The 72,089-nt window shown below is 40.1% G+C and overlaps 2 protein-coding genes across 2 annotated transcripts; one reads left to right on the forward strand and one right to left on the reverse strand.

The window, feature by feature from the left end:
• Positions 1-2,082: 2,082 nt before the first annotated feature.
• On the reverse strand, positions 2,083-17,991 carry golga7bb (golgin A7 family, member Bb). The gene is made up of 5 exons (XM_059359029.1): positions 17,896-17,991; positions 12,063-12,188; positions 10,992-11,144; positions 4,888-4,989; positions 2,083-2,169 (listed from the first exon to the last, which is right to left on the reverse strand). The coding sequence occupies exons 1-5, from the start codon at positions 17,905-17,907 to the stop codon at positions 2,083-2,085; spliced, it is 480 nt and encodes a 159-aa protein (XP_059215012.1). The 5' UTR covers positions 17,908-17,991.
• A 28,236-nt stretch (positions 17,992-46,227) lies between these two features.
• On the forward strand, positions 46,228-61,022 carry sfrp5 (secreted frizzled-related protein 5). The gene is made up of 3 exons (XM_059359316.1): positions 46,228-47,185; positions 55,309-55,386; positions 59,430-61,022. Exons 1-3 carry the CDS (start codon positions 46,627-46,629, stop codon positions 59,756-59,758), a joined length of 966 nt encoding a protein of 321 aa, XP_059215299.1. The 5' UTR covers positions 46,228-46,626; the 3' UTR covers positions 59,759-61,022.
• The last annotated feature ends 11,067 nt before the right edge of the window (positions 61,023-72,089 follow it).

Raw genomic sequence — 72,089 nt, forward strand, 5'->3', positions numbered from 1 at the left:
TGAACTGAAAGATTTCTACAATATAGACATTTTAAATCTGTACTCATCTCTATTTCTTCATCTTGTTGTGTGCATGTCAAATACAAGTATAAATCACTGGTTCCCAACTGTTTTCCTTACATGACCCCCTTTTCTTATCATTAAGAAAAACTGACATATTTTATAATATATTCAATGCTTAACAAAATGTATAATTTTTGGTCATTTTTTACAATCATACATACTTAATAGGTTTATTTTTTGACAAATTAAATGTTTTATTCTCCCTGATGCTTGGCCATTGTTCTATTGGCCGTTGGTTGTTTTAACCTTGTATTTATCTAATTCACGATGTTTAGCAGAGAGGGAAACCTCTGTGATTAAAGCTTGTGTTCAGGTCTTCACCATGTCCTTATTCTGTGACTTTTAATTTAAAGTTTATATCTGAGATAATAATCCAAACTTTAAAAGCAACATTTTCATTATGTTTTATTCAAAGAAATGAAACAAATGGTGAGATATAAGCCAACTATAAATACAGAAAACCCCCCCAAAAAAACACCACTTAAGAGTGAAGGAGGCCTCGCAACTTGCTGTGAAGCCCCGAGTGGAGGTCAGGACCACCAGATTAGAAACCAGTGTTTTACGCATTTATTTTTTGATGATTGCAGTTTTAATTTAGCATTTTGAATGATTATAAATAATCTGCAGCTACAAGAGCAGGGTGGACGGACTAATAAAGGTTCAGGTATTGAACTGTGTGCTTGTCTTCTCTGACACGCTCCTGTCATTCCTGTCAATTAACACCCGTACTGCTTAAAATACACTGTGTTCTTTTTTAATGTGATCTTTTGCTCTTTGTTGTCTCCTTAAGAATCAGCAAGCTTTCATCTCACTAATGATCAGCAAGCTTTGATCTCACACTCGGTAGTGCAAGGACTGAAGACACAGACACACACACTCGTACAACACACCAGATGCATGTACACACTACCAGGGGAAAGAGCGCGGTCCTACAGGGCCTGGGTTTGCTTGCATTCCCAATGAGCTGAGACCACAGAGAATATAGTCTGGCTAGGTCGACTCCATCTCCATGTCTGCCAGAATCTGTGTGCAGGAACGCATGGCCACAAGCCACAGTTGTGTGTGTATTTATGCATGGGTGTGCATGTCCCCTGCTAGTGACTGTACGAGTGCTTGGGCATGGTAGTGTACATTTGAATGTGTGCGTAGGAGAGAGTGTGTGTGTGTGTGTGTGTGTGTGTGTGTGTATGTGTGTGTGTGTGTGTGTGCGTAGGAGTGTGACCTACAGCTGTGATGTGGATCACTAGAATCCACTGCTGTGAATAAGAAGGATAAATAATCCAAGGTGCTCTCTGTCAGCCGTTTGATACTGAAGCCAAATGCATGTGAACGGAGCATAGAACCGAGCGGTCCCGCAGCAAGCACAATTTGCCAGCATTCGAAGCAGCTTGACCCCAACCAGCTGAAATGAATGCAATCATTCAGCGAGACCGGGGAACATTGGGTCTCCCAGGAGGCTGGGAGTTTTCCTCCTTGAGAGCTGCTGCACAGACCTAAGACTACATTGGCAGCACGTCAGCAGATAGACATAGTGACAGTGACCCCCCTGCAAACAATCAAGCATTGACATCCAGTGTAATCAAGGATAAGCCCACTGAATCAGCTGTATAACCGAGATGCTGTGACTCATGGAAACAGACGTGATGGAATGAGAGAAAGAGCGAAAATAAAAATTGGAACAAAAAAAATCGTGATTATTTTGGTTTGGAAAGCTGTTGGAGAGTGAAAGATATTCCCTCATAGACACTCTGGCTTGTACATGTGTCTATTGCCTGTGTGGGTTCTGTTGCACTTGTGTTTATTCTGTAATCCAGTGTGTTTGTGTAAGACAGCTCCTGTTCTCGAGGTGGTACGTCCGAGGCCCCAGCAGGGAGTGTGTGAATGCTGTGGATCACCTCCATGCCTTTTTTCTCTTCACTGGTTTTAGAACCTGGTGCTCTCATGTTTCAGCATGCGGATGTTGGTGAGCGTCCCGCTGCCCCTGTGGTGGTACCCGTAAGCCTGGCGCTGCCCCTCCAGTCACCGAGCGCTGCTGCCTGCAGACGACATGCTGCTGCTGGGACTGGAGCTGCCCGAGCCCCGGTCTTCAAACACACTGATCTCTAGCTGAGGACACGGAAAGTGTCAAGGATCATCATGATGGAGAGAGTATTAAAATACAGGGTTGGGAAAGTGCTGGCAGATAAAATTTCACAATCCCTGACAACAAGCCCTGGATCCTGTCATATCCAAACCCTTTGCTCACTCACAGAGTCCACAAGATTCTTTACTGCTCACTACATATTTTATCCCAGAGTGTTGTCATGTTAATGTGGGGGTGCACAACATGGTAAAATGGTAAATGGTAAATGGGGTGCACTTATATAGCGATTTTATCCAAAGGGCTTTACACTACACACTACGCTCATTCACCCATTCACACACACATTCATACTGGTGGCTGAGGCTACCAGGGCACACTGGTGCCACCTGCCACCATTGGGAATTCATTCACACACCGATGAATGCAGCATCGGGAGCTATTTGGGGTTCAGTATCTTGCTCAAGGATACTTCGACATGTAGCTGCCATGGTCACATAAACAACTGATGTCAGATGAGGCGCACTCATGGGATTTCCATTTGGAGAGATCAATTACTTTATGATTGCAAAATCCAACAAAAACACACAAGGAATCACTGTGTGTGTCTGTTGCTTTCTTCACTCTGTGTCTCAGATTTTCTGATGCTTTCTAATTGAATACTGCTCATCTCCTGTCTCAGAGTCATCTCCAAGGTACTCCAAATACAATTGCATCTTGTTTTTGTTCAAAAGGGAGAATCTCAGAATCAGAATCTTGAACAGCTAATGACAAGATGAAGATGAGTGTAATGTGCTGATTTACCCACTCAAGGGTGGTACAGGCAATCTGCAGTTTGAACTATGGACCCTTGTCTCATAGGTCCCAATATCATGAGCATAAAACCAGCTTCAACACAAGAATTAATTTAAATTGGTCCTTAAAGGTTCAGGAGATAACCTTTATGAAAAAAAAAAAATCAAATTGGCTGAAATTATCACTATATCCTGACAGTTATCAGCAGTCGGACTGGCCATTGGGACTACTGAGAGTTTTCCCAGTGGGCCGCTTGACAAATGGGTCAATGCAATTCAAAATATGCATATAAAAATATATAAAAGTGCTGTTGCCCACTGTGGTTTGGTCGTGCATCTATCAGTCACTCTCAGTTGATTACTTTTGGTCCAGTCCTTTAGGACCACCCCTTAACAACCTAATATAGTTAATCTCATTTCAAATTAAGCAGACGCTTTCATTCTTATTTAAGTGACGTATATCTGAGGGTTCATAAGACTCAAGCAAAGATCTAGTCAGAAGATAAGAACATGAGTAAGTTCCATGAGGCTAAGGTTGAGTCCGATAAGACGTAGGTGCCAACAAGCAATGCACAGAGGCAATGCAATGAGTGCAGGGAGTGCAGAGAGTGCATAGAAGAGGCTGAGTGATACGAGGTCGCAGTCCCTTGAGGCTGAAGCTGCCAAATGTTTTAAAATAACTAATTATATTTGGGGCCATTTCCAGTAACTCCCCACAGCCTGGTGAGTCTGGAGGCACTGACAGCAGAGAGGAGAGAGAGCAGGCGCCTGGCTCAGTAAGCCCACTGATACCAGTTCAACTGTTCAGCTGAAGTGGTGAGACAGAAGATAATAGTATACGTTAATTAAGGGTTTAGTGTACAACAGTGGTCATCACGTGTCAACAACGTCTTGGAGTCACATCAGCAATGTTTTGAATAGAGCTGTCATCACGTGTCATATTTCGCCGGACATCATACAAATCGTGCTGCAAGAGATTTCTTAGGAAATCATAGGAACTTCTTCATGAGAATATGTTACAGTAATTTAGGTAATTTGTGAAAAAATCTGGTTCCCCTGGTTCCTCCTAGTGCTCCTAACAGCACCTGAATGAAATCAACCAATCAGAGCCAATCTGTCAATCACTGCTTGTGAGATGGACGGCTGGCTACTTAGCTAGCTAGCTTGCCAATTTCAACTTTGCTTTAATACTAAACTGCTATGCTGTTCTACGGGAGAATGAGGTTTCTAACTACACTTCACAAACAGAGACCATATTGTATAGGAGTGTATTGACTAATAAGTGTTGGTAATGGCTTGGCCCTGTGACTTGGAGCCTGTTCTTTGAGCCAGGCCTGGGCCAGTTCTCTGTGATGGTCTACTGGACACATTCTCTCTTTCTCTTTCTGCTTTTTAACTACATGAGGAATCAACTACATGAACTACATGCAGGGATCACTCCGACTGACAAAGACAGGCACACATCTGGCCACTTGAAAACCATAAAAGAACATATGATGTGATAGTTGATCCTTATTTTTGAATGATGAAACAGAACAAGCTTGAGCAAAAAAAACATCACTAGTGCATAAACACCTTAGGCTGCTGATTCATCACATCACCCTGGTTCTTTTCACCTTTTCTTATCAAAGGACATTTGACGGAGCATGCATGCTTTTTTCAGCCCTGTCCTGCTTCAGATTTACTCCTGGGAATGACAGTTGGCCAATGAACAGCTACTCTGCAGCAGCTGGAGTTTAAGTGCCTTGTTCAAGGGTACATTGATGGTAATTTATGAGAAAGAGGAGGTATTTCTTATTCGTTTACCCAACCCAGATGTCTAACTGGTGACCTTCCACTTTTGACTGCAATTTCTAAACTACAGTCGCCTCCTCTCACTCTTCTTTATGTGTCTGACTGTCCCATTTGGGACATTTATCTATTTGTTATACACAGATGAGCAAAAGATACAACCCTCATTCCTCTCTCTATGGGGTCTGTGAGCAGCAGACCTCTGGGAGCGTAGATCTTCTCGTTCTGCTCCTGGATGTAGCCTGATATTTTCTTCAGGACCTGCAGTAAAACAGGGGGTTGGAAGGGGTTGAAAAAGATACATTTGGAGATAATCCAGATTTGATTAGAACCATTGGAGGCATAATGGCAATCTAAAAAACATGAGCAAAACATTAATATAGCAGAAAATCATCCGAACAGGACTTCTAACTGTGGATCCATTACCTGCACATTACTTTTAAAAGTGAACTCTGTAGACATTGTACATAAAAAAAGAGGCTAAACAAGGGCAGGGCTGCAGCAACTTTAACCTCCTCCTGAGCTGTCTTGGCTGGAAAAACTGAAAAATGGAAGAAATGAGTTTGCAGACCTTCTGCACATAGTTAGCATACGCATAGGATACTGACTCTCTCGAGTCATTGCCCGTCTTTATTTTTCCTGAACATTATAATCTAAACTCAAAGTAATTCCATTATGCTCTAAGTACAGCAGTTATTTTTAGACATAGTTCCAGGCCACTCATGTCAAGCAAGGCTGTATGAATTGAATTACTAAAATTGACTAGCTTGAGCTTTTCTCTTTTTGAAGTTTTCCATTTGGAAGCTTTAGTTCCTAATTCCAAAGATGGCTCTCTCAGGCTAAATGTCATGCCTTGGTTAACTGTCAGGGTAGTTTGGAAGCACTCTAAAATGTGAGGTGGACAGTTTATTTGGATTGCATTGGCACTGTACTTATTTCTCAGTTTTGCAAGTGAGTATTGCATCAAATGTGCTAAAAACCACAGAAAAGCAGTGGAGTGAAGCTGAGCACTGAGTTCAGACCGTGCCTTGGCACACAAATTCAAACAAGCATGTCTGTATACATTCTCCTACGCATTACAACTACACACACAGTTTGCCCTGGAGACGATGAGTGTTTAAGAAAACCTAAGCACTGTGATGTGTCCCTTGTTGCTGCTGATAGCAACCGGATGACTGATGCCTGCTGCTGCTAAATGGACAGATATTAGCTAAAGTGGCATCATTAGAGCAGCTTATTCACCCTCAGCTATGCCTCTGTGGACACCAACAACACTGATGTGCCATGCCTCTCGTAAACTGAGCCTAACCATGTCAATCAGCTACCCCACGCTCCACTGGGCCTCATGTACACTGAGAGAGCTGTCACCACTCCTAATCTTTACCACATCTGCGTGTCTGTACTGAAACAACACACATTTGTATCACTTAAAGGGGACACATTATGCTCATTTTTCAGGTTCAAAAAGAGAGTACTGTCTGTCTGAATATACCTCTATTCATTTGTTTCTACAATGCCACTGCAGGGGGGATGACTGTGACAACACTGCAGCACTTTCTACATATTTATAGTATAGTTGTGACATCACAACCTTACAGAAATTCTGACGGCTCATTTAAAGGCACAGTATCTGAGTATGTGCTGTGTGCATTGAGTGCTTTGATACTTTCACAGTACTTACGTATCACCTAGACCTGTTTTATATTAAAAGAAGACATGGAAATCTCACTTTTTACAATTTAGGACCTTTAAAGAAAAAAACCCATACCATTACATAGCAGTGTGGACTCGAGCAAGATGATTTGGACTCAAGTTAACCCGGAGTCACAAATTCGATGACTTTAGACTTGACTCGGACTTTAACACCAATGACTCATGACTTCATTTGAGCATTCATTCATTTCTCCAAGCTATGCTATAGGCTATTAGAAGGCAATGTCAGCATTATTTGTTTTTATGATTAAATTCAGTCGCTCATTATTTAACAAACTTGTTTTAGAAATAAATACTAATGTTAAAAGCATTCAAAATTTATTCTATATTCAATATATTATTACCCTGTGGTTAAAATTCCATTACATTTGCTGAAGAACACATAATGACTTGATTAGTATTTGAAACTCAAAGTTTAGGACTTGGGACTTTAGACTTACTTGTGACTTGCGAAACAATGACTTGGTTCCACCTCTGGTACATACGGTTTATTCTACTGTATATTTAAAGAAAAATGCTGTTGCTTTCTAGCATTGGCATTAGTTTCCAGACGCCAAGTTAATTGTTTAGAGCTGAGAACATGCAACATTGCAAAAACAAAGTCCAAATGGAAGATAAACAAAAGCAATCAGACAAGTTTTAATGAGCAAACAGTGAGCCATATTATTTACATAATTATTACAAGGTAAAACAAATTGATGGCTGACAACCTGACAAACCAAGGGGATTGTTTAAAACCTGTATGACTGTCTGATCACTTGTGTTTCTTTACCAGTCCAACTTCCTTTTATCAATGAATTGTTTAAAACAACAAAAATTGGATCCATGTTACATGCTACAATAATCCTTTGAAGTATGCTGTATTGGGATGTAACACTGTTACGTCTGATTTATTGAACATGACACTTTCACTTCCTCTTTTGTAAGTTAACTAAAGGTCACTGCAGCACTCAGCCTTGAGAGATTAAAACAATAGAGACTGAGCAACACACTGAGCAGCGCTCCTCTGGGATGTCAAAAGCCTGTTACAGCTGCAGGCACAGCTGCTAATATAGTGACCCCTGCTAGTGGAGACTAAACCACAGAAGAATCCTTGTTTCTGTCTCCCACAGGAAGAAGAAGAAAAAGAAAAAGAAGAAGAAGAAGAAGGAGAAGAAGAGACTTTTCCAACGAAATGTCTGGAAATTGTTACAATCTGGGAGCAAACAAGACATGAAATTCTTCAGTGAGAAACCATTTAAAAAGCCATCAAAAGGCAGTGGTTTGCGCCATTGTGCTGCTTTAAATCAGTCAGATCTATGTCAAGTACACCTAATCAGAAAGCAATCAATATTCAGCTTGGAACAATGAAAGATCCTATGCAACTGTACAACACAAACGTGTCTTTGTTATAAACTCCATCAAAGAGAACGGAGCATCAGAGAGAAGAAGAAGAGACACACTGAGCCCTGACTAATAGGTTTACTGTGGTCCAGGGAAAAGGCCAATCCTTTCACTGCTAGCAAACTCTCTGGGCAGTTCAATCCTCTTCAGTTTAACAATATGACAGTCAAGTACACAAGCTGTGCCGCTGTTGTACCGGCATGTCTGTGACAGCCCTTCTGGGAAAAGCTTTGTGAGCGTGTGTGTATTGCCTAAGAAGCGAAGGTGTCACAGTCTGTTTCACATGCATGCCACGAGTGTTTATTCTTCTGCTAGAATAAAGGTTGTTTATGTCACCAAGTACAATATAAATGGAGTTTTATGTGTATGCATGTGTCTGAGTGAGCCCCATATGTGCGGCCACATTCTTGTGAATAATAGAAGAACAAAAAAACTGAGATGGAGGGCACATAGAATGCGTGAGGGAAGCTTTATGAATGCTTCTGTGCACATGTATCTGTTCTAACATGCTGGGAGCAATCAGTGTCCTTTGATTGGGTGAGATTTAAGCATCAAGGGCTCCAATGAATGTGCACACTGATCCACGCTCACTGGTGTGTGGCGTCTTTATCAGCAACTTGGGTGGGTATATTTGATCATCGGCAGTCGTAACGTCACTCAACCGAGATGATTAACTTAAAAAAGTAAATAAACAACTCTCCTGTGGGGCTGATAGCATCTTTGTGTCTCAATGGAGCGGTATCCAGCTGACAGGGAGATGAAAGGAGCAGGCCGTTTGGGCATGGCTTCAACACAGTCTTTTTGTACTTCTTGGTCAAGCTTTCAGTACCTCTGTACTGCTTTGATAGCGAAATGTTTACAAAATGCAACAGATGAATGTTGTATGTGCCAGAGATCAGAACTCAGAGGCATGCTGGGACACGCCACTCTAGTTGAATCTAAAACACCGGCAGATACCCACACAGTCACAAAAAGATTAATCAAACTCACTGTGTGTGTGATAGTGTTATGTATGCTTGTTCCATCTCATGCAGCAACAAGCTGCAACACAGCTGTGCAGAGGTTTAATCACATTTCCTTTCTTAAGATGGACAACTTGGTTGCACCTAAAGTAAATGTCTTATTACAGTTGCCCACCAGCACACAGGTGTGGGTGTAAGATCAGGTTTTTAGAAGCAACTGGATGGACAGCTGAGAGGAACATTATGAAAAAGAGAATCAGATTGTATCTCTATTGTTTTTTTTCTACTCTGCTGCCCTGTGTCAGTGTAAATAACTATTAACTCAGACCTCAGAGAGCCAGAGTGCATTAGGACACACAACTGAAGGCTTTTGTGTGTGTGAGAGAGAGCTGGCTTCCATAAAAATACGGCAGTAAATTAGTCTTGCGGATGGCCTTATAATAACCAGCTGTAAATGAATAATGGCTGAGATGAAATATTCATACAACGACGCACGCTAAGAGGATCCAGATCTATTCAATTTTAGTTTTCAATTTCAGTTTGCATGTTCCCACAGGGCCTGTGAGTCTTTCTACCAGGTGTTTTGGTTTCCTCCTTACATGCATGAAATTTGAAGAGTAATAAATTTAGCCTCTGGTTGTGAATGCTTGTTTGTTTATATGTATTAGTTGTGTGAAAGGCTGGCGACCTTTCCAGGGTGAAGTGTCATCAGAAATATTGATTTTTTGATATGTATTGATTCAGAATAATTTAAATGGCAGTGTTGGTGCACAGGAAGCAGCGGCGCGAGAGCATTTTTCATATAGCCCATAGGAACAGATAAAACCTCCATGTGATTTTTTCTTAAAGATTGCACAGTTTTTTCTTTTACTTGCACTTATTGTCTTTTGAATTTGTGAGAATCTCAGAGGCTATTGAACATGTGCATTGCCTTACAATTAATATTGTTCTCATTAATGTGAAAAAAAAGTTTAAATTATGGTTTAGGTTTATTACAGTCCCAGAAAAGTCTTTGTTGTCAAGTTATTGCTCTGTTGTATTCATCTTTTATTCAAAATCTGAAAAGTTATGCCCTCAGTGTCAGTGTCAGTGTTCCTTTTCACCTGGAATATTGATATTTTCAATGTATTGTATCAAAGTTAGTATCAGGATAACCCTACTAGGGTGTACACTGCCTCTTGTCCAATACAAGCTAGGATAGACTCTACATCCTCCTGCAACCCTCAACATGATATGCATGTCAGAAAAAGGATGTATGGTATTTATTATTTTGCTATATTAATGAGACAGTCCACTGCAACAAACAGTGTTTTTTCCCTTAAGGCTTCATAGGTTTGCTCTGCGATCCATAAATTGTCCTAACAGACAGTTATGAGACTGTGGCCTCTGGAATAATGATCCATTTAAAAAAAAAAATCTATTTTAGCCTCAGAAAGAACAAAACACAGAGTACCCATACCAAAACAAGCTCTATAAAAACAAAGCTTGTGTGCTCTCAGGAAATATTAGATTTATAAAAGCTGTGAAGGCTTAGAGGAATAAGTCAGCATTTTGGTAAATATTTGCTTTCTTTTGAAGAGAAGATGAAAAGGTCTTCACCACTCTCATATGTGTGCATTAAGTATGGAACTAAAGCCAGAAGGCATTAGGCATTTTTCACTGCAGATATTTAGACTTTCCATATCAGGACAAGCACAGGTGTTACTAATAACATTAACAATGGCTCTGTTCTATTCAAGTGTAAGCCAAAATAGTATGACAGTGAGCCAGCATGCACATTTTCACGACCCTGAAACTGAAGCAGCTACATGGAATTTTTTACACCTGTGCTTTTTCTATTGTCACATGCCAGAATGTCTTCTGTGAAAAATACACTTTGGCCTATTTTAGCAAAATGACTGGAATCAGGGGGAAATACCTAGCATGGCTATGTGCTGAGTAAAAAAACCCCATCCCAACTCATCTAAGACTCAGGAATTTACATATTTTAGCTTGTTTGTTTGATCAGAACACAAACAGTGATGTAAAATTACAATCTGTTGTTTATCCATCCATTGTAACTACATTTCCAAATGCTATTTCTTTTTTTTCTCAATGTGCAGCCATCTTTGCACTGCTAAAACCTCTCTGTATAGGTAAAAGCTCTTGATAGTTCACAAGTGGCCATTTAGATTGCTAAAATTTAAGTGTACACAGGTTTATTACCTTTTCATAGCGCGTCTCCATGCAGAGGAAGACGATATAAGCTGTTGCACAGGCCAGACATCCCTCCAGGTATGACTGACCTCCAATTTTTTCGGCCTCCACATAGTAAGAGTTCAGGGTCTTCACCGTCTCCTCAAGCAAGGTTCGCTCAATCTACTTACAACACAAACAAACATCCAGGTAGAGATATGGAGGCATGCACACACCATGAGGACTGAGAAAGTGAGAAGTGTTCTGGCATATCGTGAGAGCAAGCTGTTCAGTTATAACAGTCTGCCAAACACACCAGCTGCATTCTGCTCAACCCAAAGTACTTCTACTTTGTCAAATAATTTATCAGCGTCCCTCACTTGAAGAAGAAACTTGGGGCTTAAATTAAAAATTACTCATAAGTGTGATATCGATGTGCAGCGGTTTGAGCATCTGACAGAGGACGTTTATATTTAAAATGTTTACTAATGGTCCCTTTGTACTCATTCCCTTTGTATTTCTCTCTATTTGTGTTTCTTTCTTGCTCTGTGTATGTGGACTGTCTGCTTCAGATGCTAATTACAAGACAAATCCACAACAATACCCGATCATAACATTCACAGATACTATTACAGCACAGAAAGAAGAGCAGTAAAACAGCACATTCTTTCCCAGTGCCTAATATGTGTACTTTAGCTTCACTTTTCTTCTAAGCACACACAGAAGATTTTTAATACAGTTGTAATACTTCTGCTATTGTCTGCAGAGTTATTGCAGGATATTAAAGGTCATGCTGCAAAAATCTGTATCCATTTGTGGATGGGGTGGAAAGACTGTGTGCGTTTATTTAAAAGTTAAAGTTAACGCACAAGCCAATATCCATCATTCACATGTGTTTTGTCATCCAGGGTACACAATTGTTGTAATCTTATTAAGCTATATTGAGCCATCACTCTTTCTCTGTAGGAGAGTGTGGGTGTTGTTTCAGGTGAGTTGGGGTTTTTGCCAATATATTACATTTTCCTGGATGTGTATGTATGTGTGCTTGTGTGTGTGTGTGTGTGTGTGTGTGTGTGTGTGTGTGTCTGTATTTGTGCTCACCCTGTTGTCTAGCTCTGAGGGGAACTTGGTCTGGAAGCGGCAGACGGTTCCTTCGCTGTAGTCTCTCTGGACAAACACTTTTGTTACCAGTGACGCACTGTGCCTCAGCTCCTGAAGGTTATGAAACTTCACAACAGAAGAAAAGCACAAGTGTTAAATTGTGGACAAAAATAAAATTATACTATATATATACATATATATACACACACACACATACATATATAAACATACATATATCTGTATTTCATGTAGTTCTTAGTTGTATTTTTACCTGACAACACAGCTGCAACTAGGGCTCGGCAAATATTCAATATGATAAATTATAGTCTTTCAATGTAATTATATTGTGATGAAATGATATTTTGAGATATTATGATACACAATTATGTTGTCTAAATTGATAATAACAAGCAAATACTAACTGAAATTTGTCATAAAATCTAATGTGAAGTATTTTGAGGGAATATCATTTAACAGTAGTTAGTTATACAGCTCAGGACAGGGTTCTCTCTGCATATTCATAGTAAAGAATAATGTGTAGGTCCACTTGGAACCAAAATGTTGATTAAAATAAATTGTGAGTAGTGTGCAGAATTTACTTAATTAATTCGGCTTGATGAACTCCTTGCCCTAAGCCTATAATTTCACATGAACTGTTTTGTTAACTTTGCACTAAAGTTCTTAATTAAATGAGAAATACTCTGTTTCAGTTAGAAAGTACTTTATTTAAACAGGAGTATACAAAAAATAGGCTTTAGGGTTTATTTATTATTTTATTTGTTTAGGGTTAATTCATATAGACAGTTTTTTTTATTGATTTTAGAGAAAACATAATCATCCACATCAGTTATTCAAATAGGATGTTATTTGCTATTCTGACCTCTATTCTATCAACTGCACCAAGAAAATGAATTTTGATACATCTTGTTTTTTTACCCAGTATCCCAACTTTTCTTAGTTGTGATATTTATATTGTGATATTTATTGTGATTGAGATATAAAATGACATATAAGTGGATAGAGGATTTTGTCCACCAGCCCCAGGTGCAGCAGGTCTACACAGTGAGACAACGGTTCTATGTTATAACATCAACAGCAGCCAGGCGTAGCCAGCACCCGCTGCATTCCTCCAGCATCAGTGGGCCCAATTGCAGTAATAACGAAGACTTTGAACGACACCCCTTTACAGCACTTTGGTGGTGAGTGGTGTGTTTTACACCCAAACAGTCATTCCCCTGAGAAGGATACAGCAGTGAGCAAGTGGGCCAGTGTAACTTGCCTCCTGCTGAGCTAAATTACTCCCCTCAAGAGGATGGTAATTAGAGATACAGTAGGAGTAGAAAGGGAGGGAGCGAGGGATGAACAAAAAGGGGGCGAGAAAATAGAAACAGATAGAAAGGCATGTTTTCACTTCAGATTCTCAAATAATACACGGTTGCCCATGAAGCTGGAAAAATTTTGTTTTCAGACACAATCCTCTGTTAATTATGGTTTCATTTTCATTGTGGTATGTTTGGAAGAGATTGATTAATAACGTTTTGAGAAGATATACACTTTGTTAATAATAAATCACACCGTCACAATCATCTCATGGAAAGAAGTAAAAAATATTTTATTCCAACTTTATGGGCGGCCATGTATAATAAAAACTCCATATTTCACAGAATTTGTTCCACATTTGTGCAGCTGTTGCCTTATGATATAATATGATATGGTAGTTTGGCGAGCTGTTGCAGTTATAACTTAAAGCAAGCAGAGTCTCTGTTTATGAGGTTACCTGCATGTTTGAGCCTGAGAGAGTCACTTACAAGTAAGCAGACATACTACAGTGCCAGCCTTTCATCTCAATATAGGGTATATCACTCACAACCAAGAATAGCATCCAAGCTGCTATTTTCATCAGCCAAAAGTCAAAATCATCCCACAGCCACTAGATCTCTCTGTCTGCCAGAGCTTTTAATATCCTTCTCTTTGTGTCTTCTCTGTCTCTCTAATGCTGCCCCCCCTCCCCCTCCCCCCTGCACTATCTCCCGGCCATCATGATGAACAACAAGTCACTCTATTAATAGAAGCAATTATCAGCACACGATTGAGAATCATTTATCTAAGTTAGGATCAGCCGGCCGAGAGTCACTTTCATTAAGATTATACAGGTTTTTTTGTTCATCAATGTGAGAATAGGTTGTGTGCATATGTGAATATATACAGTAAACATGGAAATTTGTGTGCAAGTAGCAATACCACAGGGGACAATGCTCTCTTGGAAGTAGAAGTCCTGCATTAAACTTTTTACTTTTGTAGGTTAAATGTGAATACTTCAAACAAATAGTAGTAATAGTAGATTAGGGGGTGGGGTGGGGGGGGGGTCTGGTGGGGGGGTTGGGGAGAAAGAGAGACAGAAAGATGTAGGGAAAGAAGAAAAAAAGGATTTAAAAGCCTTGAAGAAAGACATGACAAAATATGGAAGTGACCAAGAAAGGAAAGAGGTAAAAATAGGATGGATGAATCAACGTATATTGAAAAAAAGCAAAGAAAGAAAGTGCTAGGTAGAGGAAAAAAGACGTTTTAAAGACTGAGAATGAAATTCGCCAGCCTGCCATGCACAGTCACATGTAGTTCATTCAGGCCAGTGGGACATCACCGTGTGTTTTGACTTGCTGCTGACCTACTGAGCTCTGTCTTACATCTCTGTGCTACATGTAGCTCACAGCTGAGCAAAGCAGGCAGGAGTCATGTGTCTCTGTGGCAGCCAATCAAACACTGAGTCCATTTATTTGCTCAAACACTGGACCTCAGAGGACATCCCTCCCATCGCCATCATCATCACAATGAACTTGAAAGCTTGTGTTCCAGAGTTAAAACTGATTGCTCTAATGGTCATGGTTAAAGGTCAAAACTGATGCATCTCAGTAAATTGTGTATGAGCCAGTGTATTCTACGTCATTTCATATCTCATATCTGTTCTGCTTGGGTGGTTTGTAGATTTTTGTAGAATCTGTTCCTACATTTTGGTACTTTCTTCCTATCAAACATGTGCTTCTCTGCAGCTTAAGGTCAATCGACATCAAACTGAATAACCGGGAGGCCAACAGTTATTACTAGAAGATTTCAATAAATATTTCTTGACTCACATGATGCTGATGTTCCTGATGGAGCGGTCTTATGTTTGTCCATTTAAGCCTTTAAGATAAATGTTTTCTGTTGGCAGAGTGCTGCTGTTTACTTTTCTGTGTAGGAGATCAGGGTTCAAATCCAGCCTATTACTGTGTCTAAATATAGTCCGCAAGCAGACAGCAATGTTAAAATGTCATACAGATCACACAGGACTCTGTTAAGAAGCTCTGCATTATGCGGCACTGTCTGACTTCTCTTTCCACCCACACATCCATTACTTGTAGTTTGCTTTGGATTTGTTTGCACATTGATTAAACACAGGAGGTGAAGTAAACAGCAGAATGAGTTAAAGAAGGCCAGTTTAGTGGCTCATAAAAACACTGCATTAAAGCAAACTAAAAATAGAAACAATATAATAATACCCTGAAAAATGATGCATTTCATAATTTATGAGTGGAAGTAGCCACTGGCTGACCAGTCAAATAAAAGGTGAAGACCCAAATTACTCTACTTCAATTCAAACTAGAAGAAAAAGATGACACATGATACATCAAAGACCTCTAATGACCCCCCAAAAATACTTTTAGCATATTTTCTTTGTCATTACTTTGATAGCCTCCCTCTATCTATTTCCTCCAGCTTGGATCTGTGGGTCTGTGTTACTCTCATTGCCATGACATGTTTAGTCACTCCGACTCAAGGAACACATAGCGACAGCATGGGTGGATGCTGCCAGTGGGCAGGCATTGCAAAGGGCACACACGCAATTACAACACACTAAATACACTCTGAGTTTGAACATCTCAAAGTTTCTTTCTGTATTTTTCTTGCAGCTCTCTCCTTTCATCTGTTCATAATATAACTGGTTTTCAGCCATTGGGAGCAGCATTTTCATGTCTGCAGCCAAGCTGGGCGAGCCAAAGGTCTATAAATCATTGAGGTTTCGACAGTGTTGACAGAACAGTCACATTTCCATGACATCTAGGTGGAAGATCAGTGGCTGTAGGGCCAAAGCTGGAAGAGGAAATCTCTTTTGGATAAGGTGGAGCATTGTTTCAGTGGAGAGCTGAGCCTGTGCCAGCCTCTGAGATGCTCCGACACATTATTTGTCAACAGTGTAATACTTGAGCCAGGGCTAGCCTACAGACTGAGAGGAGGATCTGGCAGTAGTGGACCTTAATGGGTCCAGAGATCGTCCATGCAGCACAAACAGTCTGCAGCATGAGCTGAGTGTAACTCAGTCACTTAACGTAGTCATTTGCTGACTTGGCATACAATAAATGTCAGAGAACAAGTTCTAATATAATAAAAGAGTGAGAGAGAGGCAGCTGGATAAAAGCTTTGACTCTGCAGCTCATCTCAAACTCCAATCTCTGATGGATACAAACTGCAGTAGCCTGTTCACATTAAATATGTCATGGATAATTGATGGTCCTTGGACTTTAAATCCATCATGGTTGCACACACTGTGTGCATGTGTATGCTGTGTTTGTGTGCATGCACGAGCATGTGATGTGCGTGTAATTGATGGGGCTTGGACAGCGGTACTGGCAGACCACCAGAGGAAATCAGGGCCATCCTGCCAATGTCTTGCAGGCTCAGGGAAAAAAAACACAATTATGAATCCTGTCCAGCTTACTGTCCACTGCACCTTTACCTGCATCATCATTACGCTTGAATTACAACTTCACTCAATCATAAATTAGATGCTTTAATGCGTATCCAAATACATACGGATGCACCTCACACATTAGCTACACTCATTACTTGCACATATTGCTCGCACAAGTGTAAGCTGGCTCAAACTTGCTATAATGGCTGTCTCCTCTATTGAGATCATTATTATGATAACTAAAGCAGCTATGTCTTCAGCATTATGGTGACATCACCAAGGACAGAAGGGGGGGTGAGGGGGTGGGGGCATGCTGCTGGCCTGAGAGCCACCAGGCATTACTGAGGCTAAAAATACACCAGAAAACACTGTTGGTGCTGTTTGGAGTTGTACTATGTGAGAATGTCACCAATTCTGTCATGGAGCATCTTATGCTTAAACTGAATTGCCAGTCATGTTGATTACATATATTGCAATATATGGAAAGCGGATTCATTATGTGGCTCATTTACAATGCAAGGGCGAAGGCTTGTCAAGATAATTTATAAGTATGACAGAGGAAAAGACAGAGGGAGAGACTGTCCCTGTCCATGGTGCTGACTGCTCCATCATCATCACCACTCTCACCAGGCTCCTCAGCTTTGAGCCTACTGTGTAATCTTCACCTGGGTGACATTGGTTTCTGTTTCTTACTAAAAAAATAATAAAACGTAAGAAAAAACAATATGTAAGGTAAAAGGAAAAGGAAGAAGAAACTCTAAGGAGATATGCCTGTTATTACAGAGCTCATAAAGTGTGATGAAAGTAAGTGAAATTGAAGCTCCTGAATGACAAATATTTCTATGCGTAAAGGAAACGTGACATGACTCTGCTACTCGACTTTAAATTCACAATAAGCCAACAACACTCGGCTGATTTGGCTGAATTAAAGCAGCATTCAGCACGTTGAACCACAGAAACCGGAGGCACAACAAGCTAAATATTAAATTTAAAAACACATTTCTCAACCTGCATTTCTTAGAAGAAAAAAAACGGAGCTACAGAATCAGGGTTTTGTTGATAAAATACTAAAAGAAAAAAAGGCAGCGGAAGAGCTGAATTTCTTACCTCTGTCGCCATGTTGCAATGAGAGGGTGCAGGGTCTGTCCCGTGCTGAAAACGACAACCGTTTGCTCGTGCTGTGTGGGACACCGACACTATACGGCTCTGGCAGGAGGACTAGGCACGAGCGCGAATGCACGTGCGAGTGCGTGACTGAGCGCGCAACCCAGCGAGTGTTATCGCGGGATGGTGAAGCTGGGAGTTATGCTAATTACATAAGAATTGGTATTAATGCACAAACCGAGAATAATTAGCTCTTAGATTCGGTCCTCAAGGTCAGGCTTCCAAAACGGAAATGACTGATTTTCCATTCACGGTTTTATTTAGTTTGATGTTGCAATTTGTGGGCTATTAATAATTTCATTGTTTATCAATAATTCAAATAAAGTGCTTTCGACCAGTCCAAGCAAAACTGCTTACAGTTCTTCACTAAAAGCCTTGAAGAGATGAATGTGATCCAAACAAGCACAGAAATAATCAGATGTTCTGACCATACATATAGAAACGATATGCTACGTACAATGTTTCATGTATATTGAGTTGTATTAGTGCTATATTACATTCCATAAGAGTAGAATCCGATCAAACTTGCATTGCTATGACAACTATAAGAACAAAGAAGTGCTATTCTGATATCCATGAGATAAAAACATATTATTATTATTAAGTCACCAGAGAGTAACGATGCAAGTCCCTCTGGAAATATTAGTGAATTTATTCTAAAGCATGAATCACTTGTTACTGCAAATGTATTCAAATTAAAGCCTGTTTTTATTTTTAGGCAATGCTGTACAGTCATGCAGTAGGTGTTTACTGTTGCCAACACTGCTTTGGTTCTGGTGCAAAGTGGTCATGCAGCAGTGACTCATACTGTAGCCCATATGTTTAATGCACCATGTGTTTAATGCTCATATTAAACATTCAGAGCTCACTTCGGTGTTCCATATTGTCACTTTTCTTTCCTTTCAAGAATAGCAAACTCTTCCAGTTCACCAGCAGATCAAGGTCTTTCTCGGTTTGAATTTTTTACAAGGTTGACTTAAAAATTCACAAATATGACAAAAAAAAAGAAGGAGGCAGCCGGGATAAAAGCTCACGTTTTTTTTATGCTTTGCAAGCTCCCAAGGACAGAAAAATGTTTTTCATTAGATAAAGAGGAAACATAATGAGTGAAATCACTTTGATGAGGCTATTTTTGGGGTGTAAGTCGTATTTTCTTTCACTTGTTTGACATTGTGAGTCATGACATGTGCAGAAATTAGTCACTTTCTCTATCACTACAATAGATAGAGTATTGTAGACACAGTCCCCGAGGTTTGCTTAGATCACATTGCTGGCAGAGACACTCAAATGCACACACAAATATATCCACAAAGACACGGCAGCATCCAACTCTTATGAATGGAAACAGAATCCAAAAATAAGATGGAAGAGCTTTAACAAAATGAGAATTATGCAGAACTAATATTATTTGCCAAGATCCTGCTGCTTGCTCCAGATTGCTTGAAAAGATGCGTATCTAATCACATGCTGGCAGAGAGTCCTTTAGGGTGTGTGTGTTTATGCTCACATGAATGTGTGTTTGTATGCATGTGTGTGTATTCCCTGTTCCACATTCTGCAGTGTGTTTTCTCCTCAAGGCTTTCAGTCACCCATACACACACATACAGTACACATTAACCACATCACATAAACCCAAGCCTTAAGAACCTATTCTGCAGACACAGCTCATTATCAGTGTTCATTATACTGTATGTGCATAATGTGTAGGAAGTGGAACTCTTGCAATCATATAAGGCTGTAAAACTCATTACATACACGAAAACCAAACTATGGGATTGATATTAACTGCAAGCTTGGATTCTCATCACTGGTACATCTAAAACAAATCCTAAAGCAAAATGAACAAATGTTTTTTGTCATTTCCTTCCAATAAGAGCAATTTAAATGTTTTCTGATCCGACACCAATCAGCAGGAAAACATCTTTGGTTGGTGTCTTTTAAAAACATTACAAATGACTGTCATGAAAAGGTTTTATGTGTGTGTAAGCCATGCAAGGTTGAGGCAGAAAGGTATTTGGTTAAGGTTAGGAAATTAAGAAGCTACAGGAGTTTCTAGCAGGTTCTTGGTCCTTGGATCTGACCACTAATTCTCACTATTTCTGGTATTCTGTCTATGCTTTGCGGTAGGTTGGAAAGATGGAAATCCTTCCTTACAAAAAGGAACCTCCAAGCCTGTCAGAATTATGCCAACGGATGCATTGAGTTACCCTAAAGCAGGGGTAGGCAAGCTGTGGCTCTGGAGCCACATGTGGCTCTTCAGGCCATCTGCATTCCCTGTGGCTGCCACAAAGAAATGACACTGAATGAAAGTTATTTCTTTACAATTTAATTTTAATTTATCATTGGTGTAGGCCCGAAGCAATTTGTATTAGTATATTTTTACTTACTAGCAATTTTGGTAGGCTAATTAAGACTTAGTAGACTGTTTTATCTTCCTTGTAAGTCTCAAAATAAAGCTTGTGGCTGCATTGCAACATTTTTTTTCTTTTTTGGCCAACATTGGCTCTTTTGTTAGTAAGTTTGCCCACCCCTGCCCTAAACCATGTGGTACTATCTCAGACTGGGACAGTCTGAGCAAAGAGTGTCAATTTCACAGGAGGCCATCAGGAGCCATGTTGTTACCTAAACCAAAAGGGTTGATCAAACTCAGCTTGTCAGGCTTTCACTTTTGACAACATGCCTATAGTTAGCATATAAAATGCAATGTATAGAGTGTTTTAAACATAAATTTATGTTGTTAAACAGAATTACTTGGTTAGGATTAGGCAGCAAAAATACTTGGTCAAGGTTAGGAAAAAAGAATAGGGTTTGCATTATAATAAATACTTCTGTACGTAACTAATGGACGAAGTGAGGGGACATGGGATATGGCACATCTACATGCATGAATTGATGAGTTGATTTACAGGTCACAGGTTACATGAATACTAGTTTCCTGGGTCAAAGTCTGAAGTTTGTTCGATCCCTCCACCACCCCTCCCACCTGCCCTAAAACGGCATTTCTTTGTCTTTATAATGTTTCGCCTCATTTTCTGCTTTCCTCCCATCCCATCATAATTACCACAGCCACTAGAGGCCGCCGTCTAACAACAAACAATCAATAATTTGTAGATAACTGTGGACCAGAGAGACAGGTTATAACAACCCATAAAGTGCATTACTTCTATTAGGTTTAACTATGAAGAGTGTATGACAGTTGGATTTTGGCACTTTATGTTAGCGGTAAACTCAAAGCAGCTCAGTCTGACAACAGTATAACCATTTAAGCTTGTGAGTGTGTATGTGCATGTGTGTGTAGGGTTGTCACATATATTTATATTTGGTCACAAGATTGACACAGATGTGTATATTTGGTTATACAGTGTGTTTAGTCCAATAGGGAAGATATTGGCCCTTGGTTTGGGGTTGATTGTCTTCTGGGTTTCCAGAGGATGTGAGCAGACAGGAGAAAATTACTGGGTTGTTACATTCAAACTTCCATCATGGCTGAACATATGCATTCCTATTCCTATTGAGAATGTAATGAAAGATGATGCATTCATATTACAACTCATTCTGGTCTTCCAGCATGTCTGAATCTGCACTTCAGCAGAAAATAATAACTTTGCCGCAGCCTTAAATTATAATAATGACCCATAGCACTACACACACACACAGGCACACACACCGCACACAAATATTGGCTTTTTCACATTTCATACTTCATGAAATATTTATTTCAGCAAAACATTCTCGGTTTCCGTTTCACTCCAAAAACTGCCAGTTTCTATTTGAAGCTTGTGCTGTGAAATGTTGAAGATGGTGATACTGACCCTGCTAAGAAAACGAAAAAAGAACGAAAGAAAACACAAACTAAAATTGTGGTTTCTCTGCTCATGTCCTTAGAATGGCAGTGTTAAGGTAGCATTAAGCACTTTGTCAGGGTTTCTTGGTTAACGTGGTTTCAACTTGTTAGGTTAATCAAATCATCACCTGTGCCGTATCTTTACACGTCAGAAAACATTTTGTTTGACTTCATTCTTGCTTCTTTTCTTTAGGTATTTTTGGACAAAAAAAAAAAAACACAACTTACATCAATAACTACTTGTATTACTACTTGTATTAGAGACAGATTCTCATTAAAATAACCAAGCAATAAAATCTTTTAGAGGATTTTGTGTTTTTGTGTGCAGGAATCTTTCATAAATAAATCCACATGTGCTGATAAACTATCATATTTCTGTTTACTGTCAGTATCTGTTTTGTTCTGACCCTACAGAACAACGGATTCCACATATTTTGGCTTTTTACGAGGAACAGAGCAGAGACATTGGGACAGCTGGTGGTCACCCGCAGTTTGAATGACCCTGCACCCTACACTATGTATGTGTCTAAGTGTCTGTGTGTCCCTTGATGTGTCTTTATGTGTGTGTTTGTTCACATGAATGCAATAGATTTTCAGAAATTAATGCATTGTGATCTTTCCCACAATCACACAAATGTGTTTGTTTGCGTGTTTGGCTGTTGTCATGAAAACTGTGGGCGACTGTGCCGTCCTGGAATGTTGAACTGTCCCTCTTGTTGGCAATCAAGTCACAGTTTAAAAAAAGTTTAGAGCAGATTATATTTCCTGTCAAAATGTTCCTCTGCTGGTGAGATCTGAGAACTGGAGCAGATCTGTTTATGTAATGCAGCTCATATGTGTCTAACACTGTCATCAGCTTCTACTTTTGCATGCATATGCTACCTGTACAAGGCAGTGATGCATGAGATTTGTGCTCATGCGTGCTGTGTTTTCTATCTCCAAGTCGTCTGGGCACTGTGCCACAGCAAACAACCTTCTCCTATTGACTTAACCACAAGTTGAGAATCTCTCACACACACAAATACACAGATACTGTCAGAGGAGCACATTGAAAGAGATCTTGTTCTGACAGGAAATGAGAACTCTCTAACCAAAAAAATATATTAACTTGGAGTCTTTAAAAGCAAATAAACATCTCCTCAAATGCCGTCCAACATTTCGGATACCAAAGTCGAACTAAATAGAACTCTGCAAGTAATCTTTTTTTTAGTGAGTCTGCATTTTGCATCTTTCAAAAAGTACAGTCTGGATTAGTTGGTGTGTGTTTGTGTCTGTGTGGCCTGTCAACAGTTGGCCTGGTCCTGCAGGAATGTTGATCTGTCCATCTTGCTGGCAATCAAATATGAGTTGAAGACTTTTCATTTTCGAGCCAGCGGATGTTCTCGTATCTGATATCAGTGCTGGCTGGTTAAATGTTGCATACCGGCTGAGGTATTGGTTTGCACCAGCAGACACAAAGCAACTTCATCATCTTAGTTTGCACGTCATTACAGGAAGAAACCTCTGAGAAGGAATGAGAGGGGAATAATCTGCTCATACTGACTGAAGAGACATGTTCACAGCTGCAAAGAACGGTTAAAGAAAGGAGATGATGAAAAGGATGAATAGAGGGAAAGAAAGAAAGAGGCTAATTATAAGTTATTTCAAAGAGGGAGAAAGGAGTTCCGAAAACCAATCCCCTCCCTGGAAAAAAGTGAAAATGAATTTACTGGGATGAAGTTTTCATTTATTTCCTATCTGACAAATAGAATGAAATAAAGACATTGACGTTAGTTGAATACGCCTGTGAGCGTATTTTTTTTTTTTAACCAAAAGTCAAAAAATATCTCTGATAGGATGCATTTGTTCTGGTTTGATCAATCAATCAATCAATATCCTTTATTTAACCAGGTAAAAATTCATTGAGATTAAAATCTCTTTTTCAAGAATGACCTGGCCAAGAAGGCAGCACCATGATACATTAAGAACAATCAACCACAATTCTCATACACCACATTCAACATCAATTAAAGTACATACAAGATCAGGGACAAGACTATATGAAGATTGAAATGAGTACAGTTAAAAAGGAAATAAATAAACTGGTGACGGATGAATGAATGAATGAGGAGAAAAAGCAGAGAAGGGCGTTCATCGCACATTTAAACCATACAACGTCGGATTCACTTACTCACAAAATAACCACATGTATAAAGTAGTGCTGAGTTTACATTTGCATGTTATGCAGAATTACAAGGAATGCATTCTCACAAGTTCCCACCTGATGAAGTCGTTTGCCGATATCACCCATAATGAACTATATGGGCGTTTTGCGGTACACTTTGCAGTGGATCATTCTAAAAATATTGCACACTTTGTTATACATACACGTACTGTGCGGTTGTAGAGACGGCTGCAGTTTGGCTACAAAACCACTTACCTAGGTTTGGGGGTAAAAAAGTCCCTGGTAAGGCGTTATAAAATCCAGATTAAACAGCAAATAAATGTATGAAAATTACGTAAGTAAAGTAGTTACGAGGGTGATATGACTACTGGAAGTTACGTGAAAACATGATGCACAAAGCGTGAGGCACGAATGTTCTGTGATGTTTAAATCACATCGTTTATTTTTGTTTGGACATGAACCCTGTTCTCCTGGGTGAAAGTCCAGCATCTGTTTGACCTGAGTATGAATCGAGTGTGACTTCCACCATATCAACTCCGCATCACCGTCAATCATTACTACTACGACTGCTAGAGGGCAGCAGAGGACAGTCTAAAACATAAATATAGGTCGTATTTTGCTGCCTGTACAAATGACCAATATGGCTGTTTTTGAGGGGAGATCATTCTTTAAATATCTATCAAATCACTGACAGAACATTAATTATTACCATAACTGCATTTCAAGCACAAAATGACATCTTGATGTTGCCTTTTCATGCATATCCTGGCTGCAGTGAAGTGTTACCACAAAAAGTTTCCCCATCAACAACTGATGGTAACATTAACAGATCCTAATTTTATGCAAAGGTCGCAAGTGGAATATACTATGTAATAATTGTGTAATGTAATTATGGATGATAACATTTATAAAATGATTGTTTTCATAAGACTTGCAAAAACTTTCACAATCAACAGTGATGCAGTTTACGTAAAATGAAATAACATTCTAGTTTTTCACTTTTTAATACATTTGAAAGTAATGACATAAGGAGACAGCACAGTGTTTACATTGATTGTAGCCACAGCAATTTTCTTTTTATTCTTTTTTTAATGTTCCCCTCAGTACATATTATAATTGCTGCCTTGTGAGGAAGATCAATGTTTAAGGAGTTACATAAAAGTAAAACAGTGAGCATCTGAAGAGTGAAGAGTTGGCTTCTGCTAAGCGCATAAAGATAAACCAAAGAGGCCGACAGCTCTGTATGTTTCCTATTATGTCTTACATGGGCCAAAACACAATCAGAAGTGATGAAAAACTTCCTCTTTGTAATAATCAACACATGATTTCATGACTCCTCTCAAGTAACAGCTGAAAAGTTAAAAAACGATGCATTCACAGGCATGAAAGGGACCATACCAACTTAACTGTATTAAACCAGCTGTATAGAAATATGTATTTATTCCGAGCCAGGCTAAAAATTCTACAATGCAATTGAACAGGACAGTTGCAATGGCAGAGTGACACGCCAGAGGCAAAACAGATCTTCCTCTAATAATATTTCAGATCAAGGGAGAGACATCAGCAGGATTTAGCTCCTCTGGGCGATCACAGGCATGGGGTTGCAAAGGAAGGAACAAGGGGGGGAAGGGGAAAAAGAGAGATAAAAGCAGAAATCTAGAAAGACACAGAGGATGTGATATGTGTGCATGTAATCCCTTGTGAGCGACAATATTGTTAATTTAGCGGTGAGGAAGATAATAACACGAAACAAATGACATTCCCCTGCCACTTGGAAGTAGTTTGCAGCTCCAGTAGGAACTGGCATTATGCAAATTCTGTAGGAATAAATAAAGTAGATTAGGAGTAAAAATGATTTAAATGCTTTTGTCATGAACTGACCTCAGTTATAAGCAAAGAAATATTACTGCAGCGCTTTTTGCACCATGAAGGCATGATTTATAAGCTTGGCATTTATAATGACAAATGACAAGCAATGGTTATGAGTGTATATTTTGATAGAGACTGACACAAATCTTTCTCCCACTTTAAAATGCCAGCCATTTCAGTATTCCTATCCCATTAAAGCGATGGTTCACAGGCTTTTCACTGTCTTACTGAATAAATATATTCCCACTGTACTGCATGCTGTGGTGACAACTGTGGTCCTTCAGTAGACCCACAGCCAGAGGGAAAGGGATGAGTGAAATGAGAGGAGCCAACAGATTACTGCATAGATGCTTCATATACACGCGGCTGCACTGCCATATAAAGACACATACAGTTTTGTTTAAAGAGACACACAAAGAGAAGAGCCGGCCCTCCCTGCTCAAACTCACAGTGTTAACACGCGAGTCTTGGCTCATTATTATTCAGTGTCTATGTTTATCCAGCTTTAATCTGAAGCTTTGTAAAAGCATGAAGCTAGATTTGTAAACAAGCTTATAGCAGAGTGAAAACCCAAATCCACAGGGCTCGTTCTCTCACCAATTAAATGATGACTTCACTATAGTTGCAGAGATGATGCCACTTTTTTATTTTATATCGTGAGTTCGGAAAACGGCTCTGGACAGGTCTCTCTTTGCTCCTGCAGGTTGGAGATGGACACATGTGGAAAAGGCTTTTTACAGCAGAGAAAACATCACAGTCTGCTCACATAGCTTCCCCCTGAGCTAGTGGAACTCACAGCACGCTTACATACGTATATGTCTGGTTTGTTGCCATGGTTTCACTCACCTTAGCGCCTGCTACTGTGTCTTGTAAAAAGAAGAAGTCCCAAAAATAAAAGTTATTACTGAGGCATGAGGGGATTTTTTCCTTTCTAAAATAGTTCCTATTGCAGTGGAAATATATTTATGAATAATCAATGAGTTGACTTTCTCAGAAAAACATTCACTGCGGTGTTGCTCTGCGACTTTACACAGCGTTTCTGTCTAGTTCTCTGTTGTGTTACAGTATGTTCAGCTCTGTTAGATTTTAGACTAAAATAAAAGCTGTGTTTTTGTTCCTGTCGTGCTGTTTGATCAGATGCTACAACAACGTGCTTCAGAGCATCAAACAGGCCGGGCATGATTAATAAAGAGCAGCCATGGGCTCACAAAAAGCCACATTAATGGCTATAATGAAATGATGTGATTTCATGCTTTGGTTGAGGGACTCTAAGCTTGTACTCGTTCTAATTGAGGATTCAGATAAATTTGCTTTTCTGCTTTCTACACAGATAATATTGGCTAAATCTGCTTTTGATATACAAAGCCATGTGATCTAAAGAAGCTGTTGTGTTGAAATTAGTCAAGTTTTGAATTTCTGTGCTGTTTGCTCTGGATCGGAGAACTGGGTTTATAAATAGTTTGTTTCGAGAAACAAATGAAATATGAGTATGTGGAGAAAGATTTGTGAAGCATAGCCCAACAAAATACAGCTTGCTACACTGTTACTTTATCAATACGAGTTGTGTTCCGCATGATGTTTTCTTTTCCAGCGACTTTACAAATTAAAAACACATATGAAGGATTGGATAGAGCTAAAACTGAGTTTCCATGAATACCACATCTGTTCTCCGACTGCTAACCCAGATCATGCTCAGCAGTATTGATATTGATGAGAGGAAGTGAGTCAATTATTCACAGACAGACACACAGGCCCACCAATCGATCAATCAATGATCAATCAATCAATCAAACTATTTTTATAGGACCTTTTAGTGCAGTTAAAAGTGTTTCCCAGATGACTGACAGGCTGATAAGACATAAAAGCTGTCGCCTGTAAAAATAACAGAAAAGACAAAAACAATTTAATTATTAGAAACGAATGCATGCAAGACAATACAAGAGTTGAAAATGTAATAAGATTGATTTAAAAGCTATAATAAGATTAATAGTTTAGTGGTAAAACAAAACTAGGTTAAAATACTAGATAAAAAGAGAAAACAAGAATAAAAAATGATGACAATATAATACAATAACATGAATTTTAAAGGTATAATAATAATAATAATATTAATAATTAATAAAAGCTTGAACAAAGACAGATATGATGTACAAGTGCTAAAACAAAGTAAAATATAATTTCAAAAAGGGATTAAAAATATATAATAACATGAAAATAAAATGAACATAAGGGAAAATAAATAACATTTTAGTTTTTATTAACACTATTATTTGCTATTATATTTTATTTTTTTAATTACTGCTATTATTATTATTATTGTGATTATTATTATCATTATATAGATTTTTTTGTTATGTTTTGTTTCCCTACATATGATCTTTGTCTTGCTTTATTTATACTGTATGATAAATGAGTCTGTATCATGGGGAACTATGTATGAACAAAGTACACTGTAACAAATTATTCTGTAGTCATTTCATTTTACTTAATATATTTAATAAAATGTATTAAATATAAATGCGTCCTTGATTTTGAGGCATTTGTTTAAGTTACTTTAATATAAAAATGTTTGAGATGGAATCTACTCATTTTGATCACATTAAATATAATCTTTATGTGTATGTAATTCTAAATCAAGAGAATTTTGAATAAATCCAACACAATATAATTAGTCAGTTTTTAATTGACAGGCACTTCCTGTTAAGTTGTTATTAACTCAACTCGTAACGTAGTTAGATTTAATTCATAATATTGCGTGCAATCTGTTGCCTCAATTTTATTGAGTAGCCATTGTTTATCTTTTTTTACAGTGTATGTCAATAAACAAAAAGTAGCAAAAATGTCTATAATAAAAATGATCTGTTTCAGCTTTTTCAAAACCAACATGGCTCAGTTCAAAATTTTGTTTCAAAGCAAAAGATAAATGCAAAAATTACAGTGATCATTGTATATATATTACATTATAGCATTCTTAAACAACTGCCTGGCTGAATAAGCAGGTTTTAGCTCTTACTGTAGCCCCACTCACAGTGAAGTGAAAACATGACAGGGAAAAAAGGGCTTTATTCCAATAATGAAGAGAGAGGGTCCTGCCAGGAGGCAGATGACGCTGCATTAGTCTTCACTGCCAGGAAGGAAAGATGGGAGAGACAAAGAGAGAAGACTGTGTTCTTCTTACATAATAGATGACTTTAAGAGCATTGGGACTCCTATGTCCAGGCCATCTTGAATGGACTCTGGGGTGAGCAGAGGACACCAAAACTGAAATAAAAGAGTTCTCACTTGGTCGATGACAGTTGTGGCTTTAAAGCATTTTGTGTACATAGAGCTCCTGTCCTGGTATGGTGCTGTGAAAATATTGGCAGCGCACATAGCACACAGCGAGACACCGGACACAAAAGGTTGACTTGTTAAATATACAGAATTCATGAGCTTTCAGTACTTTGCAGAGTAAAGCCCTGTCAGTGATACTGACAGCAACGAGTGTGAAAGCTGTTGGATTGAGCCCCTTGATAGAGTGCTCTGTAATGTAGTGGTGTGTAATGATACCACCACCAGCAGTCGTCCTACTGAGAGAAGAAAAATGAGCCTGTCGGGGGGAAAGAAAAGAAAAAGACAGAAGAAGAAAAAATCCCCCCTCAAAGTTCTGATGTGCTGCTTGGCTGTAGATCTGATTTTCGCAGCCAAGTCTCTGCACCGATTAAAATGCACTTATTCCATCAAACATCCAGCGAAGCAGCCTGCCAGTTATCTGGCTGCTGTTTGTTTACAGGGTGGAAGGATCCAGCTCGTTCCGAATGAGGACTGAGAGCGTACAACAAGAAACACCAGGTGTACAGCTGGTAGAACAGAAGACATTTTCTATTACCGTCACGGTAATGTTCCTTTCACTAAATGAGCCTCATAATTGCAAGTAATCAGGTTTCAGAGAAATAGAGTAATGCACGTCTCCGACATTAAATCAGACAGTAACACCGCTCTCACTCTTACCATATGAAAATGACTGTAATCATAAATGAAAGTGAGGCTTCGGGACGGACGCCAAGTGTGCCTTGTTGTAGCCCGCAGTGAGAGCAGAATTTCAGACTGTTGGGAAGCTTATTTCTTGCTGCGTCTGAAGTACAGAGCAGGCTGGTGGAGTCTATAGTAGAAGGTAAGATGAAGCCGGCCAGTTTCCTGCCTTCAGATGGCAGAGCAGATGGCGAGAGTCCCGAGGGCCGCTGATACAGCCTGTCATCTAACTCTACATCAGCAGCACTCAATTCCTCATCATTTGTGGTAGCAGGTATGACTTAGCACTGTTTACATCCAGTGCAAGATGCTTTTTTAATTAAAAATACACATAAAAACACCAATGAAGGTCTGTTCACATCATAAAACACCATGCATGATCATTTATTTCAGGTAATTTTGCATTGTAAGAAAGTATCACACCTCAGATCCAGAGTCAGCCAGAGGTCAAAGATCAACTGTGTCCACTGCCCCCTCTAGTGGACATCCACAGTGTAAGGGAGTCATAAAAATGGATAAAAAATTGGAAGAGGAAGACAGAACGATACAATAAATCTAAGTTTATTCCTTTTCCCCAGAGCAACGCTAATGTTTAGAGCTGTGGTTTCCATGTTTGTTTAAAAAATTGTTCAGATAAAACGAAACCTAATCAGTGATTGATTATCCGATACACAATATCTGTAATTCGTTTTCCATGTGTCAGCGTTTGGGGTATGAGTAACATGAAAGGAGCAGAACTTGAGACTAATAACGGAAAGAACAGAAGACCTCATGTTATTCTATCATCCGGGCAAAAATGCAGAAAGAACTTAATATTTCCAAAAGGATTGTTTTTGTCTGTTTTTAATAAACCACCATCCTCTGTTTCAGAGCCACAATTAATGTTTTAATGATTTAATCAAAACACACATTTTGAACAATTAAAGGAAACAGTGCCTGAGTTCTGAAGGGAAACAGCAGAGCATGCGAGCCAAGGATACTGAATACTTTGTTTGACAAGTCAGCACATTGATTTTTTTTTTATCAAACTTGTTCTGAGAGGAAGCTGGAAGGGTAGATTCTGACTTTTATTCTGTTTTACACCTGCATGGAGAGACACTACTCGGCTCTGAGGAAGCTCTCATCAAATCAGTTGGAAAACGTGATGGAGAAAACAACAGATTCATATCTAAGATAACAGGTTAAAAACAAAAGTATGAACTGAAGATGACAAGCACAACAACAGGAACTCATGGTAGCTCCCAGGCTTTTAAAAATGAAGAAATGAACACTAGCTGAGCTATAGTGAATGTCCGGCCTCATTACACACACACACACACACACACACACACACACACACACAAAGGAATGTACAGACACACAACAATGCACACATGAAGTCCTGCAAAGACTCACATACACACAGGGTTTGTATTATCACAGATACTTGGAAGCAGCCAGCAGAGCAGAACACTGCCCACTTCTTCCCAGAACTGCTGGCTACTTTATTTGAGCTTAATCAGAGAAGCTGCAGTGTGTGAGTGTGTGAGAGAGGCAAACAGAAGGACAGACCTGCATTAACATTTACGGTAATTTCAGTCATCGCTTATCATTAAAAGCTGTTCAGACAGAAGAATAATTCAGCAGAAAGCGTCCCCTAATCATATGATCATCTATTCTCGCTGAGCACAAATGTAACTTTAGCATGCAGTGCGCTCAGTTTTCTCCTCTACTTCTTTCCCTCTCTGGAGTGCAATTTAGAGAGATTTTCTTCTTCCCTTGTTTCTCCTCATGTGCTGCCTCTCCCTCTCTATCTCCCCAGTCATCTCGCTGTCTCTGCCAGTCTTCTGTTGCTTTGAAGTGCTTTGTGCTTTCCACACTCAGACAGCCTTCCTGCCCTGTGCTGAGCTCTGCCCCAGCTCTGACAGGGGAGGGCTGTAAGCAGAAATGTTGCTAATTATGGCAGTGTGTGTGTGTGTGTGTGTGTGTGTGTGTGTGTGTGTGTGTGTGTGAGTGTGTGTGTGTTTGTGTGTGTGTGTGTGTGTGTGTGTCTCTGTATATGTGCACGATCATCAATTCTCCAGCCTCGCTACCTCTAATTACACCATGCCATGTCTTATTCTGTCACTGTGCACTCCTTGTAATCCTGGATCATCCTAGAAATGTATTTCAACATTCTAATAGCGTGTTCACACTTAAACATGAAGCATATCACGCAGATCCATCTTGTCAGGCTTTAAGTTCTGAGCTTGTGTCCACACAACAGCGGTTCAGCCAATCAGAGTCCAGTGAGAAAGCTGCTTCATGTTTGTGACGACACGGAACGGTGAGTGTTTGTTCTAAACAACAGTGGCGGCTCCTCAAGAGGTTAGCATAGATGCTGCAATAGCATCAGTTAAATCAGAAGTGTAGGATATTTATTCATTAAAAGAAGATCAAAGTATAGCTCTGAAAGCTTTTGCTCCTCTCCAGAGTGTTTTCAGCATGAACGGTGTTGACAGTGATAGACAAATGGTGCATCCAATCCACTGCCAGGTATATTTTTTTAAAGTGTCTGACCATTTCCAAACAGTTTTGTGTCACAAATCATCTGGCAGCATCAGGCTAATTACATATAAAGTCAATGCAAAGATAGAATAGATGAAAATGTGTGCTGGGTGACACCAATTAAGTGAATTACGTAACATGAATGAAATTTGCATGCATTGATATTTTCCACTGGTCATCTTTAATAAATTAGCAGAGCCATGCTCAATCCAAACACCATTCAAAAAACAAGCATTTTAGTTGTTTGATCATCCTCTTGCAGACAGACCTGACAAAGCATGACTTCAGACTTTTCACAAGTCGACATTATGATTTAGTTATTTTGGCATCGTTTTGATCCATTTATTGTAATGAAATCACAGTAAAATCTGTTTATTTTAGGGTGATAGTTATAAATCAGATTAATTCAGCCAATATGTGACTTGCTTACATTCAGTTATGATTTATTGATTTTGACACATCTATTACGAAACTGCCACTCACCGGCAGCTGTAGTTGGCTCCATCTGAGAAATCTTGGATCCAAACCGAGCTAACATGTTATCAAACTGGACACTGGTCAGCATGAAGTAGTGCTGGAAGCGGCAGTCATCCAGATGCAGTTCCTGAAGAAGAAATTCACAGATGACGTTATGAACCAAGACATAATGTTTGGTTTTCCGACGTAACTGGGACTTCCTCAACAGGTATAAAGGAGCACTAGTGGTTATTTTAGTCATGGTTGAAAGAAAAAGTGTTGGTATCTGCACTGGCACAAGAAACATGAGAAACATGAAAAAACACAAATGATCCTGTAGTAAAACTCGTTTGAGTAACACAAGGCGATAATTTGCTCTACATTTGGTCTGAACAGAGCATTAGTATGCCATATTTGTCTCTTTTTTTCTGTGGTGGCTCCATTACGATGATCCATAAACTTGGCAGTCTTAGTGCCACAGTCTACCCACCGAGCTGCACAGGGTGGCCCCAGACCAGATCACAGCATTTCTTGGCTCAGGTACCTTTAATCAACCATCATTTTCCAAACTTTACGAGTGAGGCCAGATTATTTTTAGAGCCCACCTGGGTTTTAGACTCAGGAAATTACACCTTCTCCTGTTCTCTGACTCAAAGGAACATGAGCTCTAACTGTCCTCCAAATGTCCCATCACCTCTTGACAGTGATGGAGACAAACTTGCTCACTTGTCAGCCATCAGCAGAAATCTATTTGACATTTTCAGGGGAGTAAAGGGAGGAAAGAGAGGTGAGACCACAGTGGGAGTGAGAGTAGAAAGGAAGGGAGCTATAGTGAGGAGGATACAGACTTCTGTTTTAATATTTTGGCAGCAAAGTGTCAGTGTCCACATGTCAGAAAAGGTGGTTTGCATTTTATGGACAAAAGGAGCAGGATGCATACAAACTGTGGTGGTTTGACTGCTGGAGCCAGCACTGAGACAATTTCATGTGGAAGCACAGACACACACAGAGACCTTAATAAATTTGTCTGGGATCTTGCACAATATGAAAAGAGGTTATTGAATGTGGTTCTGTAGCTCTGCAGGGTTTCACATCCTGCCAAGAATCCACTTTAAAGTGAGAGAATGACTTTTTATAGAGGTGAATGTTAGGTTTCCAGCAGCGATGATCGATCTATCGATGAAGTTTTCCAAACAGTTGTCAGAATCAAATTGTCTTTTTGAGTTTTCGCAACTGCAAACAAGCAAGAAAAACAACTGAAGCCACATTCACATTTATTTCAGGTTTGTTTTCTAGGTGGAGGAATGTTAGCCTTGATTTATTAATGGGTATATTTGGTTCTGAACATATGAAATCCTGTAAAGACAGGACAAAGTGGTTATTGTATGTTCATGGTTCCACAGCACCATGGCTAATGTATAATATACCACATCCAATGGAAACAATTAGTGCTATAAAAACGCCATACATACAGCATGACAGCAGTCGGTACAGGAAGGGAGGAGTCTGTTTTCTGGAAATTATACTTGTCAGATGGCACAAAGTGTAACCAGACTGCAACAATAATCAGAACTGTGACCCAGGAAATGAATGCGGACACAGAGACAATCACAGAAGGATGGGATCAGGGACGAAGGTGAAGAGAAAGATCAAGTGAGCACCTCAGCACCTGACAAGAGAGAAAAACAGAGAGAGTGTCTGTCAGCACCCAGAGTGGACCTGAATCAACGAAAGGGAGGAGAACAGCTGTCTTGTGACTTAAAGTCCATCCTCAAAGCTGCTGTCACGAGAAGGACAATTGGACTGTCACAAAAAAGGAAGAGAAAATGAGGGAAAAGACCGAAGGATACAGTGTCTAATAGCTCTTCCTTGTAGTTGATGAAACTGAAACCATTCCCCATCTGGATGGATTTAGATTAATTACAGTAAGTACAGAGTTTAGCCTGCTAATCTAAAATGACACGGCAGAGAGAGAGAGCGCGCGAGAGAGAAGTTCTTAAACTTTTGTCTGCAAAATGCCAGCAGTGCCACAATAAAGGCTATATTGTAATTCCATCCAAAAGCAGCTTATTTCGTATGATCTTTTGCTCTTTAGAGAGTCTGTTTCTACTGTAGAAGAAACCACAGCTGCTCAGGTTGTTTTCGCACCTCGCTGAGACAGGTCTGTTTACAACCAGGACTTCTGGCTCATACACATTACAGCCAGCAGTTCTGTCTCTACGCGCTCTGTATGGACAGACTGTGGTGTCTTTCCTGAGGGACAGGACATCATACAGTGCGGGGGTCATGTTAAATCAATGCATATACAGCACATGCACACGCAGAAACATTTTCATGCTTGTAAAAACACAGACGCTCTTGCCAAGTTAAATTGTTTTCATTATGTTTTAGGTGGTTATTCTTTGTGTTCATGACTTATTCAGGTCACCCATGATGTAGATCAAAATGAGTGGGGAAAGGAAAATGTTAGTGTGTCTGTCTGTATGAGTATCTGTGTGTGCCCACAGAGGCAATCATACCCCGATGAGTCACTTATGAGTCACAGGCCACAATATTGTTATATGGTATAAAAGTATTGTTACAAACATATACAATAAAAATAAATAATTAAACATATATGTAGGGAGACAGAGCTGAATTTTTCCTTTAATTCTGATTGAACATTGTAGTGTTATTTCACTAGACTTTTCAGCATTGTTGAGACATGGCAGCTTATATTGGTAGTAAGAGCAACAAGTTAACAGTGGTCAGAGCATCTTTCTCTTTGTTCCACACCGTGTGTGTGTGTGTGTGTGTGTGTGTGTGTGTGTAAAGCCCCACTATAAAGCTGCATAAAGCTAAGGGGAGCTGTGGAATCAGGTGATAATAATTCTCTGTCGGCTCATAACTATGAGCATCCCTTTTTATATTGTCCCATTATTTTCACATTGAGTTTTCAGAAATTGTTGTTGTTGCCAAAAAGTGGCTATAATCAACATTTTTTTATGATGTAATTAAGGGAAACATTTTGCTCTTTGTTAAATAAGCAACAAAGCTGCAATATAATCTTTATTATTTATTGTAAAGGGTTCCTGTGACAACATCAACATTATCTAACAAATAGCAGGCATCTGTGCATCTGTTGAATCACTAACTAGACCTGTCACAACTGTTTTCTTTCTTATGTTTTTGTGTGGTGAGAAATGTAATGTAATCCTAGAGGACCTGAATGACAAAAATAAGTTCTGATTTTGATGACATCTAGCTCTCGCTCCTTTTGAATTTCAATACACCTACCATTTTAAAGGTGACATATAATACACATTTTACGATATGATACGTAATGATACGATACGTTACGTTATGATAAAATACAATACGTTATGTTAGGATACGGTATGTTACAATACGTTACATTAAGATCAAAACGTTATGATCATTATATTATGATACTATACGTTATGAAGATATGATACGATACGTTACGATACGATACATTACGTTACGATATGTTATGATACCTTATAATATGATACGATATGTTATGATACAATACGTTATGATACGATACGTTATTATACGATACGTTAAGATACGATACGATATGTTTACGATACATAATGATATGTTTCGATCAATATATTATGATATCTTATATTATGATACGATACGTTATGATACGATACGTTATGTCATGATAAAATACGATATGTTATATTTAGGATATGGTATGTTATGATACGATACGTTACGTCATGATAAAATACGATATGTTATATTTAGGATATGGTATGTCATGATACGATACGTTACGTCATGATAAAATACGATATGTTATTTTAGGATACGGTATGTTACAATACGATGCGTTAAGATCGAAACGTTATGATCGTTGTTATGATACAATATGTTATGATACATTAAGATACGATACGTAATGACATGTTATGATCGATACGATACCTTATATTATGATACGGTACGTTACGATATGATACAATACAATACGATACGTTACAATACAATACTTTAATACTGTACTCCAGAGGGAAAACTGAATGCCAGGTTTTTTCTGCTTCAGATAAAACTAACTCAGTTCATATTTTCTTTCTAACTGAGCTTCCTTCCATTATCATCTTGAACTAGAATAACCCTGCATGCTGTCGCCGTGTCCATAAAATTGATCACTGGAGAACGTCCAGAATCTTTATTGTCTTTATTATCTTCATTATCTTTATTATATTACAGAGGGAAATGCAATGCATGTGTTTGTCTCTCTGTTAAGACATTATTTCACTGTGTATATGAGAAAAGCCTGAATGAGACTTGGTGTCAGGTCACTGAGTGGAAAAGTTTAAGAACCACTGATGTACTTTATTGCTTTTTCATACCTGACACAACTGCTTTTGGCTTGTAAAATAGACCTTTCTGCACTGCTGAATCCACCCAAAGATCATCTGAAGAGCGCAATAATGTTTCAAGTTCTCCTTGTTACACATTTTTGCACCTGTGAAATTGGTTGGGTTGGTGTAGATTACCCTGAATGGGACTTCAGTGAGCAGAGCGGCAGGCACTGCCCTGGAGTCGGCCCAACACATGCCTGTCTAATGGCTGTGATATGTGAGTGGGACAGAGCACGCTCCGCACACTGCGCCTCATTGATGAAGACAGGAAGATTTTCCTCTGGCCAGGCATGGAATAGCCAGGTGGTCTACCCTTGACATTTTTCATATGTGCAAATTGGTATGTGTGGGGTAAATGTGCATGAGAGAGAGACACAGAGACACAGTGAGTAAGTGAGAGAGAGAGGGGAGAGAATTATGCTTTTCCTATTCCAAAGTTTGTGTTGTCCAAAACTAGCATAGGTGTATGGTAACCAGACTGGAAGAGGACAGATGAAGTGGTTTGGAACAGCAGTCTCGCTGCCAATATGAGACTGCTGTTCTTCCATTAACACAGTACAGTAGCATGTCTGCCCACTGGAATAGTGAAAAGCACCATTGTACTTAACAATTAACTAGTTTGTTCTTACATTCATTTATCTGGGCAGAGTTTGTTCAGAACACATGGTCTTACGCAATATGTCACATTCTTTCAGTTATGCCCAGTTCACTTGTACTTCAGTCGTCTCCTGCTGCTGGCCTCTAACTGCTCCAATTATGTGCTTTGCTCAAGGACAGCTAAAATATACAGTAGTTACAATGGAACAACATTAGTAATGGATTAATCCCAGTCCAGTCAATGTGCGTGTTATTTTTACTTTTCACACATTAGACTTCTGATAACATTTATTAACTGTTTATACACGTGTACAAATCATCCACAGGTTAATTTAAAATATCCATAATTCCATCTACAACTACATAGTGTTACAACTGTACAATAGTGTGAGTGAAACTTTTCTTAACTGTTTAATAAACCATTTTTGAATGCTTCATAGGTGGAGTTTCAACTTTTAACTAAGACAATAAATGATGCTTTTCTGATTTTTGATGACATCTAGCTCTTGCTTTATTTGAATTTGAATACACCTACTGTTTTAAAGGTGACAGTTTATGCACATTTTATCATACAATAAGGTACGGTACGATGTGATATGATATGATACACTACAATACCATATGATACAATACGATATGACACAGCAGTGATACAATACAATACAATGCGATACTATAAGATACGATACGATACGATACGATACGATACGATACGATACGATACGATACGATACGATATGACACAGATACGGCAGGATATGATGCAATACAACACAATACAGATACAATACAGATATGAATCCGAAATCCAGTATAACACAATATGATGCTACACGATACGATATAATACGAAATACTCTACCCCAGAGGGGAAACTGAATGCCAGCGCTTGTCTGCTTTAGATAAAACTGACTCTGTTTATATTTTCTTTCTAACTGAGCTTCCTTTCATTATCATCTGGAACTACAATAACCCAGAGTGCTGTCACCATGTCCATAAAATTGATTACTGGAGAACATCCAGAATCTTTATTGCGATGGCACCATAAAAAAGCCCTCATGCTCTTGTTTTTAACTTTGTGTCAGAAGTGGTCATATTAATAAATGTGGAAGGTTTGTGAAAATAACCTTGCGAAGGCTGCTCTGCAGATGATGATTTAAATGACAAACTACTCATAAAACAGGGAAAGAGGAAATTAGAAATATGCAGTTACACAATGTCACTGGGCAATATATCAGACAACTTCTAATATGATGTTGTCACAGGAACCCATTACAATAAATACTTTGTTAAAAGGTCTGAGTCAAGTTTGTTAAAACACATGAAACTCATTTTAACCATCCGCCTTGTATCACATGCATTTAGATGGCATCTTTTAAGTGTTTTATAGGCTTTAAAGGTGCACAGACAAAACCATAAATCTCAGGACTGTCAGTGAATCTATTATACACAAAAAATGATTTTAAACTGTGATGTATTTGGCTTTCAGTATGCAAGTAGTGAAGACCTAACTGTTTTAAAATAAAGACTTCTTAAGGCTGACATTAATGCCAAGACCTTTTCTCCCATTAGCCAAAAATGTTATCATGCGATCTTTTACTGAGATATGAGAAAATCCTTCCTTGTTTGTTGAGACTCCTATCTCTCTATTTCTCAACAGAGGTGAGGTCTGATCCTTAACTGATGACCCCGGCCATTACGGAGACGAGCAGAGAGGACATGTGGACACACATAAACAAAAAGATGGGGAGATAGCGTGGAGAGGAAAAATGGGTTCTCACTGTCCTCGTTGACATATTTGGGATTATATGTTCACAGACGAGCGGATAGATCGATAAACACGCACATACAAGCAAACAGATCAAGTGACAGGAAAGTGTTTAACAATGAAGTCCAAGGCTCATAAATCACAGCAGCAACTGCCTAGACACACAACTTACTCACATTTGGGTTCAGGTTACGAACAGTAACACTTGAAACAACAAGAGCTGTGTTTAAATACTCAGCAATACAGTAGCTCACATACAGGTTGTGATTCAAATGCACAGGGTCAAAGAGGAACCTGGAGAGCTTCAAAACAGTCGACATCCTTTATTTAAATAAATCAGCTTTTCAAAAAGCTCCACGTTTATTTATTCTACATATCCAATTATGTGAATGTAGATGGAATGGCTGGGGCTCAGCCTGACCTGTGGTTGCTTTGAGCATTAACTTTAGGTTAACTCCTCTCCTGAAAAACTCTGAGGCACTCGCTGAGCCTGCATTGAATCTTCAAAACTAAATCAGATCTCTACTTTAAACTGATCCCTTCCCATTTTCTTAAAAATACACAAATCAAAGAGTAAAAACGTCACGGGGGAAAGGTCGCTATCAACTTGGTCCAGCTTGTAATGAAGTTAGTGAAATCAGTCAGTAAGAGTTTCCGGTTTTTGACGAGAAAAGTGGACTAAAAGTGCCAAGACTGTGTCAAGAGATCTGTGAAACGTAATTATCTTCAGGGGATGTACTCTCGTCGCTATTGTTCTTTTAACCTTCCTCACCTTCTCTCCTGTTCTCCTCTCTCATCTCATTTCCTGTCAAACTAGCTGACTACGCACTTAAGTACGTGCATCCGTCCACACACACGTGGACGAAATGGAGATCAAACATTCAACATGTGCTGCTTGAAATGAGCTGACTGACGAGACCAAAGCTGACTCTTACATACCCCAGTTGGAGGTTGGAGGAAACACATTTTTTCCCCATGTAGAGATATTGAACTGGAGTTGCAAGCGTGCTCGCGCTTACACACATGTACCAATTGTGTGAAATCTAGCACCATGGTAGCAAGTTTTACCCAAAATGCTGACGAGAGCCATCATCCCTGGCTCCATTACAATAACAGTCTGTTGGAGGTACTGTATGCTGCTGCTTGTGTTTATAAGTGCATGTTCATGTGCGTCACAAGATTCAGGAAGGGTCTCCCATCACTCAAAGGTTTTTACTGGAAGCTGAGTAGATTTGGCCACACACACATACCCACACACTAAAAAAAAAGCCCTCCGCCCCAGTTTGGGTATCCCTTTCTCCTCTCTGTCTCTTTCTATTGGGTTCCATGACGGTGATCTGGTCAAAGCGCCTTTACAAAGAGTCCGATTGGGGGAAGCTGAAGCCAGTTGTAAGGGGCTAAGTTGACAGTGAAGGGAGGTGTGTATGTGTGTGTGTGTGTGTGTGTGTGTATGTGTGTGTGTGTGTGTGTGTGTGTGTGTGTGTGTGTGTGTGGCGGGCAGGCAGAGGGAGGAGAAATTGTCACATTGTCTGATTGTGTGACTGAATGTACCTTCTGACCCTGCGCGTCAGTCCTGAGAGAAGCATCAAACACTGGAGACAGACGGAGAGACAAAGAGCAACGAATCGAGCAAACAAACACTTGAGGTGATAGCGAATTTGTAGACAAGAGGGTCAAAGACAGGAGCGAGCAAACACTTGTCAGCATATCTCCTCACCGCTGCCCGCTGTGACAGGCATCTACGGCCGTAACACTATGTGACTGTGTGGTGCTAAAGTCTTCCAACATAATTTCATCACATTTCAGCAACTACGTGCAACAGTCCCCACTGACGAAGTCGTTCCTGGCCTTAGGCTCAGTGAACAAGCTGAACTGAGGCAGAAATCAGTCATACTGTATAAGCCTGATATTTCCTGGTGGCACTGGAGCTGCCAGTTTTTGTAGAAGTCTGTGACATTCTTGGAGAACTTAAGCTCTCTGCTGATTTATTATGTTTGTTTGTGTCTCTGCATGTGTAGGATCTTTATGCACTGTGGGCAGCGGACTGACTGAGCCTGTTAACATTGTTTGAAAACAAGCAGGATGGATTACGTATTTCATTTCAGCTATTAATGAAACCAACTGACTTGACTGCAAGCACTTTTGCTTATTTCTTTGCAATGCACAGTTTGAGGAGTCGATGCAGTTTTTAAGGGGAGACACTACAAGTGAGTATGGCAAAACGTACCCACTTAAAATAGGGCAATTATTTTTGGTTTCATAAATGGCATGCAAATGATACATGATCGAATGCTTACTTCTTGTGAATTTTGGAGAAATCTTCAGATGGAAATGGACAGCAAAAAAGTGCAGTAAAAAAAAAAAAAAAACGTAATGTTTTTTTATGTTTTCTTTTCACGACTTCAACTAAAGAAAACATGGTTTAGAAGCAGAAATCCCCAAATCTCAAAACTGACGATTGCATAATATTATTATATTATTGTATTATATTTTTACCTGTAGTGTCTCATCTTAGAAAGCCTCAAACAGTGGAAGCTATTTTTAAAAAATTTAACCTGAATTAATGTTCCTCTAATAGAGCACCATGACAAGTTAAATATTGTAGGTGAACTGAGGAAGACAGATAAAAACGTATTAACTGCACTTTGCACTCTATAATCTGTTGCTTTTGCGCCCTGAAAAATGATCAGACCAATTAAAATTTCCAAATAGTCCCTCATGTGGCATTATTACAGTGTCTTCTTCAGTGGTGTTCCACAGATCGCACTCTCAGGCTGTCTGTGTGTGTGTGTGTGTGTGTGTGTGTGTGTGTGTGTGTGTGTGTGTGAGGGAGAGAAAGATAAAGAGGAAAAGAAAGAAAAGTATTTGTGGGAGACAGTGGTCCGTGTGTTTCACACATGTTTTGACAGTTCTGCAAGCTAATCCCCATTGTTGCTTTGCGGAGCTTGGAGGTGTGTGTGTGTGGTGAGGAGGTGGGGGTTTACTCTGGGAGAAAACCTGTTACTGCAAGAATAAAGCCTCCTCCACAACTGATACATTTCCTTGAAGTAGTTACATAACTCTGCATAGTAATGTATGCATGCACTTTGTGTTTAAAATAATACAATTTATTTAAAGAGCAGAGAAACATTCAGTAAGCTGAGGATACACAGTAGGTCACACTAGTTCAAGAAGACATTTTTCTGTCCTTTTTGCATTTGTGTACAAATTCAGTGAGAGAAAGACAACATGTGGATGTGTCTGTTGTCGTTCACATCATCCTCTCCATCTTCTTGTGTGGTTTGGAATTCAAACTCTGCTTGGAGGGCATATCTGGGCGTCTGGCCACCTCACCCACACCCTCCAGCCTTTCCTCTTTAGAATCTCCCTGACACACACACACACACACACACACACACACACACACACACACACACACAACCGCCCGTACCCACCACCACCATCTCCAAACACACACACACTCACTCATACAATTGCTGAGACACTCTTTTCAAACCATGCTAAACCTTTAGGCCCAACAATACAGGCTGGACCTAATCTTATAGCCCTCGTCCAATCAGGGGGCTGGAAACTGAAGAGTGGAATTGATTGGCCGGTGGCCACAGGGGCCAGTTAGGGGAAGGAGAACAAGAGGAGACAACCATTGTTGATTGATTACCATGAAAGACACTTTTGTTACCGACTTGAAGGCAGTACACTGTGCCTGTATCAAGAGGAAACGCTAGCAGCCTTAAAATAGGTCACTGCTGAAGTAACGTGTATACAACACGCGTCACAGAGATAGTGAGGTGTGCACAAGACAATCTTAACACCCCTGCATGAAAGAGTAAGGTCCACAGATTATTAGCTGTGAGTGGTATTGAATAGCTGTGGTGCAAAGGTTAGCAGAGAAGTTTCTATCCATGAACAACAAAACAGAAAGAAAGCAGGAGCAGAGTGATGGAAGAGGAGAGGTGAGGAAATGTAGTCAATTAGCCTTGGCTATAAACTTATCAAACCAAAACAGCTCTTTATATCCACTCAGCGATACTCTAAGTAATCATGACGACATTTTAGGGGTGACTTCAGCTCAGCGCCATCTCATATTTCTACATCTCAGGTTATGAGAACTGCTCCAAGAGAAGATTGAGCTTGTTTGTTCTGCTGGCAGCTTTTCGATTCCCAGAAAAATCACTCCACAGTGTCTGCAAAACACCCTGTAGTTCGGGAAGATAAGGTTGAAACATGTACAACTCCATTCTCAAGCAAAGAAATGATTAGATGGTGAAATAATCTTATTCACAATCCCCCGGCCTTGGAAATAAGTGTGGTCGAAATAATGTAAAACTATACGGGTGCTTGAATAATGGAGGGTTTTATTGATGTGCCTGTTCGCCTGATATTGAACCACATTTTTATCTATTTGATTTCATCTTATTGAATTAGATTTTATGGACTGACTGCTGTTTCTGGAATTTTATCTTCTACGCTACAGGCGAAGAACAATAGTATCCCTGAGTCTCATCCAAATACACCTCCAACTGTTTGCAAAACACACACACACACACACACACGCAGTTACATGCACATGCACACAGACACAAACTATTTCCTAGTCTCATTGTTTGTACTGCCACATACAGATAATAATAATACAGAATTTCATGTGTAAAAAAACAAAACAAAAAAACTCAGGGTGAAGTTAGGTGTCCTTCAGAAACTCAGATATTTCTTCTACCTGAAGTTGCTTTTTATTATTCAGGGAAAAACAGCCATATTCAACCCCATTCATATAATTGTGGATAAAAACGCTTTTTCTGTTTGCAGTATAGTACTTAAATTTCATTAACTAGTCTTTTATTATTGAAAAATGGTCACTATTCTCTAGTCACCATCACTGAGTCAATATTAAGTCAATTTAATGCTACTGCCAATGGATAATAGGTTATAAAACACTTCCAGTCTTTCAGATACAGATACAGATATATATAGATACTTTTGTTGGTCTTTACAACCAATGGTGATATTTTATTCATGCAAACCCAGCTTTTTTTCCCCACTTGGATTCAGTGTCCAGTGCCGTGTTAATGTTTTGTCTATATCTCTGGTCTCTGCTCACATCTTTGCAGTTTGTATGACAAAGTTTGTTTAATTTTCCTTATACAACTGAACACTGTTGCATTTTTCTTTATAAGGCCATTTCACAATAACTGCCTCCTTACTCATGTCTTCAGTAGCTGCAACCTTCAGTCACTCGCACAATTCATGTTTGTCATTCCTTGTACCTGCACTAGTTATGGTAAAAGTGCTTTTATTTTTTATAAACATGGCAGATTATAAAAACAAGATTGAGAACTATTTGACCACAGAATGCACTTGTTCTGTTCCTCAGCTATGTATTCATGTTTAATGCGAGTTCTTTTTCTTGTTTCTTTTATGGGAAATGTTTTATATTGTTTGGTTTAACTTTTTGCTGTGTTATTTTAGGTCTGTTGTTTGTTCTTCCGCTGCTGTCTCGGCCAGGACTCCCTCGTAAAAGAGATTGTGAATCTCAATGGGAATATTCCTGGGATTTAAACAGGTAAAACAAAATAAAATAAATGCCTTTTCATCTTAGTGTCAGTAGTCTCCGGCTGCAGAATGCTCCAGAATGTGCCCTTGCAATCCTGCTATCAAGAAAAAATGTCAGCTTGCACCAGTGAACAAACTCTTCCCTATGATTTGTATGGACCTGCATTTACAGCCTATTCACACGAGGAAAAGCATTAATGCGTGACGTAGATCAAATGCAAGATGCAAGAACACCCTCCGAGTGAGCCACCGAGCCCACATCCTGCTCACACAGTTATGGCCCTTTGAATGTGAATGTGACCCTTCTAGTGAATATGCTGCCAAGGCCAAGGCCCTCACTGTGTCAGTGGCACTGATAGAAAGAGACAGAGGGGCAGCGTGCCTCTATTCAAAGCCAACATACACATTAGCATAACTCCCATAGTGCGGGTAAACCACCTAGCCACCTGTAGCTGCACAGCCCACACTCACTAACCTCACTGCAGCTCTCTCCCACCCACTTCATTCACTTTATTCCCCTGGATTTCTCACATTTACATTTTCGCTTGTGTGTGTGAGTAAGTTTTCTCACTGTTGATGCCAGCAGAAGCCTGTTACGCCAGACTGTTTCGAGCTAATGAAGTGAGTAGGCTTGAATGGCAAGCAGACATCATTTGTTATGTGTGGAGAAATGTGCAGAGAGCTTGTTGAGCCCCTGACGATTAAATTTAAGACTGGTAGAAAGTTTATAAATGCAGGACAAAAACAGCATGACTAAGAGGGTGACAATGTCTGCTATGAGTGTCTGTGGGTGTGTTTCTGACCAAAGAGTTTTGTGCATATTAGAGAAATGAATATAAAAAAATATAGTTTGTTCACTCTCTCTCTCTCTCTTTCATGTTAACTTGTAGAGGAGGGGTTTTGTCGAGGACAAGGGGTAGGAGGAGTGTCCTGGAGACCAATGGGAGCCTCCCCCACAGCTTTGATTGGCTCATGAAGTTGTGAGTGAGTGCAGTGGAGGCCAGTAGGAAGGTGAGTGGTCTGGGAGCCTGCTAGGGGGCAGGCAGCAGCAGAGAGCAGCCACCACTGCCTCTTAAAACCTAAGGTACTCCTCATTACAGCTACAGACTGATAGACAGAGCAGGGGAGGGCTGGAGACACTTCTAAGAGAGGGACAGGGGAGGAGAGTGAGAAATTGTAACTAGGGAAAGTTAGAAAATAAGCAGTCCTACTTGTGTGCTCACCCTTCCTTGACTGCTGCCTCCCCACTCCACTACCTGAGGCACACATACACACACACACAGGGAGGTGTTTCAGGGAGGCTTAAAGGGCTGACTCTCCAGGGAAGAAGGGAATTAAACACTTTGTTTTCAATCCACGGCGTTCATACTCAGGACAAAAAAAGGGATTACAGCTTGTACGCCTGCCCCACTTGTTCCTCTCTTCTCTCTGCATTTTGTCTTCACTGAGTCACTTTGGAGACTTTGGATACAACCTTCTTGAATTGTTGGTTTGGGCTCAGAGAGGCATGGCACACGGACAAAAGAGCCCCAGGTGGGCATTAACCCAGGGCTCCTTCAGCTTGGCACTGGGCCTGTCGCTCTTCTCCCTCCTCCTCCTCCTCCTCACCGTCTCGGCCGCAGATGAGTACGACTACTACAGCTGGCAGTCGGACAACTTCCACAATGGCCGCTTCTACACCAAGCAGCCCCAGTGTGTGGACATACCAGCAGATCTGCGCCTGTGCCACAATGTGGGCTACAAGAAGATGAGGCTGCCCAACCTCCTGGACCACGAGACCATGCCAGAGGTCAAGCAGCAGGCGGGCAGCTGGGTGCCCCTCCTGGCCAAACGCTGCCATGCTGATACCCAGGTGTTCCTGTGCTCGCTGTTTGCACCGGTGTGTCTGGACAGGCCCATCTATCCCTGCCGCTCGCTGTGTGAGGCCGTGAGGGACAGCTGTGCTCCGGTGATGGAGACCTACGGCTTCCCCTGGCCAGAGATGCTGACCTGTGATAAGTTTCCCATTGATAACGACCTCTGCATCCCCATGCAGTTCACTGGGAACCACGCCACCCAGCCACCAGGTAGGGCAGCTATGTGCACATACACCCACTCCTACTCACACCTTCATTCATGTATACAGAATCATCTACGTACACAGATAAGTTATTAGTGCATAACAGTAGAAATAACTTTAATTTAAGTGTGGACCCCAAAGAAGCTGAATTAATGCTTTTGCAGCAGCTAAAATGTTAGCATGACATTTTGTACAAAATCTGAAATTCAAATGTGACAAGCTCAGTGACCACATGAATACATTTATAAATACAACTTAAAACTTTTACAACATAAAATGCATAGTTTAGCACATATTAGCAAGTTATTTATTAGCAAGAAATTATTTTTATTTTGCATGGGTCAAAAATGAAACAACTGTCATTAAAAAGATGAAATTACTGCTATATTATGACTTGTGTTTTGCAGACACAAATTAAAAAATAAACCACTACAGAAATACTTTGTCACTGCAGTGCAAACGTCAGGACTCCCACTAACAACATTACTAAGATGGATGAGTGTCTAAGAGCCTGCAGAGTCAGAAACAGCGAGAGCCTGAAAACGGCTGTGAGGCTTGAGGTTTCCCCGCATTGCAATGATGACAGGAAAAAGTTAAAGTGAGAGATTATCAAGAGTCAGTAAGGGAGACAGGAGAAGGAAGAGGCTACAGGGGAAAGTTCCTGAGTTAAGTGGGCAGTTCATGACGGCTCCCTGCCATCTACATATGCCTCAGGGGGGGACAGAGACACAGAGAGACAGACAGACAGGAGACTGAGAGACTCCGACGGCCAGATTGTTCACCGAGTTAAGATTAATGGACTGTGATGTTAAACTCACCTTAACAGAAAAGGTGACACACACTCACATGCATACACAGACACACCTTTATCAGCAGACAGCTAATCAATCAATCTAACAACTGAGTAATGGAGATTTCAAAGCTGTCATGCATGCAGCTACCAGGGTGATCTGCAGAGTGTCGATAAATAGCAAATAGACCCAAGATGGATGAAATAAGAAGGAAAATTACCACACTCTGAGGGATTTATTTACAAAGAAAATGGAAAATATTATATAATTTTTCACAGGAAACGAGTATGAGAACAGACAGATGGGCCAGTAGTGAGCTGTGAGAGAGAGACTGGGAACTAAATAGAGAGGAAAAAGGTGTGTGCATGTGTGTGTGTGTATGCAGCGCGACTACTTAAGCAGCCTCTTCACAAAAGCAGTCAGTGCTGAGAGGGGGAGAGAGGGAGTTGATGAGAGTCTTTAGACAGTGGAGGGGGACAGTCCCCACTGTGTCCCAGCCCGCAAGGCTTTTGTTGGGTCTGGCAGCCAGCGGGCCAATTAGCTAGAAGGCCAATTACCGAGCTCCCCGCTAATTAGTCGACATGACAGGACAAGAGAGGCAGGCTGAGAATGGGAATAGCTAAAGTGTGATTGTTCCTGAGAGAGCCGAATGGAGAGGAGTGAAAGGAGAGGGAAGCGGGAGAGTAAAGAGAGGCAGACAGAGTGTAGAATAGGAGAAAAGCTGCTTCCTGCAGCACAAAAAGTGTCTGCCTCTCTGCTTACAATAAGGACTCCAAGAAAAACGGTTTATTATTCTCATTATTCCACTTCTTGCCTTTAACTGTTTATCACCATTTCTTATCTGCTTTGGTTCAGTTGCTCCTGTCTGTTAATATTTCATTTGATAGTACATTTCCTTTCCTTAACTTCAGATGTTCTTTGATGTATTATACTGTTTGATTCAGAAATGCCAAAACCTCATTTTAGTCCCGTCAATCACAACAAGCTGTGTGACATATCTTTGCTTTTTATCAATAATGTTCGCAGCATACTAATATCTAACTATGTACCCCAATAAAAGAAGATAGTTTCAGGATTCTCTGGTGAATTCATGCAGAGCCGACTTATTCCATCAGGGAAAATCGCTGTTCTGTTTTTATAGGACGAGTATCAACTATGTGACACTTTGGCTTTGCAGAGCCATAACTCATTCTTTTACATGCTCCCTGAGAAGGAGGCGGCTTCAACTTCATCTTTCACCTCCTCAAACAGGCAACTGTTTGTTGATCCTATCTAATCAAATAATGATCGGAGGTGGATGGATTACAGAGAGTGGTGTGAGATCAGTGCAAATATGTACAGGGGCTTTTGCTGTTTAGAATTTTTATACAAGAGAGAAAAAAGAGAAATAAGAAAGAATAAATAAAAGTTTAACAATTGCATTTGAGTGTGTGCTCGTGTATGTGTGTGTGTGTGTCAGAGAGAGTGTGTGTGTTTGAAACTGAGAGTGAACCCATATCACTTCTAGCCTGAAGGCTCAGTCACTGACATTTTGTTAAGAACCAGAGATTCTCAGATGTGCCGATGAGGCCACCGTGAGGACAAGCTTTTGGCTTTAAAACACACAGACACACACACACACACACACACACACACACACACACACGCACACACAGACACATGCACACACAGACACACACACACAGCCAACAAAAACAAAAAGGAATTTCTGTTCAAAATCGTCACAATCGAGCGTCCTGGGAACCCTCCGTGTTAGAGGACGTGGATGATTCTCGTCACACAGGATCACATGAGGACTCTTGTGGTAATCCAGGTGAATCTTCCGGAGTTGGATCAATCACAGGAATTAAGTGCTGTTCTACCTGCTGCTCTCGATGTCCGGGAGGCCCTGATGCTATCTGAGCTATTCTGCAATTACATGATATAGCACGGTTCGAGGGCTCCTGTGGAAACTAACAGTACAGAGTCAGATTCACTTTCCACCTCTCTGTCATAGCCAAAACTGAGAGGAACACCACCACCACCTGAGCTTAGGTTGTGTGTGAGGATGATTTTTTTGGCGTGTGTGTGCGTAACAGGGGCCCATGGGGTGTGATTATGTGAAACACAAGTCTGGAGATATTATACCAGGGAAGACAAGCAGACTGCTGACAAAAGAGGGCCCAGGCATCCAGGGAGCAAAAAAAGATGAGTAGCCGGGTAGAGCAGTTAATGCCACCCATGCCACAGAAACGGCACCTTTTTTAATGATGCTACCTTTAGCTGCTGTCAGCAGGAATGATTCCGTCTGTTTAAGTGCATGGAGTAAATTTCATAACTCAGATTCTGCAGAAAATTCTCTTAACCCTATAAAGCCAAGTGTATCATATTTGATACACAAGTTTTTGAGACCTATACATAATCAGTGTGATGTTTTTTTCCTAAAAAACCTGACGTGTTGAAAAAAAAAACAACTGAGCAACAAATTGCACAAAAATACAAGATATAGCAAAAATGATATGCAGGTTCCACTGGTGGATCAGTCATTGCTGCATGAAAACTTCATATCAGCAGATGTATGGTGTTGAAAAATATTTTGCATGTTTGAGAAAATATGTTAAAAGAAAGTAAAGCCTGAAAAGGTTAAAAATGTTGGGTTTTTGTGTTTTTGTTAGTTCAAGAAAAACAAACTGTGAGCAACAAATTGCACAAAAAGAACTGATGTATCAAATATGATACAAATTAGAATCATATATCGCTATTGTTTTTGGATTTTTTTTTTTTTAATTATCTGTCAGCAGGTTCAGTAAACACTCAAGTTTAAAAAAAAAAAAAATTCTGGCAATTATTTAATGGTTCAGGCTTTATAGGGTTAAAGACAATATGCACGTTGTCCAGTGAAATTCGTTGAAATTGAATGGTGTGAAAGATATTGTCTGTCCTCGCCACCCTCATTGATGCGGCTAGTGTAAGTTACAACCGTGCTTAAGGAGACAGGCAGCACTGTCAGGTCCCCGGCAGCACAATGGACGCTACTCATGTGGCCCTGGCTGCTATATGAAAGGGAAAATGTGATCCAATGCTCTGTGCATGGAAGACTGCCTCGGCCTTTTGAGAATGTATTTTCTCTTCTGTATAGGATTCCTACAGATGCAAGCGTGCTGTGTTTTAGGGGCCCCAGGGGCTGCCTGTGGGCCGTGTTTAAGTCCTCCTCTGTCCGTCTGCATGCTGCATTTAAACAGATGTTAGGTCCTCCGACATAAATCACACGCTGCATTTCATCTCCGGCACAGTACCGTTTTATGTCATAAGTGTTGCTGCTCGTAACTTAAAGGGCCCAAATGAGGCATGAGATAGTGACCCGTGCATACTTTTAATGGAAACGTTCTTCCAATAAAAGTCGCTGTGATGCTCTGGCCAAAGGGGACAAGGCACATGATACAGCAGGGGATCGGATGACGAGATTGTTAGATCTGGTTATCTTTGGTGTGAAGAAATATGTGTGTGTGTGTGTGTGTGTGTGTGTGTGTGGAGGAGAAATAGAGAGAAAAAGTAAGCAGAAGCATGTAACTTTGCACAAACTGTATCTAAGAGCTGTAAAATTGATTTTTCAGCAACTTTCAGGACATGTTTGAAAACATAAAATGTGATGTGCATAAAATGTGATTTACAGTGTTTGTTTCCAGCAGAATATTTGAGGTGAATGAGAAGGATTCCTGAATGTCATGTCATGACAAATGGCTGGACGAGACATTCTTGCTCTTTTAGTCACTTAGAGATGAAATTTATGTTGTTGAAAGTACAACATCAAATAAAAGTAGAGTAATTTCCTACTGCAGCAACTAATTGCAGGAAAATTATTATATCATCCATGTTTTGACATGTTTTTGGAGGTTATAGCAAAGAAATATTTCACACAGGTGCACAATGGCACTTCTTTTTGGGGCTTTTTATTCCAAAAGTACATTTTTATTACCTCAACTGAGGAACCCTGTTCAAACGTTATTATATTGATTGAATGAGTTGTAATCAGCCTTTTAGATATGGGTTAAAAAGGGCTACTACACCCCCTTTATATTAATATGTATATTAATATGTAATGTTGGCCAAACTAAAGTGGCCGTAGTAATTATTACAGAAGCGAAGAATGAGAAGTGAATTGATACTTTATTTTTATATCATCCTCATATGTGTTCGTTCAGTTACGTAAGGTATTATTCCAAACCAGGATCTTTTTAACTAAACCGCAGTGTGTTTTTTTAAATTTAAATTTAACCCTGTAGTATTATTTAACTTAACATAACCATGTGGTTTCGGTGCCTTAACCTTACAAAACTGTCAGTGAAACCTAACGAAACTGCTATTCATTTAATGAGCTGGTAACAGACTTTTGTGCATATTAGTAGGTGGAGCATGCAACTTCTGATCTATATGTATGAGGGTGACAACAACTGATAACTGACATTTAATGGGCTGATAAAAGTGGCCAAGGAGGTTTGGTTTTCAGTTTGTCAGTAGGATACCGGAAAACCTCATCTTCCAATTTCTATGAAACTTGGTGGGTGGAGGGGTGAAACACAGTCCAAGTAAGAATCAAAATCATGGGGCACATATACAAATTTTAACTTTGCATGATAGGGCATTTGTACTGTCGTCAAGTGGTGTTGGAATGATTGGAAAAATGAGCTCCCAACAAGGGAAATTCTTGTGAACGCCCCCTCAAGTTAGAATCTTAACACTGCAAGGTAGGGCATGCTTTGGCAGAGGCAAATGCCATTCAAGTTTGACAAATTACTTTTTACATCTTTATTTTATTTTTTTTAAATGATCTTAACCAAGTTCTTTTTAAAGGAGATTTTAAAGCATTTTGTTCTTTTTTCGTCAGCCTCAGAAAACCAGATTATGTGAAAGAGGAGAAAAACCGTGAGAGGGGTACAAAAAACAAAAGATACTTCGGAGGAGGGAGAGTGAAATGGAGAAAGTGATATTAACCTCAGAGCTATGACTAAGTGAAGTTGTGCAGTTAAATTACTGGACTCCTGCCGTACATCATTTCCACTCTGGCTTGCTGTTTGAAGATTAACAGCAGGGCTTTCCAACAGACCACCTCCCTGCTCGCCCTTTTCCCATCATCCTTTTCCTCTTACCCTCAATCATCAACTCCCTACCTCCTCATCCTCCAGAACAACAGCTCTGAGAGACAATATTATAACATTCGTCACTGTGACTGGAAAGTTTCTGCGATAAAGTCTATAAGCCAGCATGCAGATGAAGAAAAGCAGCACAGAAGAGGCAGTCAAGTCCAAAGTCAGCCAAGGCAAGAACATAATTTTCACAATTCAATCACAAAAATTCCAAAACTGCTTTGAGATGATGCTAAAATACATGAATGACCAAATGTCAAAATATTTGCTGAGTAGAAATGTGTCCAGGAAAAAAACATCTCGCTAAGCCATGCAGCAGTGAATCCCATCAGAACATGACAGTGATTCCCCTGATGGAGACAAGACCGTGATGAGGGAAGTCGTCACTTAATTGATTTCTCAGCAGTATCCAAATGGTGGTTTTCCGTCCAAGCTCAACTAAGTTTCATGAAGGGGCTGCTTTCTCCTGACACATGCTCTGGCATCAATGCAGCTGGGCCTCCTGCCAACATACCACCCCTGTGAAACCAGAATGAATTACCGTGGAGTCTGAATAAGACGTAGCAGCTTCAAGGGAATCATTCAAAACTGACAAATCCAGAGTTTTGGCATCTCTTGATCTGTGTGTGTGTGTGTGTGTGTGTGTTTCCGTGCTCTTGCCCCAGTCTTCATGTCAGCACCAGACAATTAAGAGGCCTGACCCTGTAGGCCTCGCAGGTCTCCCGCCTGTGAATGCATGGGAACCCTCAGAGGAGAAAAAAACTGGCAGTCGCTCTACAAGAACATGCTTCAACTCCCTCCAACACACACATTCGAGCGCAGATGCATCGCGCAGTGGTGGTTAGGGGGTTCACCTCCCCACGACCCGACTAGCGAAGCATGCTAAACTTTGACCTCCCTCATTATCTGCCCAGACGCTGAGGTTTGGGCTGGGGTGATAACCTTTGAACCCTGACTTTTAACCCAGGGGCTTGGGCTGGACTGTGCTACGATAATCCTGTGTGTGTTTGGAAGTGTGAGACACACAGGAAAACAGAGAGGGGGGGAAGACATTTGAACATATTTGGGATATTGTGGTGAGCGAATGACAGAAAAATTTAGCTGCCCTATAAGCAGATGTCCCAAAAAAGGCAGCTTATGGTATTTTTCTGCCCTGTAGGTGTATATATGTAGTGAGGGGAAGATTTCTATACCACATCCTTCCCTCCCTGACCATTTCTAATATTATACCTTGCTCTCTCGATTGGCCCAAGGCTCTGTTTTGTAGATGAGTGGACTGATATTATTAGATGTGTATAGCTACAACCAGCCTTCAGGGATTACATGGAGTTTATGTCGTAATTGTCATAATAAAGTTTCATATTGAAGAGCTTCTGGAGAAAATTGCAATGCAGTATGAAGCATGTCTGTGTGAGTCTGAGAAAGAAGAGATTGAAGGGTTTGAAAGCAAGTTATATAATGGAATATAAGGCAGGGAAAACAGGAGGGAGGGAGAATATTTTAATATTTTATTTACAAATGTAATGTCATTTATTATGTTTCCATATTTTGAAGGTTTTCTGCTGCAGAAACAAACAAGAGTGTGCAGTAAACAAATAAAGAAGCTTATTGTAGGGTCTGTACTTCCACCTCATGTTGTATAAGTGCACAATAAAAATAATCACAAAGTCCGGAATCACAGTTAGTGAGGATAAACATGCTTTTAAGCAAAGCAGGCATGACCATAAATTCTGAGTTAAAAATAAACTGCTTGTTTCTTCGGTTTCCCCTCGCTGTTTCACAATGTGTGGTTGCTGTGTGGCCTAAGTGCTGGCTGTGTCTGTGCACTGAATCACTTTTCAGTGCGTTCTGCTGCTCCTGCTGCAGCAGCGTTTACCTTCCTGCAAAGCCAAGACCCCGCCTGCACCACCAAAATATACAAGGGCCAGAATAAAAACATTTTGTCCAGTGTGATTGCAGGGCAAACATCAGTCAGCTTGCTGGACTGTGTATTCGCTCTGCAGCAAATAGCCTCTGACACGAGGAGGGGGGCTGCAAATAAGTGCCTTAAAAGTGCTCAAGGCTTAGTGATTTCATACCGATGCAGCTTTGGTTTTGCTGACTGCACTTGACTAACAACTCGAATTGACTCAGCCTTTAGATATTAGCTAATCTGGCCCTATGATATGTGATTCAGTGTAGTTGCTAATGACAAATTCTTTTTTCTGTTCCCTCAGTGTCGAAGGCATGCCCTCCCTGTGACAATGAGCTGAAAGCAGACAACATCATGGAGCATTACTGTGCCAGTGACTTTGGTAAGTACCATCAATGAAAGAGTGAATGTGCATTTATAGACACAAACAGTTCAGTACGGGGGAGGAAGGGCAGTTAAAAAGACCAGATCAATCAGATCAATTGTTTGTTTTCATTAGTGTATAATAAAATACAAAAAATCCCATGAAACTAATAATTGTTACATTTCACTCAGTGTGTTTCTACAGTAGCTCAGAAGGAACAAAACATGCAATTTCCCTTTTTTTTTTATTTTATTTTTTTTAAAGTTACCTGAAGTCCACTATAGGTTCTCTGACACACTTGGGTCAGCGCAGGGGTATTCATTTGGTTGCAATCTGCAACCTTACCACTAGATGCCACTAAATCCTACATACTGCACCTTTGATGCTGATATCTTTTAGGGGCCATAACTAGAAAAAAAAAAAAACACTACTGCAGCAACACTTATTGCCTGCAGGTTGCACAAAACTCAAAACTGCTCGCCTTCTTTGTCCGTAGGTGGCGACAAAATCTATTGATGCAACTTTTCTTTCTTAGAATTAGCACAGGTTAGTAATTGGATAGTCTGCAGCCTGTTTAATGTGAATAAGGGACCTTGCGAGTGACTGACAAACCAGGATCAAATTAAAAAAACTCCTAGTGTCATACCGTGTGAACAAAATGTCGTGGCACAGGCTTAATTAGGAGTTACGAAGCAGCAGCCACTGGGTCTGAAAAAGGGAAGCTAATGCACTTTTGCCCAAGTCTTTTCCTTTTAAATATATGTATGCAAGTACGTAGAAAATGGTCAAAATGAACACAGACATGAACAAGCAGAACACATTCATTTTTGCACTATTCCCTCTGTGAGCATAACCCTCTTCTCCTCATAAATTGATACATTAATTTAACAGCTTGCAGTCCCCGATGTCCATTCAACGCCATTTCTAAACTTTTACTTTCCAGAATTCCAGTTTCACCACAGTAATGACCTGCACACCAAGCCAGAACATAATTATTCCATTATTTCTGCTCATCGAGGCTTTTGGCCCATCATGGTCCACAGCAGCTGCATGGACTATTGCCCCAGTCCTTAGAGTTAATGATATACTGCTCTCTATTTTCTCTGGTCATAAGATTCTGAGCACTCAACCAGAAATGGTGACAAAAAAACTCATAACCTTGGGAGACTCATGAAGAACATGACTTATGATTCTGAACAGATTAGTGAGAACAGTGTAATTGAAAATAAAATGTGGCTGATGCTGAAACTCATATTTCTATGCCGTAATGTCCCACTGAGCAAACGTCTGCAATCTAAAAGAGACAAAGGTTCGCAAACTATCTTCTGGCGTTCAACCACACCTATGAAATGGCCAAAATATACAGAACATGACCCGTTATAAATCATACATTAAAACACATCACATCCAACAACAGCAATAAATACGTCTTTGTGCACATCGCTCACACTCTAGATGCAGCCAAAATGTAAACTCATCACCCATAATTAACAATGACTCGAGCAAATCATAGATATTTATTTTTCTGATTAATTTCAGGATTACATATCTCAATCTTTTTATCTTTCTTCTGAGGGTGTTTTCTCAGGCATCAGATTCTTTCTGTTCATTAGAATGAAACATGGTTACAAGCGAAAGCAGATAGCGAGCCAGTGACGTATATTTCATTGGCTGTTAATGTATGTGACTGGATGAGGATGAGTAGAGGAGTCGAGATAACTGTGACTTATGGATGTGGAGATCAAGGCAAGAACGACTCTACAATGTTATTCTATAGGCCGATAGCTGATTACAGCTTGATCTCACGCCTCGTGAATGTTGTTACCTATTCATCTTCGGACTCTTCGCCCTCAGAGAATTTTGTACTTCGTGTTTTATTACAGTCTACTTTTGATGTTTGATCCCTCCACATTCCTTGCTGTATCATCCTGCAGCCGAACACAACAAATGACAAGAGTTGAAAAGAAAAAAGGGGAGGGAAGTGGGTCTGGCAGGGCACAGACATGAAGCTTACACCTGGTTGTGTAGAGGAGGTTGCTTTCTTAAAAGAAACCCGTTTCTCCTCAGACTGACAGCACACTTCTCTCTCCTTCTCTTTCTACCTCTACACCCCTCCTGCTCACTTAAAAGAGTTTGTATAAAGACGTGGGCACAGCTTGTCACAAGGATACTGGCCAGGCTGCACGGTGGGCCCCACTGCATCACTTAGGACTTAATATGAGTGGGCATTCAAAGTGGAGCAGGGAGGGAAATTATTTTATCCTTCCTATCTTTACCGAACACACACATACACATGAATGCACTCATTCACACACACACACACACACACACACACACTCAGGAACGCATGCACGCAAACACACGCCCTCAGTGAAGGAGCTGGATGTGAGTCAGGATGCGAAACGAGAGGCAACTCAACACACACATTCCTTCTTGATCATGCTATCGCTTCGCATGTACTGTATACGTATCAGAGAGTACCGGGGGATGTTTATGCAGGCGAGAAGTGAAATGGCGATCTTCCAGCAGGCTTGGGTACATAGCGATGCTTCATACCGACCCCGCGCCTTTGCCCGGCCCATGATTAATTTCACCTGTCAAAATGTTCACCCAGAGAATTCCTCTCTCAAATGCTTGGCAGTTCAATCTCTCACATGTTAAACTTATAAACACGAGGCTGGAGGGAAGATACAAGTCAGTGCTTTATTAAGTTGATAAAGTGCATTTATTAAAAAAAGCATGTGGAGATTATCTGTAAGCAAGAAGTAAGCAAAATATTTCCAAAGAGGAGCATGACACATAAAAAATGATTATAGCATGAGACAAGCCAGTATGGTCAAATTAAGGATGATACACATGAAGTGATTTCATGCATGTAGAAACATTACTGATTACATATATTCAGAGATTAACACGGGATTTTCGCAACATGTTACGGCATGGCTCCAGTCAACTGGACTCGCTTCTTTTGGTTTTCCATTAGCAAAAATTGTTGATAGGACTTGGTTCTTTTTGTGATACCACTTAGATCGAGGTTCCAAGCTAGCTGAGCCGATACTGGAAGGTGGAGTTAAAACAATGCAGGCCACTGATTGGTCAGACAGAATCATCACTAGTGCAACAACAAACATCCTGCAGAAACCCGCCATCTTACCACAATACTCACTACGTTGTAAAATTGACAAAGTGCAAACATTCTTCTGTTTGTTTGCCAATGGCAGGATTAGTTGAGTGTCACATTGATGTAGATGTCACAACAGCTTCAACCAGTGGCGAAATGGCAATCAGCTGAGAATGTTACTAGTGCTATTTACAGTGGAAAACGAATTAGAAAAAGGACCTGGTACCAAGAGTCCAGTCGAACAGACTTTAGAGACTTAAGACTTAAGACTTGAGACTTGAGACTTAAGACTATGACTTGCTTCCTTAAACTCCCTCAAGACTTGACTTGGGACTTTAAAGCGAAAAAATATGCATAACCCAAGCTTTGACATGGTAAAATCCTGTAACACTAAGAAACGACATAACAAGGCAGCTTGCAAATTTCAATTATCAGTCAAATGCACTCTAAGGACAATCAAACAAACAAGACATTCCCCAACAACTTACCCTGTTGCGAAAGGAAAATGTTTGATTGGCATGTCATTAAATGGTCAGATTTCAGAGACCTGCATCTTGACTTTCACTTTGCTTATAACAACTTGTTACTTGGACTCGCCCTGCTTGGCTTAAAACTTGACTTGATCTTGCTTCCAAAAGAGGTTTTAACTCCAAAAACATGTTCTCCTTTTCATTTATGGGTTCAGAAAAGTCAGAAACACAAACATACACACAGGATGCAGTTTTTATATGCTGCAGGAGAGTTTAAATGATGATACTCAGGAGACGTGTAAAAAAGCTGCTTCTCTGGCTCAGCACTGGTTTGGAGGAAGGAGAAATGTCACAGCTGCTCAGAAGGAACAAGGGAACAAAAGTGACACATTAACAGCTTCTGGGTGTAAATATCTGTTTTATAGAATAAAATAAAGAGTTAAAATATCTCTCCCTCTCTTTTCTCTCAGCCCTCAAGATGAAAATCAAGGAGGTGAAGAAGGAGAAGGGTGACCGGAAGCTGATTGCAGCACAAAAGAAGAAGAAAGTGTTGAAGCAGGGCGTGCTGAGGAAGAAGGACCTGAAGAAACTGACCCTGTACATCAAGAACGGCGCCAACTGCCCGTGTGCCCAGCTGGACAGCCTGGGCTCCAACTTCCTCATCATGGGCCGCAAAGTGGACCAGCAACTGCTACTCATGTCCATTCACAAGTGGGACAAGAAGAGCAAGGAGCTCAAGTTCGCCATCAAGTACATGAAGTCCCATCAGTGTCCCACCTATCACACTGTCTTCCAGTGACGCGGCTCACTGCACTGATCGCACAATCCACGATCACTCCCTACATTCCACCCTGTTCCACATAGACCCTGAACCCCTCATCCCTGCAAAATCTGTTACCAGCCCGCTACATAGTCCTACAAGGGGTCGCAGGGCAGCCAAGCTTTTATTTTCTCAGCTTTCACATGAATCAGGTTGTGAAGGGGGTCGCCTGATCTGCTTAGATGAATCAGACATGATAATGTTGGAGGGGAAAAGCTGCATAGCTCCCTCAGAATAATAAAAGCCCCGAAAAGAAAGCACAGATTTTATACGAATTTTGGTGATATCATTTTATTTCCCCAAAGAAAAACAGATTTTGATCGACCCCCTGCGATTTAATGAAATATTCCTTGATAATTCTACTTTCCTTTTCTGATATAGTAGAACAAATCACTTGTATGGTATCTTACAGCAACTTTATCAAGACAGTGGCATTAAGAAATGGGAACCTAAAGATGCTATTGGAGGGGAAACATGTTTGATGTAATGATTATAGGCAGACAGAATGGGACGGGAGCTGAGTGGGAAGGCAGGGTTTGTTTCAGTGTGAGAGAAATGATACGCTACATTACATGTGGGCTGTGCACATACTGGCACAGAGCTCCCAGGAATAACATCAAAGCAAAGACATGTAGATGATCCACTTAACTGTATGTTTTAATAATGTAAAAAGTAGGTAATTCAGATGAATACTAGATGATTAGAAAACCGGGCTTTTTTCTTTTATCTCTGCTGGGGAAGAAGACCGATGGAACAAGGCGGACTGGATGATGCTTCCACTGACTTTGTACAGCAACATTTTTTGTGGCCTGAAAGAGGGAAACTTGAATATTTTTTGCTTTTTCAATTGGAGAGAGAAGCAGGTTAAGGCAGAGAAGACATCTTCCTGTAAACGAGATAAAGAGAAAGAAAGAGAGAGAAAGAGACTCTGGACAGAACCAACAATGTTGGGTTGATAAGTCTCTGGTACTCGCTGTTTTTCACTATCACTCTTCAAATGTTTATTTGTTTTGTACTTAAATTTCTTGAATTTGCTTCAGTTAAACTTATATTGTATGAAAGCAGGAATCATACATACAGACATAGCACCTGAATTCACTGTTGCCGTAGCAGTAAAAGATGAAAATTGAACTTTGACAATATTTTCTAATCAGTTAACCTGTAAGTAGTTCTGTTACTGAAATACATCTTTGTTTTACAAAAAACTAAATGAATAAAATATATTTGAAATTTTTATAAAGAATATTTCTTTGAAATGTGCCGTTTCTTTATCACTTCATGACTTAACCACACAGCACACTCTTTATCTATCTTTTTCTTTTTCTGTCTTTATCACAAAATGTTTGCCTGACTGTTAAAAAAGTGCAGAATTACACGCTATCCTAACCAAATATGATGCAAGAGAGAGTCAGCGACAAAATCAGTTTGATTGCTTTTTTTTATGGCCTCAAATGACCAGCACTGAGAGCAATATCTTGTTTTAAGCTGAACCTTTGTCAGACACCCTGTTATTATTTCAGTTTGTTCCTCGATTTGAACGATTTTGAAACCACAATGGACAAGGAGCGGCTGACTTGTGAAGCTGAAATTTTGAGTTATTTATATTATACCTCCTCTACAAAATTTAAATAAGTTGGCAGCTGACTGGAGGGAGATAACTAGTGTGGGTAAACGTTTTTCTGGAATAGCGTTATCAAGGTAAATAACCAACACTAACATCAACCTACTTGTTGTTGGCTATATTCTTACATTTTCAGTAAATATCACAATATAAAATGTGTGTTTTCTGTTAAAAATGTACAAAAATAGTCAGATAGCAAGTAAACTGATAAGTATGAGTTTTTGTTTTTTTTACATGACATAACAGTACTGCACACACAGAGAGATGTGTTCACTTGCTGTTAGGACACTGTTAGGAGTGTAACACACTCTTACATCAGTAAGAATGTATTGCTTATTAGATTACATACAGAGCTGCAGTATGTACTCTCCTGGGTCTGTGTAATGCATAATAGGCTCGTATTCTTTCCTTTTTATAAAGAGAAAAATTAAACTGTTCCCACCGGCCAATCAGTCAAATGATGACATAGAAAAGAAAACTACTCCCATTCTCTATTTTTTTATTTCCATTTATCAATCCAACAGGTTCAAAGTGAGAAAATATATATTTTATTTCAACTTTACATTGACCTGGAGAACAATAAATAAAAGTAGACAATTTTAGAGACTTTGCAAATGTTCTCATCTCTCATCAAACTTCCAGTTTTGGGATTGTGAGAGCGTCCTGCCCTGCACCTTCATTTCTCATTTCAAAGGGGGAAAAAAGAAGTGAAACTTCAGTTATGCTCTCTGCAATGCCAAAGACTTCCAGATCCACACTGGGCACAGGTTTACACAAAGCCTGGGCTACATAAGCACCAGTATTTAGTGTTAAAGAGTAAAGGGGTGACGCAGACAGACAGCAGGCTGCAATGTAAAAGACCAACCTCATCAAAACCACCCAGACCTTAATACCTCTAGACGCACACGCAAATAATTCCCTGCAATAAAAAAGATTTGGCATCTTTGTTCTCCAAATTCCAAGATGGATTAATTGTGACAGTGTAAAATGTTTATTGTCTTCCGCCCATATTTCCCGAAATATGGAGACTTTTGGAGACTGCTTTAAGTGTGACCGCCAGCAAAGTAATGACCTATTTCCAGCTGATCGACAGATAGTGCACACTCTGTCTGTGGAATGACAGAAACAGGAGGGGAAAGGGATAATGGGTTAACACGTGTTGGACACGGCTGCCCTTCTAGGAGACTCCAAAACTTACAAACTCTCTGTGAGCGATTGAACACGATAAACGCTGAGCTAGAAATTCCATACAGGTGGAGAAGCCTCGAATCAGCTCTCAGGCAGTAGATTACATGCAGCTTACAGGGAAACGATGAGCAGGTTTCATAAAACATGTGGGAAAATCAGTCAGCTCAGAGTGGAGGAAGGCAAAAAAGAGAGAAGGTGAAAGAGAGAGACAGGGGAGAAAGCTGGCTGGGAGCCGCAGACACCCATCAGCACCTCCTCAAAGGTCACTTAGTGGAGTTAATAAGGGCCTGATGAGGGACCAGCGACACACACAGAAACACACACAAATACACACATGTTAGGGAAAATATGACTACAAGCTCCCATTGTCTCACTTTCCTGCAATGGGACCTCCATTTAAACAAGCAGCGCTTCCATCAAATATACATGTACTATAACACAGACTGGTTATTGAAAAGTAGTGCAGTGATGGCATCACCATTACACACACACACACACACACACACACATACACACACGTCCTTCTCTGTGTCTCTCTTACACACACACACACACACACACACATCCAAACTGTAGAAGAATGGCCACATTGTGTGTTTTTATTGCAGTGCGCTGATAAGCAGCACCTTTTTCACAGTTAAATAGTGGCCGTCTGTCTGTCTGTCACACACACACACACACACACACACACACACACACACACACACACACACTTCAATGGTCACTCATTCACACACTGTAGAAAATTAAAAAAAAAATTATCTTAAGGACCTGACACTAGGCCGACAGCCATATTTGTTTACATGTTTGTAGTTCCTCAAAGTTGCCATTAGTGAGTAGCTTTTTGTTGGTTTAAGTTATTTTAGTTCTTTAGTGTGGGCAGTCCTTTGCCCTGGGGTTAGGAATCAGGCTTGTAACCTAAGGGTTGCCAGCTCGAATCCCATGACTGACAGGTCAAGTGCCCTTGAGCAAGGCACCCAACCCCCCCATGCAGCTCCCGGGCGCAGTAATGTGCAGCCCATTGCTCTTTGCATGGTGTGTTCATTTGTGTGTAAAAAAAGAAAAAGGGATGGGTTAAATGTAGAGGTTGTATTTCCTCACCGTGGGATTAATAAAGGATAAATCTTCTGCAAATCTATGCACGAGAAGAGAAACAGAAGTGAGGAAAGTGAGGAGTGAGGAAAGCAAGGATGTATAGCTGTGTACAACAAGTACATCATAACAATGGTGCAAATATCTGCAGTTCTTTGCCTTTAAGTTTACCTTTTTGAATGACAAACACTACAAGCACTTGCTGCTATGTAGAGTTATTTCCTCACATGCTCACATGCAGGCGCACAATGTACACGTGAGCAATTCGTACATTATCAAACACTGCACATTCAAAGACTTAATAATGTAATTTGGTGTTTCATTGAACATACTTTCCCTCATCCAACACCTTGTTTTACTTAAGTGGATGATTTTCTACATTTTCCACAACTTCTTCTGATTGAACCCAGACCGATGGGTGTGATCCACTTACAATCACGTTTTGTTTCTCTCCAATATGTAAGAAAATATCTTTCCTGTGTGATAAAGTTCATTTGGGAAATGAACTAATGAAGCCTGAATGTGTAAACTGTGCACATTACATATTGTATTTATTTTACACATACCAAAACAGTGGTTGTAAAATGATGATCTCTTTTAGTAATCCCAAATCTCTTGATCATTAGTTTTTATTTGATTTCTTTAGAAGTCATGGACGATGAAAGAATAACAAACATCCAGTGATCCAATATTCAATATTAGATTTTGTAACTTTGCTTTAGTTTTCAGGATGGAGAGAGTCTGGAAGAAAGCCCTCGCTCTCTGATTCTGGGCAGCTGATAAAAAAAAAATTGACATTTACTGCTAAAGTTTTGAACTTCATTGTCTTTGGACAAGGCATTGTGCACTGGCAACATGTTGCATTTTTCTTAATTCAAGTAAAAAGGCTATAAAACACTGAAATTGTTACCAGTTCATTTATAAAACAGGCAGGAATCAAAAGATAATTTCAGCACTTTTTTAGAAAAGGTTTCTTTATGAGGAATGATGGATTAAAAAAAAAATATTCTTCAAACTTTAACATTAATGCAGACACCAGTAAGCACAGGAACACACACACATGCTCATACACACTAATCAGATTTGACTAGTCTACCTCAACAGAAAGAGTCCATTATATAACGTTCTGCAGGGTCAGAAGAATTTCTATTAGCTGCAGTATGCCCGTCTCTGCCCACCACACAAGGTACCATTAAAACAGCATTAGACCCTAAGCCAACATCCTTCTGGTCTGAACCACAAGACCACCTGTCTGCAGGAAGAGAGTCGTACATTCAGTCAGAAGAATAGAGCGAGAGAGGGTGGAAACAGCAGCACACGGACAGAAGGACGGCACTGGCTCCGAGCCTTGGCCTGCCTTGCTCGGTAAAATGCATTAAAGATGTTGCATTTCGTTGTGTGTGCTTGTGTTTTGTGTGTGTGTGTTTGCTGATGTGCATAAGTGTGCTGTGTAGACTCCCTGTAAAAAAGCCCAGAGCAAGCCAGGGAATCATTTTCTCCCTATAATAAAGTCAGAGAAACGTTCTACATGTGGTACACACACAGCGAGAAGGCCGCTTTCCATAACATCGCTCTCATTTGCATTCAGAGATTTATAAAAAAGCTGGTGGAGTAATTTCTTCAGTCATGATGAATGTAAATGGTAAAGCAGGACTGTTTCTGTAATACCATTTATAAACCAGTGCAACGTGGAGGCTCAACAATTAAAGATGCATGTGGAATATGAAATCAGAGTCGGAGGGATAATTTGCTGCGCTCTGTGACAGACTTACACTTTACAGCTTGTGAGTGAGTGAGTGAGTGAGTGAGTGAGTGAGTGAGTGAGTGAGTGCTTGAGTGAGTAGCCCAGAGGTTGTTTACAACACTAAATTAATTAATAATCTGTTATTACTGTACACTTTCATTTTTTGTCTAATCGACAAGCATTTAATTTTTCCTTTTTTAATAAATAATATGAGGGATAATCTTATAGGCCGAGAATGCTTGCTTAAGGGAACGAAGAGAAAAGATAAACAGACTTTTCAGAATCACTTTTCATGGCAACACCACAATGCCTCAACAAAATAAGCAGAAAAGAGGTTGTCCTATATTCTACACCGCACCAATTCCTCTTTTTCACATCATTTATTAATGCCATCACAATTACTGTGCTTTTTAAAGAAACTTGAGACACTCAGCTGCCATGACAGTCAATTTCTTTTTCGTACTAAGCTGTGGCCCACAGTAGTCATGTTTCCATTAACTAATGTCTATGCTTATTTCAAAAATTCACATGAGAAAAGCTTGAAATTCAGTAAAACTTTCGAAGATGCGCATAAAAGTTTTTACACTCGCTTGAAAAAGTTTTTGTCTTTTTCGAAAAAATGCGATAAACGGGAAATGGAAAGGCTGTTTCTGAAAAAGTTCTGACGTAGCAAACATTTAACTCACATGACTGATCAGCTGTTTCTGCTGACATAAAAGAACAATTATAAGCTTCCCAATTAAATCCAATTCCTTAATACTTCTCTCCATTTTCTGTCATGGGGGCCAAAGTTTTCCAATTTCCTTTAACCTTTTTTTATTGTTGTTTTTTCTCTCTCTTCTCCTTCTTCTACTGTTTACTGATGGATTAGCCTCCAGTAATACATTACACTGCCATCATCTGACAAAAGTATGTTTTTGCAGGTTTGTTTATTTACTCCAAACTAGTTGAAAGTACGTCCCTAATTTTTTTTTTTCCAATGCGACATGTTAAAATTTAAATTCAAATACGCTTTGACTTTAATGGAAACAGAGCCACCATCTCAGTGACACAATGACACAATACAAAACCTGTCAGCTGGCCTTTTGCACGCGGGTGATGAGGTTACAACCACACACAAGCACCAACCTGGGGAAGAGAGGGCAGGGGGACAGAAGAGGCTGGAGGGAAAGAATAAGGGGGGGGGGGGGGGGAGGACTGGATAAGAAAACACCCAGGCTGCTCTCAAGGGACTCTGGCTCTCGGAAACAATCACATTGGCCTCAGTGTCTCCTCTGCAGTGGAAAATGAATAAATTAATAGGTGGAGTAGAAGGCCTCCCATGGGCAGGGTCCTGAAGCCATCTGTGAAGGCCATCAGTGTGTCCCAAACCTGCTGTTTCCCCACTGAAGCAACATGTCAGTCTGGAGATTTACAGCCGCCTGGAAAGTACACACATGCACACGCACACATACACACACACAAACATCAAAGACCATATACTCATAGGTGCAGCCAAACACGCATCCACGTGTGTTTATGCAGAGAGTGCCAGGATGCAAATGCACGGACAGAACAAATATTGGCACAAACACAAAAGCGGAAACAAAAGTTCATACTCTTTGCACGCCCACGTGCACGCACAAACACTTGGCTGGCACGCAGATTTACACCCGTTTGGAAACACAAGCATCAGCCAATAAATAAATCCATTTCCCTGGAGACCTGTTGACCTCCCTCTCTCTCTTTTTGTCACACACACAACGGCAGAGGTCAAGGTCAGGCAGGGATGAGCGGAGGGTCAGAGGGAGGTGAAATTTGTGTGTGTGTGTGTTTGTCTGTGTGTGTGTGTGTGTGTGTGTGTGGGCATGCAGGCCGATAAAACAGTGCAGAGAGTCAAAGCCCTCCTCTGTGACTGGGGCAGCAGCCTCCATGTTTTGGCAGTCGGGTCATGAACTCTGACCCCATCAGACCCGGAGAGATGAGGCGGTCTCGTCAGGTGGGACAGTGGCCGCTAATTAGACATAATCTCCCATCTCCTATTTGTCAGAGTCCTTTCAGACAGACCTGGATAATCACTGTGGCTGAGGGAGGCTTTGTCTGGGTGGCATTCTGCTTTTGTCAGGTAGTCTCTGCTATCAAGTGTCCTCCTTCTGCCAGAGAAACTGAGCACACAGGGTTCTTAAAAGATACACAGATACACTGGTTTGGGTCTTAAAGGCTTTTCACTCTGGTTTTTACAGAAGTCAATTTGTTGGTTGGGGAATATAGGATAGAATCAGGACCAATTGTATATGCAGTTTATGAGAACAGTCGAAAACAAAAAACTTTGGTTAATAGATGTTAACAGTTAACTGATTTAACACATGACAGTAACTATTTTTACCAATTTATAATCAAGCTGTTGGCAAAAAAGTATGCCAGAGCCTTAACCCTTTTCATTCTTCCTGTATATACCATTTAAAAAAATGTTTACCATGCCTGGTTGGTATGGATTTTTTCAACACATCCTCACCTATTTACCTGATAATAATTTTTTCACTTTGACTTACTGGATCAACATTTTGAAACCACAAAATCAAGAATTTTAAAAGTTGCAAGCAAAGGTTTCAAATCTAATCTTTACGAGGTAAAATGCGGAAAAGTTAAAAGATAAAAGGTTTTGTATTTTTATACTTTATCTCTGGTTTTACTTGGGCAATCATAATCAAACAAAAAGTGGCATGGAGTTTCAAGCCAGAGGTAAAACGGATGACAGCAGCGTGACGTTGCTTTTTAATGTTGTGCCATCATGAAGAAGTTGTGATTTGATCACAGCGGTGTGATAGGTTTACTCTCCTGGACAGGTGAAGTGGCAACTCAGCTGCCTGCTTGTCTACTAAGGCTAAATAATCAGCTAATGAGGGTCAGCCTGAAAAAGATAAATTAAACTAAATTCTCATCCTTACTGTTGTCCCTTTGAAACACTTGGCACATTATTCTCAATGTACTGGATCTGATCAGGATAACTGTGGGGAGGCTTGTGTAGTTCTTTTGTAGTCCAAGATTTACTAAAACGGATGCATATGCTGGCAAAAACTACTGAGGGCTTAGCTCAAAGAGGAAGGAAGGGGATGAAATTGGAAGAGAAGACTTTAAAAATGCAAATAAATGAAGAAAAAAACACTGTGAAGCTGTTGGTAATTTTGCAAATGAGCCATTTAAGTTAAGGTCAGTAATCAATAGATCCACTCACTGCTATACACCAATATGAAGCTGGATTTACTTACACAAGTGTTCTCATCTTAATCCGTCTTATTTAAGCAGCCATAAAGCTAAACTTAAGCCTGTTTTTCCCTTCCTCTCTCCTCTGCACCTCTTCAGCCTCAGACCGACACACACTCTTCCTCTCACTCCTCCTCGCTCTGATGACAAGCCGTAGTTCTGTGCTTTACTCTCTCCTACTCTCAGACAACATCTTGTATCATCATCGCTGACCCGTTTCTGCACCTTGCAACATATCCTCTGCCAAACTTTGCTTATAATAAATCCCAGGATATCATCACATAGAGATCACGGCTGAAAACACGGCTTTAACTACAGGACTGAGGATATTTCTCACAGTTGGACACATCAACAGCATTCAACGAGAAAGCATTTGAAAAACAATATGCTTGTCTGGCACAGAAGCTGAAATGATGCAATTACGTTCAGATTGACAAAACAAGGAAATTGAGGTTTTAATGATTTTGTGTAAACACAGCTCCATTTCTCCAGTGATGACGCAGGAGGTCTTCAAAATGTGTTTAGAACTTTTCATACACAAATAACACAAATATCTGTGAAAGACCTAAAATCTTGTAGGTTGAATTTTTACAGGAAAGCCTACTGCAATAAATATTCACACAAATCTGCAGTAACAAAAGTCCTTAAATGTCCCCCGCCGGTATTTGTCCTTGGTGTGAATACAGACTGCAGAGGCTTAATTATCTGATTCCTTTCCATGAGCAGATCGCCCGTCCAAAACACGGTCTGTACTTTCCCCCACTGCCTAAAACAATAACCCCACCAAATGCAGCTCCAATGAGCCAGCTTTGGAGTAATCGTTCTTCAGCGTTTGAAGTGTTTATGGACATTAATGATCCAACATTTCAAAAGAGCAGCACATGTTTGGCATAGCGGAGCACTTGGGCAAGAGGAGAAAGCATGTTTCAATGGAAAATGTTTCATCAGGAGTGTGGGATGTGAGGGTTGTGTGGTCTGGGTCGGGTGAAAACCCCTGGGACGTCTAAACATCAACTGTCCCGCCGCAGAGACATCTAAGACGTGCAATGAAAAACAGGTGTTTAAGTAGATGAGAGAGCATCTTCGCCGCAAATACAGTCAAGTGTACAGAAGAGAAGTCATGCTGTGCTTCTGTCAGACCTGCTTGATCCTTCAGGTGATTATAGTCAGGCTGTTATCATAAACAGTTTCTGGCTATTCCTCCAAAAAATAATGCACTGGAATTCGTATATGGAATTTTGTCTGCTGACGTAGAGCATAAAGTTCCCGATAGTCATTATTTATCGGGTATCATATAAAACATGTTTCCAAAGTTTTCTCAAGAAATCATCAACTCTTTTATGAGAATACGGCCGAAATCATCGACTGGATCAAAATGCTAGTTGGTTACCAGGAAATGACAAAAACAATTATGGTGATCAATAAATCCTTTGGCTCATTTGTCAGGCAAAATGTGCCAAATGTCGCTGATTTCAATTATAGCGGGTTTAACATCTTTTGAACTGTTGTTTTGTCAAAAGAAATTATTCATAAATTTTGCCTCGGGCTGTGGGAAATTATGATGCCGATTTTCCCATTATTTGCTGACATTTTTAGATTCAAATTATTAAAACAATTACAGATTCATAGAGGATGAAAACAATAATTTTCAGAAGAATAGAGTATACAGATGGGTAGGCAGACACAAACAGCAGCGGGCACAGAGAAAACACAGCTCTGTGTTGTACCACAGAGCTCTTGTGGCTGTCTAGCAGAGCCGAGCCAGATGAAAATGATTTACGCTGCTTTTTTAAAATTCCCCGCTCAGCTTACATGATTTTGGAAACTTGTGATCCTCTTGAACATGTATGTACTGAATGAAGGGAAGGAATCCTGCTCGCTATCTGCCATAAATGGAGTGTTTCTCAAATGTTTGCATACTGATCTCTATCCAAGACAAGCATAGGGTCAGCCGGTTCTCTGTCCACTGAACATTATTTTAATCTGTGGTTTATTTATTCCCATGGTCGCCCAATCACTCTCTTTGTGTCTCATCTAAACTCTCAACTGTAATCTGTTTATCTACCATGCATCAATGTTTTTGCATCTGTGTCTCTGTTTCAGAGATCAGAGTTTAAGGGATGACAGACACACAGCAGAGCTTCCTGAAGACCTTAAGGACAGAGAGGACACAGACACATGTTTTCACCAAACATCAGTCAACTTCCATGAGGCCACACTGAAACTATGTGAGAGCTGGAGCTTGTGTTTCAAACATGCAAAAGTCACGCAACTGTCTGTTTGAGGAGGATGCAGTGTCGCTACAGGGTACAAGATGGACAAAACAATAGCTAAAATAGGACACAGAGACAATGAAATTAATAGGAGAGACAACTGAGAGGATACACCCTGTCCTCCAGGTTTGTGATGTCCACCAAGCATGTATCAGTGATGACGCACATTAACATTAGCAGGAAAAATATTGCACCACCTTGCATTATCAACCAGAATTACCACCTTGCGGTTGTATGTTACTGTCAATCAGTCAAATTGCAGTTTGCATCCATGTCTGACGATAATGCTGCAAGAAGCCACAGATTCCAAAACATAGATACTTCGCAAACATTTTCAACCCTGCAACACAGAAGATATATAAAAGCACCACAGTCTCAAGGTGAACACCCAGGTTCAGTGTCACAAGTTGAACAAATGTTCAATATAACTAATGAGCGCTAATAGAGCTTAGACACTAGTCCCCACTCGCCATTAAATAGACGAAGAAGACCACATGTTGCCAGGCAGGCTTGTTGTTAGAGCGGAACAAGTGAAATGCCAGTAAGTGAACTAAGCAAGAGTGAAAAGAAGGAATATGGATGACCTTTCGTTACCATCATCATCTTCTCTGGATTTTCCCTACAGGCAACACCGAAAAGGGCAACCAGTTGGCGGAACGCAGCATAGACTTCCCAGTTTTGGTAGTTGTACCTGGCTGCAGCACCAGAGAGAAAACCAGACTGCATATTTTGCAGAACATTTAGATGTAAGAGTGATCTTTCTTGAATATAAAATGTCATTATTAGCAGGTGAACTCTTGAGTTATGGCCATATTTTGTAAGGTTGTGACCTTTGACCACCAAAATCTCATCAGTTGATCCTGGAGTTGAGTGGACGTATGTACTAAGTTTGAGAAATTTCCTCAAGGCATTTCTAAAATATATACAGAGAATGGACCGAACAACCCGAAAACATAATGCCTCTGGCCATGGCTGTCAACAGCGCAGAGGCATAAAAAACATTTATTTATATATATTTCATCAAGAAATGGTGTGAAAATCAGATTTTCTTTGTGTAAACAACCGAAAACCCCACTCGTGTGTGGTAAAAACACACCAGATGAAACTAATATGGTGGAACAGACCGTCAGCATGTCCGCACGTTTCATG

This window comes from Centropristis striata, chromosome 20 (assembly GCF_030273125.1).
Source record: "Centropristis striata isolate RG_2023a ecotype Rhode Island chromosome 20, C.striata_1.0, whole genome shotgun sequence".
Lineage (NCBI taxonomy): Eukaryota > Metazoa > Chordata > Actinopteri > Perciformes > Serranidae > Centropristis > Centropristis striata.

Excerpts from the sequence above, each read along its gene's own strand:
- golga7bb (XM_059359029.1), bottom strand. Across the intron at positions 4,990-10,991 it reads TGGAGACGCGCTATGAAAAG|GTCCTGAAGAAAATATCAGG; the intron begins GTAATAAACCTG and ends GTTTTACTGCAG. Across the intron at positions 2,170-4,887 it reads TAGAGAGAGGAATGAGGGTT|CTAGAGATCAGTGTGTTTGA; the intron begins GTATCTTTTGCT and ends CCGTGTCCTCAG.
- sfrp5 (XM_059359316.1), top strand. The coding sequence starts at position 46,627 with ATGGCACACGGACAAAAGAGCCCCAGGTGGGCATTAACCCAGGGCTCC. Across the intron at positions 47,186-55,308 it reads CCACGCCACCCAGCCACCAG|TGTCGAAGGCATGCCCTCCC; the intron begins GTAGGGCAGCTA and ends CTGTTCCCTCAG. Across the intron at positions 55,387-59,429 it reads TTACTGTGCCAGTGACTTTG|CCCTCAAGATGAAAATCAAG; the intron begins GTAAGTACCATC and ends CTTTTCTCTCAG.